This window comes from Lytechinus pictus, chromosome 18, assembly GCF_037042905.1.
Source record: "Lytechinus pictus isolate F3 Inbred chromosome 18, Lp3.0, whole genome shotgun sequence".
NCBI classification, from domain to species: Eukaryota; Metazoa; Echinodermata; class Echinoidea; order Temnopleuroida; family Toxopneustidae; genus Lytechinus; species Lytechinus pictus.
The window spans coordinates 1,722,705-1,794,793 of NC_087262.1; the positions used below are offsets into that span (position 1 = coordinate 1,722,705).

The window sequence follows — 72,089 nt, forward strand, 5'->3', positions numbered from 1 at the left end:
TTATTGAAATACATGTGTGGTCTGGCCCACTCGTGTTATAGGCATTATACATTGTGTGCAAAATGCATCAGCGCAATCTAAAACAGAATAGAAAATGAATGTGATACAACAGTATACATAATAATTCGTGACAGAGAGTACCATACTACTATCTTTATAACAAGTATTATTCAAACAAACATATATAATTATGTATAATCATGAATTGTTCAACTTCATGCTCCCACTATATGACTATTGTTACACTAATACTGATATCAGGACTGACTGGTATACATTAGTTTGTTGTTAAGCTTGCAGCAGCTACATCTTTTCTGTATTGTTAACTATTTATTTATTTTTGTTTTATTTAAGATGCACTTTGTTTTGTATTCATTTAAAGTATGTTGATTGATGCATGAAGACATAAGTTTGAAATGTTTAAAGAAGTTTGTTTCATGTAAAGCGCAGTGTGAATTTACCCTGTCTTGAAATGCGAGATAAAAGGAACCTATTAGTATTAGCATTATTATTTGTATTAGTATTATTTTTTATTTGTATTATTATTATTATTATTATTATTATTATTATTATTATTATTATTACTATTATAAGACTGAGATCAAATAGAAGTAAATAATGCCCTAATTTGAAACGATGCAATGCCGTTATGGTTCCGATTTCTTCACAAACTTACAGAGCAGTATTGTTACTCCATGGATCATAGTGATACTGTTTATGTTTTTTGTATCTGTATGTTAATGAGCCGCCAGCCAATATCCATCTATGGATACTATGCCTGTTTCTTTGAGGTAAAAAAAGCATAGTATGTACGTATCATTATGCTTTATAATGAACAGACATATTGTTATTTGTTTGTTGTTTATGTGTTCTATTCACGGGCCACAGAGGCTGTTTTCATTCATAACCACATACCCATATCAAGAAAACAAAGACTATACCTGCGTGTACACAATTGACATTGGTTTTTTTTCTGAAGAGGTGTAACAGCAAAATTCACAGAGATAAATAAATACGTAGTGTGGTTCAATATGCAATACTATGTGTCAGTCCATTCTGTATTCGTATGCCACGGTGTGTAGATCTTGTCGATGTATGTCTGTCCATTCAAGGCGTAGTATGTGTGTGGTGCGCGCACCCGTGTGTGTGTGTGGGGGTGGGGGTGAGTATGTGTGTGTGTGCGTGCGCGCTTGTGTGTGTTATTTTACCTCATTAAGTATGCATCAGATTGCACGATTTCAAGTTCAAAATTGCAAAAGCTCCCTACCGTGGGAGGGGGGACACCCCCCTCCCACACCCTCCCCCCGCTCGGTCGCTTCGCTCCCTCGCTCGGGCGCTTCGCGCCCTCACTAGCGTTGGCAGCCCAGTCATCCCCCCCCAGGTGTACGAACCTGTCTACGCCACTGTTCCAAATAGTAGCTTGAATTACACATTGTACAGCCTTAGCTTAATAATAATAATATTGACTGGCTCTTCTTTCGGGAAACATCAAATATGTCGCCCTTAAAAGAACCATATTGCCCTCGTCTAAAGACTCGGGCCAAATATGATTCTGTTGCGGGCGACATATGTTCCCCTCAGGGCGGCCTCATTTCATTTCATTTCATTATGTTCTAATGTATTATAAATCGTATTACTTTGCAATTTTGTTTAAGATTTGAAATAAAATAAATTGTTTATCAATCAATCGATCAGATGCGCTGCTATGTCGGTGCATTGATTATCTTTTTTATGCATATTTAAAGGCATATCTAGAGGCATGCTAAAATTTATGTACGTAGCTTTCCCGGAATCGTAATAACGATGACCTGGTACTACAAATAACATGTTTGAGATAGATAAACTGCAATACTTTGGATCAACTAAGTTTATATTACGTAGGTCGAAGTGCCTGTCATACAAGCCTCATGCAAGCTTCCAAGTTGTTAATATACTTACATAAGAACCTTTCTTCACCATGTTTACGAAATTGAATATGAGCAAAAATGAATATGAGCAAAATATGCGTAATTCAATGGTTTGTCTTACTGTATATGCATCAATCTTGTTGCATAATAACGTAAAAAGATTAAATTCTCAATTTACCTCAAAGCATTTTGCTGAAGAGATTCGAAAAATATATGTAAATTCATGTAAATAGCCAATATGTTTAAGTTTAATTTTGAATCCAACATTGACCACCCTACCACGTCTACAATAGCTAGGAATGTGGTTTTTCTAATTATAGAAGCACCATGGTGTGCGAGCCATTGAAAAAAAAAAACCGGCAATATTCATTCAGAGAAAAATCACAAAGAAACAAATAAAGAAATAAATATGATAAGTGAAAGACAACCACTTTATAAAATAATCAATTTAGGTTATTAGTGATGAAACGAGGATGTCGGCTCTCTTGTAAGTTCTCAAAATACAATCTTGACTCAAGAGTATATCAGAGCCAAAAGGATATGTGCTATAGCGCCCCCTGTGACAGGCTTCTAGGCTGAATGACTGTACATCTCTTAAGAAAAAGCTTGACTCTATACAATACAGAGCTTTGAAAATCATTACAGGAACGATATACAATGTGTCATTAGAGTCTCTACAAGTTTTGACCGGTGAATTACCTTTGTATCTTCGGAGAAAACTGTTTAATGATAAATTTAGATATTATTTGTTGCTTAGCACCTCATGCCATCCAAGTAGAGAAATTTTCATTGATCATAGTTACGAACAGACACGAATGTAAGGAAGGGGAAAGACCTTTCAAACTTCGAGCCTGTAGAGATGAGGTACTTGTAGAGAAGCAAGACAACTTATTACCAAAAATCCCGGAATGGCGTTTGTCCCGCCCTCCTGCATGTCCTGTGTCGTTTATACTCATCGTAAAATAAAAAAGGGATATGCTAACGGCCGCGAGGAAACTATCGTTCTAGAAAGAATTGGAATTGTGTGGAATGGTTATTTACATTATACTGATGGATCCAAACTGGAAAATTTTAGAACGGGGGCAGCATTTTATGTTCCTCAATATAAAATAAATAAGTATTTCAGGTTATCAAATGTAAGTATCATGAGAGCGGAACTCATGGCCATTTTAATGGCACTTGAGTGATTAGACTCTTTTGATAAATCATGTTCAGTTGTAATTTTTTGCGACTCTTTGTCAGCACTGAATATGATTGATTCATATTTCATAAAATGCACTATTGTCAATGAAATTTTATTTAGAATTCATGAACTCAGTTTGAAAGATATTTGTATTAATTTTGAATGGATTCCCTCACATTGTGATGTTAATGGCAATGAGACCGTTGATGAAGCTGCCAAGAAAGGAGCGGCGAAAAATGTTGTAGACATCGTTTTACCAAACACTATAAATGAACTTACATGCTCACGCATGACATCTTATAAAGGTATCTGGCAAGCTGATTGGAATGCTTTCTAGAAATGGTAGATTTTTATATGCTATTCATGATAATGTTTTTAATAAGGCATATAGAAAAGGTTTTTCTCTGAAAGAGGAATGCCTCCTTCATCAAATTACAGTAGGTAAGTGCAAATTAAACTATTACATATTTCAAATTAAACAGCACTCTTCAGGCATCTGTGAGGTGTGCAAAATATTTGAGACTATTGAACATTATATTTTATTTTGTTCAAAATATGAAAAAGAGAGACGCATTATGTTTAAAAAACTTAAGATGAATGACCCGAATCTTAAACAATTGTTAATTAATCCCGATTATACACGGGAACTACTATGTTTAATAAATGCCACAAACCGTTTTTTTTTTTAAACACAAGACACGAAAGAAGGATTTAAAATTCTTATTGATAGAAACAAAGAAAAATACAAAACAAAAGAATAAGAAGGACGATAAATATTAGAAGAGAGGGGGAATATATTTAGAAAGATATTAATAAAAAATATATACATAGAAGTTAATAATAAAAACAGTACACCATCCAATTTTGTCCTTACAATGTACAATTATTTATCACACGCGTTATTTAAAATTATGTAATTTCATATTTAAATTGTTATTTGACGAAGATTTTAGGAAATTATATATATATATATATATATATATATTATATATGCAATAACTAGTATAAGTTAGGTTAGCTGGTGTGCCCTTTTCCACGAACAATCATTTAGCACGCGCGATATTTAATTTGTCTATTTGCATTAAAGTGTTATTCCACGAAGATTTTTAATTTTGTAGGACCTACTAATATATTAGGTGGATGGGTGACTAATCTATATTAATATGTCATATAATCGTCACCAATGGTTTAACGTCGTATGGATCGCCTTTGCCGACGACGTCCTACTTACGAAAGTGACTGGCGCGTATAATCTGGAGAGATTGAAGAGCGCCATCTTATTCAACAACAAGAACTTCAATTTTCAAACCCCTGTTTATGTAGCTCAGTGTTTCATACGGTATTTCTTCCAAAGTCTAGACTGGCTTTTTTTTCCAGTCAAGCAACATATAGTAAAAATTTATTCATACTATTTGTCTTGATGATATGCAGATTTTCGGTAGCGATTACGATATATCGAATATCAATTTCGCAATTTTTGTGATCATTTCAAGTGATCACTCTCCCTTTCTCTCATAACAAATCAGTTGATTTCATCAATAATGCATTAAAGACACCAGAATGATAAACACCACAAGAAACTAAACAATTACATTACAATACATCCATACTCACACGCTTACACACACACACACACACACACACACCCTCACACATGAAACACTCCTAATTCACTCACACATCGACATTAAAACTCACCAAAACAAATACTTTCTTCTACAATAAACCCGTTTTAAACTCTCCATAATCACGCCCCCTCTACATACACCACACCCACACACACACATCGCACAAAGACATTGAAAGTCAAGTGTAACAGAAACTTATGAAGGGTTTGGAAGATAAAGAACGTGTTGGCTAAGATGAGGATGTATCAACCAATTTGGATGGTTTATTGAATAGTTTCTGTACCCCCAGGTCAGCAAAGCGGGGTGTTGATTACCCCTGTCTCCGGGCAAACTCTTTCGTCTTTTCCCTCCTAAAGAGTCGACAGGGGTGTCAAAGTCACCCTTGGCGATTGCGCAGTTGCTCTTGCTGTCACCAAAACTATGGAATAGCCTGCCAATTGACATAAGAAATCAAAATTGAAAACCTATCTCTTTAATTAGGAAATTGCTGTGTACAAGTAGATTTAAGTAAACAGAGCTCTGTACGTAAGCACAGCTGAATATCTTCAAATAAAAGCTGCGCTATACAAATTATAAATGTATAATCATTATTTTTATTGTTTACATATCATAAAAGGCAAAATGATCTACGTTGCAAGTGCGTCCCATAAGGGAGTGATACATGGACGTGAATTAAAATATAAAACGTAATTTTAAAAAGAGAGAGTTTGCTAATGAGAGAGAATAAAATGCAGATGAGCGCATCAATAAGTGAATTAATTCATGTTTGGAAATAAAGGTGTAAACCTATTTAAAAAAACAATTGCAACAGTACAGATATATATCACACACAGGTACACATGCATATGTACATAATATATAATCCAAGACAGAAAAAAATGCATTTTTGGTTAGAAAATAACTGTAAAATAAACTTAAAACTTTAGCTAAAAGGGGTTTAAGTCTTCATTTGTTTAAATCATTGACTGCAACTGATTTGCATTCCAAACAATCTTGTTCATTTTGAAATAAATGATTACATTTGTGAGTAAGATAAAGATACAAAAAATTAAGTAGAACATAAATAATAATAGAGAAATAGATTTCTAATCATTTTTTTAAATCAAAGTGATGATAAATTTCTAATCAAACCATTGGATTAAAGAGAAAATATATATAAAAATTGAATAGGTAAGGGAGAAAGTAGAAAAGGTACAAAAAGACATTAAATAAAATGAAAATTCAACAGAGAAATATGAGAAGAATATGATGATCCGTTTAGTGGTATAGCAAAACTCATAAAGATACCAATTTCACTGACACTATAGGGCGCCGGCGGCTATGGGCTTCACTCAAATTTGAGAATCAATTTTCCAATTTCTTTGCTCTTCTTACTTTGCTTCGGGCATTTTTTGTCCTTCGAAAGTGCAAGGTTTGGAAAAAAATTATTTGAGGATGAGTGTTTCAGTCTGTTTTATAGATCCAATGTCAGACTGCACTTTTAAAAGATTTTCATGCAGCGCGATCCTTATCAGTGGCGGATCTACAAGGGGGGGGGGGGGGTTAGGGGATTTAACCCTCCCCCTTCCCTTGGACTGCTAAGTAAAAAAAAGTAATGACCTAACTACAGGAGCCCTTTTTGTGCTTTTAAAATTTACCGGGAACAAAAATGCCCTCTTTTTTCTAGAGAACCCCCCTTTTTTTGCTTGTCAAATTTACACCAGCTCCCCCTGTCAAAAAAAAATCGTTCCCATGGTCCTGGTCAACCCCCCCCCCCTCACGGAGAAAAGTGAGATCGGCCCCTGCTTACTAATGGTAGGATGTGAAAGCCTATATGTAGTATGCCTAGCAATTGAGTCTTGGAACTCTTGTTGGAATGCTCCCCAGGGAGTGGAGAAGGTGCATACATTGTATGCGGGCATGCAAGGATCCGATGACCGGGGTAATAATATGTCTGTAAAGCGCTTAGAGACGTCGTTCCGATGTATTAAGCGCTATATAACTGCGGAATATTATTATTATTATTATAATGGTATAACCGACCCCGTCCCTCTCCCAGTTTAAAAAGGGAAGATTCAACAAAGACTTTTGTCACTTTTTATCCTTGCCCTTCCAAACTTTCATCAACAATCCCTATGAGAATAGTTATTTATTTTGATGTTACTTTCAGAACTATTGAATGCTAACGAAACCTAAGTGTCCTTTTTAGTGTCCATTTTTTTTTTCCAGACTCGGGGCAGCACCTTGCCCTTGAAAAGTGCACAACTTTTAAACCTGTCAGGTTTGATAACGTGGAAATAAGGACAAGAGAAGACACCTTGTAAAAGAGTAAGAAAATAAGCTGTCAAATACTTCAGAGAAATATGCTAAAGGATATATGCATTGGAGGTGATTTAATTGGGGGGAAAAATTTACCTCACATTTTTTGTTGCATATCGTATTGCAAAATTTCATTTGCAATTGTGGTGAGCATGCCGGAGGGAATGGACACGCTGACCAAGGGAATATATATCACAGCAGTTATATTATTATAAACTATATTCGCCCTTCGAGTTAAAATGTAAATTATGAACAGTAACTTACCCCAATCTTTTATCATGAGGCCTACTTGGTCCTTTTATGAGACTGAGATACACTGCTTTCTAATTTCATTACGATAACAAATTTAAAGGACAAGTCCACGCCAACATAAAGTCGATTTGAATATAAAGAGAAAAAAACATAACACTGAAACTTTCAGCAAAATCGGATGTTAAATAAGAAATTTATGACGCTTTGAACTTTCGCTTAATTTTACAAAACAGGTAATATGCACACCTTGTTCGCCGGTATGGAAATGGGGGGGGGGGGGGGGACTGATGACATCATACATTCACTATTTATTTTGAATTTAATTACAAACATGAAACATTTTCCTTTTCTTCTCATTGTCATGTGGAACAAAGTTGTATTCTTCCCATGTGGAATTACAATTGTTTTAATTAAAATTCTGTGGTGCAGTCAAGTTTGTCATAATTGTCAAATCTGTACAAATAAAAAAGTGAAAAAACCCAAACAAATGAAAAAGCGAGTGAGGGACATCATCGACCCTCTCATTGATTTTGCATATCACTGATTGGTGCATTTTTTGAGAAAATTTAACATGTCATAACTTTCTTATTTTACATCCGATTTTGATGAAATTCCTATTTGTATGCTTGGTTTTTTCTCTTCATTGATTCAAATCAACATTTTTCTTGGGTGGACTAGACCCTTGAATACGCCATAATTTCTTTATTGATTGTTAGCTAGCGCCAGCTCTTGGTCATGAAAGAGATAAATTGGTGCTCTTCAAAAGTAACTTCCTATACCGAATAAGAAATTTCTCTTTTTAATTCGGATGTGTATCATCAACACTTCATCCGCGACTCCAGATGTATAGGCCTACAAGGTAAAAAAACAAAAAACACTCTAACCTAGTTGGTCGAATTCTATCGATCGAGCATAATTCTCACGTACTTATCAAAGTTTTATTTAGATTTATTTTCAAATGAATACATTATGAAATAGAAAATAAACGACAAAAATGTTTGATTTTGTTTATATTATCAAACAGATCAATCGAAATATGTTTATTAATGAACCAGGAAAAATTGAATTTCATTGTTATTGAAAAATATTCAGGATTTTCATTCACGGTATGATTTGGTTCACATGATTTAGACGTCTCTCTAAATGTTTCGTTTAGACTGCTAGAGAGACTAAAAGTTGATAGTTTTTTGGGCAGGATTTTCTGCATTTGTTGGAATAATATACTAAAAAAACAAATTTACAATGTGTGAGACATAATCATAAGATAGCATAAAGTACATAAACAAGTGACAATCTTATATATAGTGACTGGAGAAAGACATAAATACAATATAGAAAAAAAAAACTTAATTAGTAAAATGCAGAGGCAAACTATATAAGCAAATATATGCTTGAAGCATAGCAGTCATAGTTAATGTTGTTATCGAAATTAATTTGATAAAATAGACTAATCCTCGATAATATTTAGTTGTTACCATTACTGATGCTAAGTTGTTGATGTTGAGACAGTTCAGAACCAAATTTGATGAAAATCCAAACAGAGAGGCTGAACTTGAGCTCATAATTCCAATATAAAACCCCAAAAGTTTTATGATTTCGGATTGATTTACTTTTGGGACAAAACAAACCTGTCTGAAAACACATTTTGTTGAAAAGAGATGAGGGAAGGGACATGTTTTGAACGTTGTGCATTAGCCAATCTACGACCCATGGCGCGAAAAGGACAGATGTGAAAATTAGACATAAATTTGGTCGTCTGCTTTGAGACGCCAAGGTCGTCCCGGGAAAGCTTCTACTCGGCGTGATGTCTGCCACCATCATGACATCCCCTCCACCATCATCATTATCTCTTCGCAACTTAGACATGATCTTAAGATTTTGTAGGAAATCAAAGTACTACGTGGAATACACTTCTTCAAATAACTTCTACAGAACATGCACAATATTTTGCCTTTTTAAAGATAATCTTTTTAAATTGAAGATTCCGTCAAATATTGCTTGCTGATGTTGTAACGGACCTGAATAATCCTTCACTCACATTTTGTTAAAATGTCAACGAAAAGCAGATTTTTGGTAAAAGATTCGTAAATTAGTTTTACATTGGTTTCAATAGATATTCATTTCCAAGAAAAGGTTATTGTTATTGGTTTCAACGACAGTGAAACTAAATTTACTTTGAATAACTTACCATTAGATTATGCTTAGTAAGTAGTTTACAAGATGTCCATGTTAAATCATTTCAGAAATAAAATGTTTAATAGTCAGTCAGTTTGGGTGGTATTTAAAAATTGATTTAAGATTTTATGCGGAGTTACAAAAATAAGAAAGATATTAGACAATCTTGATATAATTCTTTACTAGATATTTTTAGATATTCTGTATATATTCACCTTTTTTCTATACCTGATGTTGAGTAATGCTGTATACATGCAAATATATTGTTATTTTATATCATGAAATAAAGTATCTCGGAAGAGGAACTTAAAAAGAATATATTCAACAATAAAGGTAATTCAAATCATACAATAGAATTAAAGGGCAAAGTAAATGAACGCTGGGAGCACGGGAGAGTAAAGCATAGGTTAATTTATATCAATGTATATCATAGAGTGTTTTTCCGAGTGTTTCCTTCTATCGATAGACCACTTTCCTTACTTTTAGAGATCAATTAGGATTTCATAAGACCTACAAACCGATATGATTTAATTTTTAATGACCAATCTATGATAGAGCAATTATGAGAAGTAGCATATTTGGACTTGCTCGCTTCGCTTCCTCATAATTAAATGATAATAATCCATACACTAACTCAAGTCTTCTATATTATGTATATATATATGTTTTTTGCCCATCACACCACTGCAAACGTCCATTGCTAAACAGTTACCTTAAATACACAGGGAAAGAAGTAAAAGTGTCCCAAAAGAATGGGGCGATTGTTTGAAGGTTGTGTCGAAATCAGATCCGCCTCGCCTGACCTTCTGAACTTGACTGAACAGCAATAATGAAAACTTTGCTATGATTGAGCACGGTTTAGGAGGAAAAGATTGGGCAATCAATTCCTAGGAGGGTTCCGATTGATGAATGAATAAATGGATAACCCGATGAATGAATTTACTGAAACTTTTTCTTTCTTTTTTTATTCATATGGTACACTTCAGAATATTCGTGGGAACGGAAGAGTGAAGAAAAGAAAAACCAACAGTAGCTGTTTGAAGCTTTTTATATCTGAATAAAAGAATTCCTGAATGAAAATATACACACAGTTTTCCTTTTCAGCCTCTTGCTTTACCGCCACCATCAACATGATCAAATAGCTTTGATAAGGGAAACAAATAGTTCATAAAGGGGTTATCAGAATTCATGTGAAAGATTGGATTTCGAGATTTAGACAATGACACAACTAAACGGAAAAAGGCCTGTAAATTAAAAAAAAAATAACAATTTTTATTATGCAAACTTTGGAATGAAATGTAAGTTTAATATACTCATCACTAATCATCGCTTTCGTGTTAGGAAACGTAGCGATCTTAACTCTAACGCTGAAGATCATTTCAACTACTTATAATTCATATTGATATAATGAAGGATGAAAATAAAAATGCTGCCTATTGGAAGAAATCAAATAGAAATGCGCATAGATGCAGACGCCACTTTTAACTTCCACTAAAAATTTGATCCTTAACCTTCATACGAAATATCATGTTTTTTAAATTTAGTTTTGAAAGTATGTCGTTGGATGTCGAGTGGTAAAGTTTGTTTTTCCTTGTTTGTGCTGATATTTTTTGGTGAAAAAACCCGCCCCTCTCCCGTATGTGGCAAATTCTGGATCTGTGGCTGTTGTCAGTTACTCGTATGCCATTTAAACCCATGTTGGATCCCAAATTGTATTTTTGTCAACCAATTACAAAAACCGTTTTGTTTCTCATATACCATTTTATCACGCGATAATAATTCTGTTTCACATAATTGTCAGATAATATTTAGTCATTAACGAAGCATTCTGGTTCTCAGTCTTATTTCGTCTCCTCAGAATTTTGTTCAAGTATCGATTCTCCACAGGAGAACCGTTCTGTTTCACAGATAGCATTTCGTACCTTGACTCCCATCTTGTTACTCAAAGCATATTTTGTCACTGTAGAGCCATTTATTTTATCACATTTATGACCATGTTGTTCGTCCAGTATTGCGTCATTCGACATGCTCGAGAATCATTCTATTGCCAAATACCATTTCATTTTTCAGTGTCCATTTTGTGACTCAAATATACAGTATTGTCACTAATTAGTCAATACCCGTTTTGCTTCTCACATGCTATTTTGTCACTAAAAACATTTCTGTGTCAATAATATTTTGGTCAGTTAAGAACGGTTTTGTTTCTTAAATATTATTTTGTCCCATAAGAACCTACACCTTAGTGTGTCTTAGGTTCTTACGCGACAAAATAATATTTAGTGTGTCTTAGGTTCTTACGCGACAAAATAATATTTAAGAAACAAAACCGTTCTTAACTGACCAAAATATTATTGACACAGAAATGTTTTTAGTTATTAAGTAACTGGGAAAAAATGTTACTCAATGTATTTATTTATTTCAAACTTTAAGTGCCATTGCTTCTCAAATATCATAATATGCATATGAGAACCCTTTGAAACTAAAAAAACTACGAAGTTGTCATGTAAGAACATTTTCGTCACTGTAATATTATTTCGTCACATAAGAGTAATTATCTCTGAAATATTATTATGAGTCTTTAAATTCCTTTTTAATAATCATAATCTATTTCCTCTTCGAGGTTATCATAAGATATTTATCATGGCCATGGATCGTCTAGGAAGTAATTATCAACTTCTTTCTCTTTCATAAACTTTATGAAACAAATAATCAGTGATTTTCATCGGCTGTTGTTATAAGCTACTGAAATCCTTGAACCTGATTGGCTGACAGTACATTAGTCATTGAAAAACACTGATGAAACTTTTCATGAAAGATCACCTTAGCCTAGATTCCACAGTTCCATCTACATATCTAACGCAGGATTAGATGTCGATATTACCTTGCACGCTTTTTACCCATTACTTACCATTTTAATTTTATCAAAATAGTTGATTGGAATTTTTTTTGCTATTCGCCTTTCTGGTATGGTATAGAAACAATCCGAGAAAATAAAACTCGAATAAAGTGTGTGATGTTCTTCTTGAAACGAATTAACAATTCTTCCCTATCTGTTTTTCTCATATTTTACAGATTACGTAATCCACCCAAACCAAAGGAGTTGACATAGGATGAAATCACCAGACCTAGAAACAAACCAATCGAATTCACAACTCGGGATGAAATCGCCAGAAATAGAAACAGACCCTTATACAAGTATAAAAATGAAACGAAAAAGTGACACTGGATATAATGACGAGATTGTGGCGAAAACTCGGCGTATGGAAGGCGCAAAGAAAGCTGTATGCTCTTCGGATTCATCAGGGGGTGATACTATCCAAGGAGACAGGCATACAAAGCCAATCATACTTCCTTCAGGAATTACTTCCAATAGCACAGAAGTTACACCACCCCACCATGACTCAAACAGCTTGTCTTCATCTCTCCTTTCACCAAGAGGTGTTGGTGAGCGTGAATACGTGGATTCGCTCTCGCGCTTGAATGTAGCTAGGCTCTCCAATACGGTGGCACCAGGACTGTTTGGAGGGCTGGATGATCAAGAGAAACTCATGCAGAGAAATATAGAACCAGGAGACAGTCTTGCCAGATTGTTTAAGCAACGGTTTCCCCAAACCCATCGGGATTTTCCTCTGGGAAGGAGCGCATTCCGTGAGGTATGCAAAGAAAAACCATCGACACCGTTCAGTCCGCAACTTCTACCGCTTCGTCCGAGGCTGCTAAACGAGCAGCTCTATGGACCTACTGGTGTAAGACCGAAGGTTGGAAAGCCGTTTGCAGGACTCAGTGACATTGATGTCAGAACCAATACAGTAGGCAAGGCTGGAACCAACACAGTCGACAAAAGCAATATCCCAAACCAGACGCAGCCCATCAGTCAGCCACTACAAGAATCCCGTACACGGCATCTCACTTTGGCGCAACTTTCTGCCAACGGGACGAGCCAAACATGGCCACAGACCTTACGCCTAGGACCTTATCGTTCGCCCCGGCAAAATCTGCTCGAAGGAAGAGTAGAGAGTCATCATTTAAACAGCATGAAAGCAACCCAGTTCATGCCATTCGGACGGTACCATGGGAATGCCAGCGACAACAGTAGGAACCAACACATGAGCGCACCGAATAATATTCAACCCTACATGGCGTTACCAGGATTGATGCTTGCTGCGACCAGTCCACCTCTCTGGCAACCGCCCTCTCTTGGGATGCTGACCATGCCTTCTGAGAACTGGTGCGCTCGCTGTAAGACAAGTTTCCGCATGACAAGTGATCTTGTCTACCACATGCGAACATACCACAAGAGGGAGAACCTGACGACGGGTGGTAGCAGTACAGTGGACGAAGCTGCAGTCAGCAGTGCCGGCAGCGTCACAGGGAAAGATGACAAGCAAGAAGGGGACAAAACTGGTGATGAGAAAACCCTTCGTTGCAAGGTGTGTAGGGAGACATTCCGAGAGAGACATCACCTGACACGTCACATGACGTCACATGTCAGGTGATCTATCCTTGAATATGATCTTCGGAGAAAAAACAAACAAACATACTTTTGTATACAAAGATATAAAAGAACAATAAATATGCATGCGAAAAGTATAACATCTATATACAAGCATTACATGAGTTGTAAATATAAAAATTAGGATATACAAAAGATTCCCATCAAAACTTGAAATCATATATTATTGACCTTTCACTATCCGATGAATTCCAAGTCATGACTATTACTATGTCGTTTAAGAATTAAATGTCCCCTCTTATTACGCTATTATTGTTTGTGTCCTATTTCAATTCTGTTCAACAGAATTCTTGGTGTGTTCCCCCTTGACACCCTGAATGCTTTATGTGTATACCCTTGGGGAAATACCTCGCTAGAGCAACGAACCCCCAGACAACCATTCCTTTGGATATGATTATCCTCAGCTCTTTACCCCTGAGAAAAACTGGCCAAGATAACAATCACTAAACCAGAACATATACCCTCAGACACCTATCCGAAGGACATCCAACCTCCAAGGGAGCGTTTCATGAAAGGACTTGTTCGACGTGTGATCCAACAAACTTTGTTTTATCCGAGAGTAACCATAGTAACAGTCAGACACGTGCCCTTTTCGGCCAATCAAAATTATCTTGTAGATGACAGAAATATTGATGAAGTACGCTGTCCTGGACAAGGACGCGATGAGCAAATGAGCTCCAGACAACTGGTACAGAGGACAGTAACTACCACCAGGGAAATTGCCTTCCTCCTACATGTCCTACATATACAAGCTAACATGAGTTATTATCACGATTGCCATTTTTATTATTGCTAGTTGTATCTTCAATATCATTATCATCATTTTAGTTAGTAGTTGTTCAGAGTTACTTGTCCTGTAGACATTGTAGAGTGGCTGTCCCAGAAGATAATTGTCTGGGCTAGTTGTCCTGGTATTGATGTCCTGGAGAGTGCCGAGGGCTAGGGGCATAAACTACGGGGTAATCGTGCTCGTAGGTAATCATCACTTACATGACTTATGGGCATTTGTCATGTAGGGTGGTTGTCCTAGTGAGGAAAGGTATTGTCCGATGGCGAAATGGTCCTAGTAGGCGATTACCGTTTGGTCATTTATCCGGGGGAGGTCCAGGGATATGGTTCTTGAAACATGTCAAAGAATAAGGTTGATGAGACATGTGGGATGGCCAAATAGAGGAGAGCGTAGGGGGGGGGGGGTCAAAGAGATGGGAAACAGACGAGTGAAATGAAATGAAATTTCCCCAGAATGAGCATGAAGTTTAACAGATAATATTTCAAAAAGATCTTCTTCATGTTGAATATTTAACCTATGTAAATTAAGTCTACAATATACGTATAGACATGGTAGACGTAAAAGGTGTACTGAAAGTATCACATTTTTGCAGACATTGTCTGAAGAGGTGATAGGATCGACACATCTCTTCTAGAAAATCTTCTGTCGTGTTTTGTGACTCGATTATCAATATGCCGGGCATGGTGGCTCAGTGGTAGAGCGCCCGCCTGCCTCATGAACGGAAGGTCGTGGGTTCGATCCCCGGAGGATTCATACCAAAGACTTACAAAAATGAGACTTTCTGCCTTTTTGTCCGGCGCTCGACGTGTGACAGTGGAGAAGGGTAGTAATAACAGGCTATGTTATGCAAGGCCCGCTGGAAGAACAAGCTTACTGCTTAAGTGGCTATCCTAGGAAAATAAGAGTTATTAATTATTCTATCAACATGAAGTGTAGAATGTGTGTAAATAAAGTGTGTGGTTGCTGGCCTAAATTTTCAATACCTTTTTGTCTTTTCTTTTGGCTCAACACGTAGGTGTGTAAATCGGCATTACTGGCAGTCAAACATCGAACGAATGTGAGGACACAAATAAGATTACAGAAGAAAATAAGGGCGGTTGAGAGAGGGATAAATTTGAATGAAGGGGTGGCGAGAGAGAGAGACAGACAGACAGACAGAGAGAGAGAGAGATAGACAGAGAAACAGAGGGGGTGGTTAAACTGTGTGTGTGAGGGTGTGTGTGTCTGTGTGAGGACACAAGAGTTTGGTTGGGAAGGTGGTGATGCAGAAAGTTGATCTATGTGAGGACAAAAAGCAACGGTCGGCAGAATGGACGATGTGAAGTGTGTAATGTTGTGAGGACACACTGTGATTAATTGAGAAGGGAAGGGTGCAGAATGAAAGTGCATTTTTGCATGTGGGGACAAAAAGCGATGCTATATAGATATGATAGACGATGTACAGAGCGTAATGTTGTGAGGACACATTGTGATTGTTTAGAAGATAACTTGATGGAGCGAAGAGTATCGTTGACGGGGGGGGGGGGTCTCAAGGGGGCGAGAGAGAGAGAACATCGTTGTAGGACCACAAAGGGATGATTAAGAAAGTTGGCGAGGTTGGAGAGAGAAATAACTTATTGTTGTGAGGACTCAAATTGAGAAGGAAGGAGACACAGAGAGTGTTTTTATGAGGACACAATTAGTCAAGGACTGAGGGGGGGGGGGGGGGGGAATCGTCGCCATGACATTCACTTCATTGTATGATCTGAATTAATTTAATTTCATGTTCAATGCCATGTGCCAAAACCAAAATTTATTCAGAGTGGAGGCGAGGGATTTAACAGAGCATTGATCGAAAAATCTTTTCCGTAAGTAAATAAACATTGAACAAAAACAAAAATTCATGACAGAAGTCAACTTCTAAAAGTACTCGGTCGACACGAACATTGGAATGAAGTGGATAACAGTGTTTTGGATTTTTTTTTGATCGTTTCATTCAGACTGCAAGTTTATTTGATAATTTCCAAATAACATTTGTCGAAATTCGAGTGGGTTGTCAGAACCAATTGAATGCAGACGACTCTGGTTGATATGGTAAGCAAAAATACACAAAAATGGTAGGAAAAATAATATAATACGATGACGAGCAGGCAATGTTCCAAAGCGGATTGAAGTTGTCAAGTCTAATTTGCGCTATTCGAGTTTCTTGCAGATCCAATTCCGGTCCCTCTCTCACATATATATATTTCAAGTATTTGGGCAAATATGCAATATTGCACGTTTTATATGCTGATAAGGACGTTTTCGCACGGCGACGCTGAAAGGATTGAAGAATTTAGAAAATGATAAAGGAAGTCTTTGTCGGAATTTATTTGTGAATAAAAAAAGCAGTTTTTTTTTGACAAATTCTTCCCAGCTGTCTTTGTCATTTTACGGGAATTTTCAATACATTTACTGCGTTCTTGAATCCGTTATGCGTCGTTGCAATGCGAAACTCCCAAATGAAGAGAGGAAGGGCGTTATATATGAAGTTTGTATGATGCGCGTTTGTGGAATCAGTGACTGAGTCAGAGCATGGGGCTTACCTCCAGACTTATGAAAGTGGTCTGGTAGCAGAGGAGTTCCCAATCTGCTCATGAAGATCTAAAACCGTTTTTTTATAAAGCAAGTCCACACTCAGTTACTGAGAATGCGTATAATAATTTCCGTTTACTTGACTTTCTCACGAGCATATTCGAGTGCCGTGGCCGGGGGTCGAACCCCGGTCTTTCATATGCCTAGAAAGGCGCCATAGACCACTTGGCCAAGGTACTTCCATTTGATATGGCATTCGATTGCACTACCAACTGATGCTATGAACAGTAACATCGACGAAACATGCCTAGGATTCGAACCCATGACCCTCTGTTCCAACGATAAGGGTAAAAACCCCTAGACCACATCGCTACACTCCGATGAATACAAAGAATATCTGAGATGTAGACAGGTGTGTTAACCACATAGGTGTTTTATGAAGCTGTTCGTAAAGCCCCTTTTACAATTGGTGGTGTGACTGCTTACAACCGTTGCGATTGTGTGAAATATAGTGACCAAATGATCGTGAACGATCGCAGGAGCAATTGTGAAGGCCCCGAACGACTTTACTTGTGATCCTTTCTTGTGGTAAATGATATACGCCATATTTTCATTGATGTAGATTTATAGCGCATAAGAAATAATTACAGCTTAAGAACTACAAATCGTTCGTAAAGTCACTCGTAACTTAGGAACAGCTTTATGAAACATCATCCTGATGTGGATGGCCCTCCAATAAGCACACCTTGTGAAATCTAATCCTCAATGTCAATTTATTTCAACAATTTTGGTCTTTGAGGGAACCTGAGAGCTCTGATCGTGGTCAGATTAGGGTGAGGAAATGCTCCTGAACTTCGCAAACTCTCTGTCGGATTTCAAACCTTAATATTTTTAGCTTTTGTTCAACGAACAAACACTGAAGTCATAACTCTTTTATTATCCCCCAAAGTGGTGAAAATGGAGGATCACCTTTCAAACTGGGGCTAAAAAAAAGAAATATCTTAATGAAATGTCCGATTGCTAGGCTCCACATAAGAGTTCTTGAAGGGGTCACCTCCTTTCTATGACAGAGGCCGCAAGCTGAGAGACGGAGTGAGAGAGGGAGGATGAGAGGTGGAGAAAGAGAGTGTATAGAAGGAGAGATAAAGTGATATATGTAGCGAAGAGAGGGAGAGAGAGAGAGGAAGAGAGAGTGGGAGAAAGAAAGATATTAAATAGATTTATAGATAGAGAAAGAACAAGAGAGGAGGAGAGACGGAAGAGGGAAGGTTGGGGTGAGATGATAAATAGGTGTGTATAGAGAGACATATAGAGAGTTAAAAAGTTAGAAAGAGTTAGAAAGAGAGAAAGAAGAAAAAGGAGTGGATAGGGATAGTTTAGAGTGTATCATCCCTCAGTTTGTTTCGAATCGAATCTGAATGGAAGCCTAAACCCAACTCCCTGCCTAAACGCATGTTGTTCACTTGTATGTATCTATCTTGTCATACTCAACACACTCTCAGCTCCTTTACTCCCCCCCCTTTCATATCATTCATTTATTCAACCCCTCTTCCCATTATCTCCCCATCCATCCACCCATCCTCCCATCCATCCATCCATCCATCCATCCATCCATCCATCCATCCATCCATCCATCCATCCATCCATCCATCCATCCATCCATCCATCCATCCTCTTATCCATCCATCCATTCTCCTATCCATCCATCCATCTTTCCATCCATCCATCTATTACTTTCATTCCCTTCTCATTCTTTCTCTCTTCCACACACACACACACACACTTTCTCTCTCTTTCTTTGTTCCTTTCTCTCTCACTCGGTCTTTCGGAAAATAGCCAATCATCATAAACTACTATTGCAATCTGGATAAATTGGATTTCATATGTACAAATAATGGTTTTATTGAAAATTGTTCAAAATATTTCATAAATAGCACATTTCATTTAATGATAAAATTGTTTCACATAAATAGATTTGAGCGAAAATGAATATTTGCTACTAACATGATGTCTAACAAAAAGGCACTGACTAGTTTACTTGGAAGACGGATTTGTATTATTTATAAATTTCCAGAGGTGGGGGAAGGGTGGGGGGTATGGTCGTTGTTTTTTTTTTTTTGAACAACTTAAGAAAACTTTAAGGCTTTTGAATCAAAATCATATAGAGTTAAACAATTATGATGAAATTAGAGGACGGAACATGAGTTGTCAATGAGGAAACACAAGAAACCAAAATGTTTCCATTTTGTTTTATTTTAATCCAGTTTTAGGGAAACGTTTACTTTAAGAATACATTAATCGTAGAATACTTCCCTCGAATGTATGAAAGCTATATATTTTAAATGCCACTCGATATATTTAACTACATGACAAGACATTGCAACATGACGGCGAAAACTTTGAAGTTTGATAGCAAATATAAAAAGGGAGGGAATACATTTCTTGAATTCGCCATGATGCCAGTTGTGCATGAAATATTAATGATTGACGCACCACAGTGCTAAACATTCAACGTGCCTATTGACGGAGCAATTCAGCGTGACATTGTAAAAATCGGCTCTAAAATGAACAAAGCAAATAATTCCATAGCCTATGCAATAACTGCCAAATAGGTCCAATTAGCGAATGTACAAATTACATCCATATGCTAGATTAGCGCATGCGCTAATTGCCTCATATGCTCCTTTAGGCGCAGGTGCTGATGCCTTCATTTTGGTGCCTTTTGTAAAAAAAAACTTTAAAGATAAAAACAGGATATTGCTATAACCACATCTATCATTCAACATGAATTCCTTCCATCAATTTTCTCCTCTCCTCTCTCTATATAAATAAATATTTTAAATAAGATTCAAGAAAGAATATGTTTATACATTATGTACAATATCTATATAAAGTAATAATTATTTTGAAATAAATTAAATGGACAAATTTTGGTCCTTTACAGGTGTACTGTCACACCAATAAATCCGATCCCAGACCGATCAAATATATCGTGTTATTTTTGAATGACATGCTATCGATCGATTTGGAGTCTGTTTCATTGGTGTGACTGCTAAATCACACAGATGTACGGGAGAGTTCTTAAAAATCATTCTGTACATAAATTATCTTAACAAAACGAACAATGTGCAATAGTTAGTACAGACAATATGAAAACACGAAGAGTACATTCAGTCTTTACCTTTGTAAAAACATGCTATATAAAATGAGCAAATAATTACTCCACATACAATAGTATATTTATACCGACTTCATAAGTCTTGATAAACTTCAACACTTTTGAATGAATAAACCTTTTTTTAAGACGAGTTTGTCTATTGTCATTCTGCTTCAGCTTCTTTCAAACAGTTCACGAAAGTCTTGTCTTAACAAGAAATAATAGTATTATTTGATTCATACTTTCATAAACATGGCATATATTTGAATACAAAGATAATGTGAGTCATCCACAAATCGGCCACAGCTCATGTTCAATTAATTTCGTTCTGCCCTTTTCAGCGGTTCGTCAGTTCTTACAGAATAAACTTCAAGCCACATTGCATTTGATAAATAGATGTTAAAAAAGGCAAATTAACAAAGAATTGTAAACAAAGGAAGCATTAAATTCCCCGTTTCAAAATAAATTTCGTAGTACTAAGTTTCTAAACGAAATTCTAATTTCCAGCAATAAAGCAGTACTTCTGAATCAACAACTAGCACGAATTAACTCTCATTGACAAAACAAATATCAGAAGGATAAATAACGCGGTGGTAGAACCAAGACCATGTAAAAACATTCACATAATTCAATGAAGTTGATACACAAGTTCTTGAGCTTGAGTCAAAATAAATAAAAATCATATTATTGCCCACTTTAACCTTCACTTCCTAAATTACCTCCGGCATTCTCTTGGAAATAATAAATGCCTACTTTCATATTATCACCTGCAGTTCGCTGTTTTGTGCTATTTTTGTACCAAACCAACACCCCCCCCCCCCCTGTCCCCGACGCTCGTTCTGTAGTCCCCCTTATTTTCTCTCTTTCATACTCTCATTCTCACTTCTAATCGCCTTACTCGCTTTCTCTCCCATTCTTTCACTTTCTCTCGAACACGCTCAACCATTCCCCCCCCTTTCCTAAAACCTTTTTGCCTTGTGCATTTCCCTCTACTAGTATCAGGGTCCATGCTTTTAGTTGTGACTATTCATAAGTTGTGATCTTACAATTTTGGGGAAATCTTTGGCGGTAAGTTTTGAGAGCAAAACCCTTGAAATTAACTGCACTTGTAAAATAACGATTGCCTGATGAGATATTTAGATTTTTTTCAGTAGACAAAATTTAGGTTCAATTTGCTACCCATTTATATCTGAATTTCGTATTCATATGATTTCTCCGAATATGATGATTGTGAAAAATTACTTGGAATTTGAAAACCACGTTTTTACAAATAATTAAATTGATTTGACAATTAGGACTTTCAAGAAAGAGTTTTCCTTGTGTCTTAATATTTTTAGTTTTTTTTTTAACTGCTCTCCAAAAATAACATCAGATCCCCCAAAATTACCAACGATTCCATGATTTGTATGTCTTTCTGTTTCCAGTCATGTCAACTATGACAATAAACTGATTAATATAATACCTCAATGATAATATCTTTTATATAAATTAATAGTTAAGATCCAGCCTCCCCAATACAAAGTTCATTGAAAAAAGGGTGAAATAAACAGGCCTGATTTTGAAAACTCAATCAACATTGTACGTAAAATAAAAAAGTCATGAAATTTCCACGTTTTTACATTGAAAGTTTCAGAAAGGGATCCGATGATTTTTTCTTTCCAAAACAGTTTAAATGTTTACATTTTCCGATAAAGTTAATCATGTTTTGACTCCCCTCCAGAGAATGTTGAGTATAATGTCATTATATTATGAGAACAACTTTATTGTAATACAGTAGCTTATTCTCATAAAGTACTAATAAAAATACTAAGAAACTGAATAAATGATACATTGTATCTGAAAAAGTAATGAATGTGTGTCATCATCGACTCTTTCATTTTGCAGATCACTAATCATGCAGATCATAGTTTCCTGACAAAGAGTAAAACATACAGAAGCCAAAATTTAAAAAATTATCCATATTTTATTCATCTACTTATTAATATCACCGTGATGTTGAGATTAACTTGGTTTCAAAGCTCCCAGAACATAATAACAATGAGTTTGAAATGTTATAATTGGCTAAACGAATATTTGAAATGCATTTCACCATGGATCTATAATTTTGAATTGTTTCTTACATGGCCGTAAAACACCACTTTCTTTATGAAATTGTATGAAGATGCCTCAATTATCCCATTGAAAAAGTAAACACTTATGTTTTTAGTGACTGACAGTATGGTATTAACAAAAAAACTTTTTAAATGATTCATAACCCCTGGTAAGAGAGACTAACCGCATCTTGACCCGTCGTTCCTTTAGGGGTCAAACTAGAAGCAGCGTGAACTCCTGGCAGCAAACCAATGTTCATTGGTCCCCATGTAAACACCACTTCTCTTCCTAAGTTTTCTCAAGTGATGTAGCAGTGTCAATTAACACATCAAGCTATCCATTACCCAAGCGATCTAGTGGTTGACGAGGAAGATATCTTGCGGTAAAGACCGGGGGTAAAGACTAATATATGCAGTTGACTCAGATCTTGAAGACTCCATGGCACCTTGCAGTAATTATTTTCTCAATGCCTTGCTGAATTCTTGTTATGTCTATACTTGAACTGTTTTGGAATTCGCGTCCCAACCACAATTTTAAACAAAAAAAATGGGACAAACCGATCGTTTGGTATTGCGTCCAAGAACAAACTGTGAGCGAAAGAGTGTCCTTTCCCTTTTGGGTATTTTCTTTCAAACCGTGGTGGATATCACCGTGGGCAAGGGGTGGGGGTATGTGTCACTTCCCCGCTGCGTCGCGGCACCGCACCCGTGCCGCGCTGCGCTCTCGACGACCTCCTTAGTGTCAGATGCAAGCGGAGTTCTTTCGGCGAAGAAAGGTGTTAGCGACGATCTGCTGGGTTGATGCACTATTGCTACCGACTTGCCCATGGGGATTCCCAGCATGGAGTCGTCGCATGAACACGGACTTACATGTCTCCCCGAGTCTCTCCTCACCCATAAGTCTGTCCTATCACCCTCGACCACAACTTCTACTGTCCTACTTCCGGCTTCCGAACTGAGATCCGAACTCGAGTCCTTACCACCATCCCGCGATTCATTGTCGACGTTAGCGTCTCTCGTATTTACCCGAGCGCCTAACCTCTGGCAGACGCAAGGCTTTCCATGTCCACCTCTCACCACGTGGTCGTTCACGATTTCATCGTCCGTTGCGTGGAAATCCTCAAAACCACATTTCCTGGTGAACTCGTTGTCGAATGTCCCATCTCGGTTGAACAGTAGATAGACCTGTTTCCATTTCTCGAGTTCGGGGTAGAGTTGCTGCACTCTCTTATGGTTTAGGAAGTTGTTCTTACTCCAGTGTGGACGGGCCTTATAATGTGTATAGAGATGATCCTCAATCTTCTTGTGAAACTCATCTATACCATAGGCTCCTGGTAAGAAAGGGACCTGCAGAACAAAGATATAAAAGTAAACAAAAACACATAAATTGAAGGAAATAAACAACCTCCACAAACATGACAAAGCCCATTTTGAAAATTTCGCCCTAAATATACAGTCACATTAATCATACGATATTCAACATAATTTTACAACTTTCGTGAAGAATATGCATGGTGATTGTGCAGAAATCTCCGAACAATTTGATTTTACTCCTAATATCTTCCGAAATCCTACCACGACTGTAATACGCGTAGCTTCATTACAATTTCTTTGCGATGGTCTTGCGATGCCGTTTACGATAAGTCTACGGATGATGCTTGAAACTGAACAAAATAAAAGAGTCTACGATTACCGTACGAATATCGTACATCAGTAACTTGTCACGGAATAGAAGCCTTTTACTATATATTTTAATAAAGAAAAATCTTATATTTTTGCTTTGTGGGTAACCACATAAAAAGTGGTTACAAATATTTTCCTGCAATTCAGATGACAAACTATAAAATATTCTATCATGCAATGTTTCTAATATCGTGATTGTACGGAAAATGAAGCAAATATTTTTTGTAAACTAATTGTCCTGTTTTATCGCATGGGAGTTACTTTGTCATCATGAACGAAGTTCCATGCCCAGGGCCTAAACAATTGAGGCAACTTCGTGGTAGTAGAGTTAGGACAACGGAAGCACATGATGGCACACTTCACCGTTTAGACAGATCACATTGAAAACTCAATTGACCGTATCATGACAAGAAAGGTCAGCCAGTGTCCACCGGGATTGGGCACCGATGCTGATGCGATCGAAGCGGTGAGTAAACTGAATTATTTTCCCCAAGTCGTTTGAATTTGTCACCATCAAAGACGATCAGGTGGATATTAAAATCACTTTTTTAAAGGATGTGTCACGTCCTAAAAAGATCTAGGTTTTCAGGTTGGGAAAGCCCTGAAGATATTGGTGTGAATGATTTGGGTAGAGGAAGTCGGGACCATATCTTAATTCATATGGGTGCTGGGGTTGGATCTAACGAGCAGGGGGGGGGGGGGTGGCTGGGCTCGACCGCCCCTGTGGTTTTAAAGTAGTTAAAAAATATTTACAAAGAATTGAAAATGATAACAAAACTTAGAGGAGTGCCAGAAATAGAGCGCTTTTTTGTGTAAGAGAATCCCTGCATTCGATTGAGAAAAATTTGACATCATCTTTCAGACCGTCTTGCCTCCCCCATCAAAATATTCCCGTCAGCGCCCTGCTGTATATGTGGCCAATCTAAAATTATGTTTGTTACTGAATTGTCAAATTAAAATTGGACAGTTTTCTAAAGGCTGACCAACTAGATATATACATTTCATTGTTATACCTTCGTTTCATCAGTTTGTAAATCCTTAATTCGTCTTTTATTTCCCCATAGAAAATTCAACAAATAATGATATCAAATAATGTGGAATGGGTAAAATGAAGTCAAAACTTATCCAAACTTATCATTGTGTATTTACTTCAACCCGAGGAAAAAACGTAACTTAATAATTCTTTTAAAAATTTCTACTTAAAAATAAAATCAAACATATATAAGAAGTTAACAAAAACACGGACCATTTCTGTTTCATTTAGGAATTGGTGTTGGTAGGGTGCAGGTTGATATCTTGTTAATTTATTTTAACCAACGAAATTTCCATGATACTTTTTTAGTTGGAAAGGCCTCACAAAAATATTTCTTCATGATAATAATCACACTCGTCAAGTAGGTCGTTTCGATGAACTAAACCCTGTCTGGGCTTGATCCAAATTATTCTTAATTTGTCTCATGTCGATCTTTCCCACCCATTTATAACTTGCGGTGTGTGACCTGTACCCCATATTTTCCGCCCACTGGACCGAGATGCCATTCAAAATCAAGAAACATGCATTGTTAAGATTTTTACTCCAGATGATATTTATGTTAATTGTAAATGTAGGCTCATGATAAGACCAATGCAATCCAATTTACTGACACTTGTATTTTACGTTTGGGAGCTTGCTTTTGCCTTGTCCTCAATGCAAGTAAAATATTTATAGAAAAATTGCCAATATTTTTTAACAATGTTTATTTTCTTTTCTACCTTTTTTTTGGTTGCTTTTAAAACACTTCACGGGAAATGCTCTCCAAGAGTCGTGATGACTATGTAATTATTATTTTTTTTTGCTTGTCGTGTTTTTTAAAAGCAAAATTACCTCCTGGTAAATCAATTCTGGATGTGCCCTACCCCCTTTACATCCCTTTGAGCTGGAATCTTTGATCATTACATGTAAGCAGTGAGTCAAGAATAAAATGAGGAGAATATTTAGTTCAATTATTAAACTCGACTGTTCACGAGAAATCCTGTTCCTAGTTACGCTCTTTGACTCGTCTTATCGCCTCCGTATGTCTCTACATGCTGAATGGCTCTGACAACCGTTATGGTAACACTGTGTTGGCAACCATCTCATGCATACAAAACCACTTCTCAAGACATCCCATAACACATGCCCCACCCCTTCATCCATGTGTCACGCAATCCAATCATTTCCTCTCCCTCTAAAGAAAGCTGCACTCTCCAAATATCAATGCACTTTTTTCTTTCAGCCCGCAACTCAAGAATTGTTCCTTGTCTTGGTGGGCTCCCTTGAAGTATTTCGGGGTGGCCTTGACCATGACAGCCCCGACACACTCTTTCTTTCCATTTCCTTCTTGGCTTATACACATTCTCTGTTCCATTTTCTCATCTGAGACGCCCTCTTCCGTTCTTTGTAGCTGCCAAGGATTCATCTGCGCCTCATTATTTTGTTCTCCTTGCTCCAGTCTTCGGGAGATGTGACTAATGGGAACGCTGACTTGCAATAATCCAGGGTGCGAATTTTTTTTATATTCTCTTGTTAACGAAAAGTTCAAAACTTCAGACATAAAATAATTACGACTGAAAAGCGCGGGAAGCGAAAAATCACTTTTTAACTGGACTTTATTGCTGTCTATGGATTTTTTGGTTCGTCTATGAAAAGAAGGGTTCCATTAAATAGGACGTTTGGAACATCACATTTTGCTGCATTAATGTACACCGTTTACAGACTTCTGATGAATTAGGGTTCAGCGTTATACAAGCAAGTATAATAATTATAGGAAGACCTTACAACAAAATCTTGAATAGAAAAATTTATCTGTTTTGTTTCATGTGACATTGAATGTAGAACAATAAAAAAATTCTGCACATTTTGAAATAAAGCGACTTTTCAAAACTGCTTTCAGAAACCAAATCAACAGTAATCGTGATGGTTGTGGGATTTGTTGATATGAAGGATACGTGGTGAAAAATGAGATTTGAAAACAAGGTTGACTTTTAAAAAAATTCTGTTCATTCTTTTTCCTTTTTACGTCTGGAAAGAGAGCAAAAGAATTTGCTGGAAAATCTGTTTCAAATGTTGAGGCAGGCGACTATGCCTGAGGGTCCGCATAAGCTGTCAGGACCTGACGGCGGCATTTCTCGCGAATTGTCACGGAAAGTTTTCGCCCTCGGCGCCCCATAATTGAGACGACTCTATTCAGTTTATTTTGCGGTTAATGTTTGTGATATTTTCTGATATTCTTTCTCGACACAGAACACATTTTTTTCTTTCTCACTAAAGAACTCGACTTTCCAACCAACAATCTTCTCCTCTTGAAGTCGGTTTTCTTTGGAGAAATTGGTAAATGTTCCGCTGTTATGAGAGCAAAGAAAGAGAGGCACGGTCCTATATGTATTGAAGTGAACTATTGACATGCTCCATAGCGTTCCCTGATGGCTGCTTAAGTTTTCTTTAATGTAGATTTCGCTGATCATCTTATTTTCCAATATCCATAGTGGTGGCACATTTCAATTGCTTGACTTTATTTACAAGAGTGAGCAGCGAAATCGTCGTATAACCCCTTTATGAAATTATGAACATATGCATGAATGATGTCTATAACATGATTTTAGAAGAAAATGAATTCGATATATTATATCGGAGGTGTTCCTTCAGTTTATTTGATACAAGACACATCTTCTGCTATTATAAAGGCTTTTAACAAGAACCATCCGGTAGAGACACCAATAAAACCATATTATCCAGACTGACCCATGGGTATGTCATTGGAAAGAATACAATGGCTTTGGTCGGTCTGGCGTCGACATCATCGGTGTGACTGTGACAACACAGTTCACAACTGATGGATGGAATTTCAGCAAATCTTCACCACTCCAGTAACAATTATTCTTCAACATCATCTTACCACCCCAAGGGATGTGAAAATATTTTATCTCTTACCTCGATGAAACAGAATCGATCTGACGTAGAACCATCCATCTTCTTTCTGTTTGCGGGACTAAGGTACAGATCATCCGCCTTGACCATTCGTACATAGACCGGAAGCAGCGTGTACGAACCGAACATCTCGCCATACTGCTGCATTATCTTGAGGATATCGTGAAGGGCGCCATCTAAGTTCGAGAGAGGGACGCAGTACTCCGCTGTCTTCACACTATCAAGAAAAAAAAAAAAACATTACATAAGCCATGTATACATTCATAATATTGCCTTTTAGATTAACAAAGAAACAAAAACATGCATTTGCTTTATTGAATTAATAACACATTACTTGTCTGAACACTGATTTTTTTTTCAAATGACGATGGGGTTTAACTGTTCGCCAAGTGGGGTAACATTTGAACGAATAGTGAAGAGAAAATCTCTAGATCTCTCGAGGGTTGTTTTTATTGAGATGAATATATGATGCTTGTGTTTGTTTATTTTGGAGAGTAGCTTACTGGATATTGCCATTGGTGAATGTGAGCACGTTGTACCACCTCTGGATATAGATCTTCCCCCTTGCAAACTGCTGTAGGCCACAGTCAGCAAAATACGCCAAACTGCAGGGCAGAAACCGAGTGATCATTTGAAAACAGCTCGCTGAACAATCCGTCTGAAATCAGAAAGAGGGAAATAGTCATGCTTTATGTTAGTTTTATCAAATTACATCTATTATCGTTCTCATTTTATAATATAAGGTAACTACATGCGATATCATGATTGCAACATCTCTAAAAATCTGAAACTCATGAATCCGCGCCCATGAAACATCTGATTGGCGTGAGAGATCTATTTCAGAATGTTTCATGAGTCAACGATATATATTTTATTCCATTCCTCCTAATGATCGCCAAAGGCAGGCATCAATCGCTCTCGTTAATGACCTTCTGACCTTTCAAGATGGCGGTAAGTTGGAGGGTAGTTGGTGTATCGACGGGGCCACTTTCGCTGATTCTTTACGCCATGTCACGTTAAAGCAACAAGACCTGGATCCGGTGGAGCGGTGATGCTTTTGTACCAACACTTGTTGCTTGTACTTTTTTCTTCAATAAACCACCATGGCATAATACTGCGCCAATAGAACAAACTGCCGCTGGGGATTTCAAAAACTTCACACCAGACCAGATGATATCGACTCAGATCTCGATTTAAAAAAAAAATAACTTGTGGTCTTGGCTTATTGATTCTTTACTATTGATAGAAGGCGTCTGCGTCTAAACGTGATATTGGAATTTCTATTGACTGTCCAAATAATTGGTATTGAGAATTTGTTCTGTTGATTAAAGAAACATTAAAAGTGACAAAGACATGGTCATCGTGAGCGACTAATTCAAGAGTGTTAACGTGACCCTTGGAAAAAAGAGGAGTTGAAGATACCATCCCAAACTTTGATTGTGGAATCACACACTTTCCCCCACAGGGCTAAACCGAGTGTCTTTTACGGGAGATTTTACACAAACACAGTCAGCCTTGTATTTCAGACTGAAAGGTTTAGGCTTACAAACGGACTTACACGGATCAGCTTTGAAATTAACACCCCGAAGAAAAAAAAAACGAGGGAAAATTTAGGTTTATGGTTACCGAAACGGGGCACGTGTGATGCCAGTTTTCAGATGTTCTCCATTTTCAATCCCTTCTTTCATTTCTTGCTAGACTGCGTTTTAACATGAGGCTGATCATTTGGGTAAACTAGTTTATTTGATAAGAGGTCAATTGTTGCATGCTCCTTTCGACTAATCTTTCTACTTTCTGAACATGAAAAATCACGTAACTCATACCAACAACAGTTTGTATTCCTACGAATCGGATTAAAAGAACGTATCAAGCAAACCCAGAATAAGCCAACCCCCATACAACGTATAAGACATTGTCTTTTGGTCCGAAAGAAAATACAGATGGATACTGAATTGAGATGTGCCATTTTTATTTATTTATTTAAATACAGTAAACAGAAATTGAGATTAATAAAGTGAGAAAAAATATATTAAAGGGAGAATTCAAGCGCACGATTAGAAGAACTGTGCAACGCCCCCCCCCCCCCCGTGCCCGATGCATGAAACGTTGAATTATCAAACAGAACACTCTTGATTCTAGAGAATGAACTGAGAATGTAGAAATAAGGAGATATATGATTTCTGATGAAGAAAACAATGAGAGCAGATTATCGTGGGAGATATTTCATTTGTAGCAAGATGTAGGTGAGCATACAGTCCTATATGTAAGAGTATGATCCTAGACTCACCTGCACAATCTGACACGCACTTTGTCCTCGGCACCCCGTACACGTGAAGCACTGCATATCCATACACATATTACACTGACACGTCCCTGTTTCCAGAGTCTTTTCTCCTGACAAATACACCGCTTTTAGCGTCCTGTTGCCATTTTCACTCTTATCACCGTCCCTTGGGAATGGGTTCACGAAAAAAGAAAAGAACTTCCCATGTCCTTCCGAAAGCACACGAAGCTCTTCGGGAATTCGGAATTCCTCGGTTTTCTCCGGCCACTCAATGTCAATGTAATGCCGAGTTTCGGCGATGTTGAAAACTGGTATGCACTCGAGTGTAACGGAATAGATGACGCCTAACGAACCGAAACCGACGGCAACCGCTCGGAATACCTCTGTACTTTGGATCTCCAGTGGCGGATCGCCAAACTTTGCAGCTTCGACCCGCCGCCTCACCGATTCGAAGTCTTCTTCTGCTTCGCCATTCTTCGGTAATCTGACCTTGATCTGGATCCCCCTGGCGACAACCATGTGGACCTCAATGACGAAATTTGACTGAGGAATAAAAAAAGAACGAAAAGGATTACTAGGTCATGAAGAAATCTATTCAATACGAGGTCAAGAAGAATCATAGGAAGAAGCATAAGTCAAGATGAACCGTAGTATCCATGAAAAAGAATCGTGTATATAAGTTTTAAGATACATTTTGTCCTCAAAATGTCAGATGATGGCACCTCACACATTCTGAGGTATCATAATCATAATCTAGTTGCACACTGATCGGAAGAAAGTGATTTCTGTATTGACAGTATGACCAGTATCAGTATGCTCAAGATTATGGCAAAAAAAACTTTCAGAACTACGGCGGTACGGAGGAGTACATAGAATGTATTTATTTAATAGTGACATTTTTCTCCGTCGACACACCTACCGTCCTCCTATTCATGGATTCAAAAGCTCCCGAGTACAGATTGACTGCATACTGAACCTATAATCTGAAGAATCTTACCATGGTTGGGTAGTCCTGGCCGGTACCATGTGTTGAAGTACTGATGATTCCTGCAATAGTCTGACCTGCATAGTTTCCCATGCACGGTAAGCTCATGCCGTATTTGGAGTCGATCTCCCTGACGAGGTCGTGTAAGATCTTGCCACCTTGGACCTCGATGTGATAGATGGTTCCTTCGTCGTTCTGAGGTTTGGCTCGGACTATCCGCGTCAGATCCCTCATATCTTTTTTAAAAGAAAATCAAGCCAAAGAAATAAAGAAACCCATGTTATGCTAAATGACGGTCTTGAGAATAGGCTTTATATTTTCTCTCTCTTAGATTGGTTCATGTACTTTATATTTCATTGACCATATGGCTTGAGCTGCACTATCATTTTTATCAATTATTATTTTGTTTACAGGGGAATATTTCAGTTTTATTAGCGCTAAAACCATATTACCATCAACCTACACTCTAAAAAGTGGGGTGTAAAAAAAACGGACACCAGTTGGTGTCTCTCGAAATAAGTGTAAACTTAACAAGCAAATATGATGTAATAAATAACACCTACACTTGACTCAAGGGTAAACTAGAAGTATAACTACGATTCATCATAGATGGCTTTCATGCAGGATAACTTAAGAAAAAAACACACACCATTAATCCAATAGGATTGATTGATTTATTGTTTCTCTCTTACCAATAAGGATATCTCGAACGTTGGTGAGCTTAGACCAAGATGCTCCCGATCCGACTGCCCGTAACCTGAGGTCGTTGTCGTATGCGTACCTCACCACTTCAGCAATTTGTTCTACTGCTGTTAGACCTATTCTCAAACGCTCCTTCGGTAACGACATGCCTAATAAAGATTAATAAAAATATATTGTTTTTAGAATTAATAAAATGAAACAGGATCCAGATTCTTGACTTTTCATATTTAATGGACATGTATATACAATCCGATATTTCGCTCTCTCACCGACTTACTGCAAATCCAAAATGGCGTCCCAAATTTCTTCTCCAATGAATTTTTTTTTTAAGATCTTGGACTGGGAATTTAAATAGCTCGTTTGAAAACATCGCCTTCGTTAGCGTGCAGGCTGCAGCAGATGAGAAATGCGATGGTACAAGGAGCTTTAAACTCTTTCAAAGAACAAACCGTAATATGGACACTCTGACAGCAGTTGCTTCCAGGCTATTGGGACATGATGTGTAGTGATAGAATGCAAGAAGCAAGTATATAATGATACAACATTAAGTTGTAATTTGTAGTAAAGAAGAAAGTTCTTATAATGAAAGAAGGAAATATTAATAGAGAAAGATATTTATTCACTGGACTATATAGCCTATAATGGTACAGTTGTCACGAGACACTATCAAAATCAAATATCAATATTAGAAAACGGAGGCTTAAACCAAGATGTTAATGTGCATTATCCATGTTAACGTTTGACAAATGGCACACTCTTAAGTGTATCGGTGTTTTCTCTAACTAGATTGTCTGGAACTCGACTTAATTCAAGGTGAGACCTAGAACCCCTGATAATCATTAGCCACATTAAGAGAAGCATGTGATGAATCCCTTGCAATAATCTGCTTTTGATACCGCCTTTGAATTGGGTATGTTTGTCAGGTTTATTGATGTGTTCATGGGGTTTCTCTCGGGGAATAAATTTCGTCTTTCTTCATGTACATAGTATGTGAATGGGTATTTATCTACCAATGCCCAGTCCCCACCACCTCCCGCGATAGTCAATGATGTTCAGCATACATGAAAATACCTCGAAGTGCTATCACCACAAATTGTATGTCTACAGTTATGCGATATTCCGAAGACACATAGTTATGACCTTAGAACGTAGCGTGTGGCCAAGCATGGCGCTTCAAAGCATTTATCTCATGTTTGCTAACAAGATCACCCAGTTGTATGGTGTTTATGCGTCCATTAAGTCCTTGCTGGACTCTCCATGGAGTCCTTAGCGTCCAGACAAAGCGAAAATGAACAGCCAAGGTTCAGTGCGATATCCAATCACCCCCTAATTAGCACGTCATCGGTCTGGCAATGGACGGCTTTCTGGGGAGTCCTGAAACCAAACTGAGGACTCATGGTCAAGATGCCAAGTAGCAAGGTTGACGATTCGACAAACTGAGATTAATCCTTTTTTTCTAAACACATGATGATGAATACATCAATAATACATGACCATACAATGTTATTAAAATACATTTTGTCTTCAGGAAGGGGTTAAAGAAACGGACACTATATAGACCTACAACCACGTGAGTTTCCGTAATCTTTTATCTGACGTCAGGACATGTGTCATCCGACTTGATGTTAGATCTGACAACTTTCCCTGATTTTGATTGGCTGAGAAGCGCTATTAGTATATTAACTGTCGGATAAAACGGACTTTGTCGGATAGAAAAAAATCCGACAAATCCTTTCATGAGCTTGATGAAATAACCCCTTGGGATATCCATTCATATGGCAGAGTGGACTATGGATGAGATTCAGGCTCCCTAAGCAATTATTGTAAACGAGAAATTCTCAAGTAGCGCTAAGATTTGCGACTAGGAATGTCGAGGGCCACACAGAGGTGAAGCATCTTCACTTTGTCATTAGATTTACTTTGAATTTGGCATCCAAGCAACCATTGTAAACTGCGACGTTTACAGTCAAGACTCAATAGAAAATAAAAGCGTGAAGATTTGTGAGATGGGTGTCAAGAGTGGAAGATGGTTCTTCTCTGGGTCGAAAGAGACCACGTTGGGAGCACGTCAATACCACGTGGGAGTCTTCCAAAACTGTTCACATAATTGACTTTCAAATCGAACAATCATCATATCTCATGATCGAAGAGGTGGTCTTCAAATAATATGGCATCAACTGTAATTTTTAACATGAATATTTGAGAAGTCTCTTTTGTTCGACACTTTCTGACTCTGAATGAATTGCAGGTTGAATTTCATCTCACCTTAAATGCTGATATTACCTATATCACCATTCAAAGAATGAATCAAGGAAATTTAACCACTATATATACGGACTCTGATGTATGACTTTAAATTTATTGTTCAAAAGTGAAAGAGGCTTTAGAGCTACTGTACACCTCCACCAAGAATGAAAACTGCTATATATATAAACTTGTTAGATTACAAACACTGGTGACATTTATTTGAGCAAAATTGGTTCAAACATGGCTCAAATGTGTAAAATAAGCACATTGAATCTTGTACAAAGTCTGGCACAAAGTCACTCGAAGAACCAACAGGATTTCCGTTTATGTGAGTATATGTGCAATCTATGTGACATTCTCTGTGGAAAGCTGCAGCAGAATTCATTGGAGATTGACCGTTGATGAAATTTGAAATACCTTACATAAATTGCAAAGCAGAATTGAATGAATAAGCGACCACTTTTTAATAATTTTGATGGCAATTATCATGTAGCTTCCTTTTCACCTTAAGAAACGTGCAGATGTGCAGGTGTTTTCAACGTTGTACATTAATCGGACGATAGTGAAACACAGGAAAAAATAATTGTATTCACAGACACCATTACCATGATTACTTTACTATTGTATTTTATAATTGTATATTGTTATCTAGGGTATTCATATGGTTGGCATCTGCGTTCTTGTGTTGGCCATGTGACTAAAATTCAAAAGCCATGCATTTCATTCATTTCTTTCCATCTCTTTCGATTGAAGATCACGTCCCCTAGAGATGATCGGGACAACGAAATAAAACATTGGAAATATCAACAGAAATCTCTAACAATGAATATTTATGACCAATCGTATCAAGGTGACATTAACACTCAGAAGTAGTTTTCTTCTGATAAAAACATTTTGAGATTGAATCTCGAGTCACCGCCCCGCATATTATAAACATATTCGGTAAGTGTTTGGGAAGAGCTATTTATCTTAAGTGCGCGTTAACGACTGATGTCGTAAATTATCTATCCCAGTAATAAAGACTTCGTTGACTCTAGTCACAGTAAATTTCGAATATAAAAGGCCTATCATTTATATAATAAGCCCTATATATAAGAGCGACACCCCTCTGTACTTTTTCGATTCTAGTGACATTTAATGATTAATACACCTGACATTGCATGACCTTGATATCTGCCTATAGCAATAACAATGGAATACATTAAGGTCGTGTTTTTATTTCTGGAAACATTCGAAAACGTATTCCCAACTGGCTTTTATCACAATATCCAAAAAGGGTGATATTGATTATCTTGTCTTCCGATTATGAATGTCTCTTTGGTATATAGGCCTATGCCGCCTATCACTGGGAGTGTTATGAAACATTAATCCAAACCCTACAGACATATTATAATGTATACCATGTATGGAACATAGAGGCCCAGACTCGGCCATCTGGATCCAGTAACATAAAGGTTAGCAATGAATCGATACGCTTGATTTTCACAATTAACTGTACTTTAGTCAATGCAATCAATAAATTGTAAATATATATATATATATAAATATGTTCTACGATGATTGCTAAGTTTGTGTAACGGACCCTGGTCATTATGGGTCAGCCATACCAACGAGACAAACTCCAAAACACAATAGACCATTCTAAGTAACGTAAATATTCAGTCAGTCTTGACTCAGTTTTTGGCGATATGACAGGGGCGCTACAGATGCACAGCTCGTGTTGTGTATCTCTTTATCATTCGTTGACTGGTTGTACGAAGGTGGTGGAAACTGGAAAGAAAGTACTTTTCTCGACTTCTGCGTCTTCAAGATAAAGGCTAGAAGAAAATGTTCTCATTGTCACGGGAAGTACCGAACAATGTTGGCCTGACGCCAAAGGTACCTCTTTCCATGAAATTCAAAATAATATCTCTCACATCACTGAGTACCTGCTAACTCAAGTAACCGTTGTCTCATGGGTGTGTTGGTGAAAAATCCTTATTCTTTTACACGAAATCGCCAAAATCAACAAAGGAATCGCCTCAATCCTTACCAGCAAAAAACAACCTTTATGCTCTGTCACACCATGAAACTGATTCCAAACCGACGATAGTCTAAATGCTTTGGTCGGTCTGAACTCTCTGGAGTCGGTTTCGTCGGTGTGACTGTAGCTACAAAACAAAGAGAGAGAGAGAGAGAGAGAGAATCTCTTGAGCCGAGCTGTAGTCCATGAATTCCCAACAACCATGGAACAGCTCCATGCAACAACCAAGGGTCATTGACAAAAATCCATTCGAAATACATGAAATAGGCACAAGTATCTCCATAGTCATGATAGTAAAAAGGAATCCCGGGAAAGGAATGATACCGAACTACCCATTCTCCTTTTCCTTACTCTGAATCGTAGAGGCCTGTTATTGATTAGTCACCTTTAATATTAATTACTTTAGTCAGCCATTGTATTCATTTCATAACGTTCGCACGTTGGTATGAAGATTGGTTTCAATACCATGTACTCATCGTCATCCGTAATTATTCAAGTGCATATAGGCCTACCAGTCAAGGTTTTATCACAGTATGCTATCCAGAATACAGTTTTCCCAAATTGGTTCTTTCCCCCTCTCTCTCCGAGGAAATAGTTGGATCCTAGTTCAAAGTACTTTAGTTGAGTGAGGACCAGACTATGTATTCCCGTGCCCTGGAAAAGCGCTCCTGGATCTGTACTTAACGAGCAATTTAGTGTGCCCTTGAGGTACTACGTCCAGACCAATACGGTGGAGAGTGGTGTGTGTACATGTTCTCATTTTTTTTTGCTGGTGATCGAAATTAAAGTTTCGTTGCAAGAATGGAGAAAAGATAATTTGAGTTATACCCCCCAAGAAAAAATACTTCCTCGCCTAGAGTGTCGTATTATAACTTCTGCATAAAACTTAACTTTTACGTTAATTTGTAGATAGTTTATTTATTTGTATATAAGCGATTTGATTCTGGGCCTTTCGACAAGAGCGTTTTTCGACGGTGTCCTCTTTAATACGAATGTCATTAATACTCTTATTATAATTATTATCATTATGACCATGCCGTATGTTCTTCTTGTTACCTATTTTCGGTAATTCTATCCAATGTTTCGCCCCCATTGATATTGTTGTCATGACAATAATGTACCAGAATCTACAAATTCGGAAAATGCACTTTCACATTAGTGTGCTTGTGCCTGGTGGCGTGAAATGAGCGTGCGATTAATTAGCTTGAATTCTGAATATCTGACAATGTCAATCCTCTATGGTATTGCGAATCGGAGGTCTATCGGGTGCCTTGTTACAAATGATGTGTAACCACGTGTGTAACTCACCCTCACCATACATTGAACTTGAGGGCAGGAAAAATATGTCGAAATGTCAACTAGATGTCACAGAGGCAGAATTAGCATGGAATTTCCATCATATCGACATTGAAAATTGAGAGAGTTTCAGTGAAGGCGCTTAAATGAAATGATCTCCCAAACATGTCAATGGATAAAAAAAACTTTGAAGAACGTTTGTCCAGCATGGTAAAGTCATGGATGTAAAAATTAGCTCCATGGTGAAGTGTAAAACGGGCTCGAGAAAAATAAGGATGAATTCTGCAAACAGATGTGCTACTGCTGCAGGCAAAATGCATTTCTTGTCACCGTGTGTTCCGCATTAAGACGCCGCTGTGGTATTATCTTGCACTCTTCACTTTCAAAGACATTTCTAATTTTTCCGTCCCTCCCATGGACCTAAAAAAGTCGTACGTGCCTGTTTGGTAGAGATAGCGAGGCTGCTCTTAGGACAGACTGAATTGGTTGGCCTGTATAATGCTAAGTCTTAGAGATCTGCTATGGAAAGATAAGTTACAATAACTGAATGCAAGGGCTCTTAGCGTATGCAATGAAGTAGGTTACATTGTTACAACATGTCTTTATCTAATGAAGACGTGTTCGCAATAGAAACATTTCCTCAATATTTTATTAGCAGTTAAGCGATTTCCATCTATCATAAGACCTCTTACTACTTCAACATATTATATGTATATGTTTATGGATGAAACGTATAGGCCTACCTATAGACATGATTACTGTTTGTTAGACTCATTTACAAGAGTAAGGGGGGTGGACACATTGCTCTACGAGAAGATGATGAAACCAGTTGTAATTGTAGTCTAAGTAGGGTTGCACTCGGATTGTTGATCGTCAATCCCATTCCCAAAAGGATAAAAATGGCGCCAAAAACAACCACCAAGATATTAACTAGCCACATACCTGCCTAAAATAACCGATCCCATGAAAATAATATTTACATTGCGACACGTTTTCTTCTGAAAACAACAATGCAAGCACAAACAAAAATAAGTCTTTGTAATATTCTTCTCATTTTCGAATATTTGTCTAAATGCGTCCATGAGATTTATCCCTTAGAAATCCTCCAAATATCACTTTTCAGGTAACTAGGTTAAATTCGAAGTATGGACTTGTTTGCCGGGTTTGTTTTTCTTCCGTCTGCTCGTGTTTTCTTTCATTGCTACTGCAAGAAATTGTGTTTTATATATAAAAAAAAAAGGGTTATACTTTAATTTTTTCGTGATAAAGGGAAAGAGAAATAACGCTGAAACAAATTAGATGCTGGTTTCGGGTTTCTTGGATGAAAGGGCGAAGATAGGACTAAAATCTGGCCTTGATCTTGGTTTCCTGCCATCGTCTATACGCAAGGGAGGGATACCATCTCTGGGGTAACATGAAAATGATGTCAAGGTCGTAATAAAACTAGGCTTCCCATCCACAAGGGATGAGTAGAAATGGGACTAAGGGGGAGGGAAAGAGGATCGTTACGGGGGGGGGGGTGGCGAATAGGAGAAGTAGAAACAAACAAAGAGTAACGATTTGGTAGGGTACGCCGAAATGATGGGGGAAGGTGATTGCTTGTGAGTGAATCTATATGTGTGTGGGGGTGGGGTGGCTGAGAGTTTGTATAAGGTAAAAAGGAGAAAGGCAAAAGTTAGTGAAGGAAAGAGAGAGAGAGAGAAGACAGAAATAGAAGCGGGAGAAAGAAAATAGGGATAGAGATCATTATAAATTTGGCATGGATTCATGGCGGTTCAGTAGTGTGTTGGACGTTAAAAGCTGTCAGTATAAATGGACCATAAACCAATCAATCTAGGAAACGAGCAAGATTGCCATAAAGATGTATAAATCATGTGAAACTAGTTATTTACCTCTCAAAAATAATTTCTAATAGACGATGCTTAACATTTTGAGAATATAGGAATAGCATGCTTCCATGTTTTCTGATGTTTCATGTCTCCCCTGCGATTGGCATTTGTTGATGTGCTTCATATCAGATTTCATTTTCACATTTGAAACATATTTCCTCCATCTTTTATGTTTCTCCAGTGAGAAGTTGATTGTTTTTATGTTCTCTGTTCAAACATTGCTTGAAGGTTTGTAGGAAACGCGAAATCGATCGCGGTGGATTAGTGGCTTTTTGCAGAAGAACCATCCGAAATCACAACCCTCTTTGCTCTTTCTTAATGACAGGCAGAAAACAATTATTGCAGAGGTAACAGCACTTATGTATTATTGGCTACTACATTGGCTTAAATCCATTGACTTCCGTTTTTAATTATTGTAGGAGTGTTTGACGTTCTTATTATGGTGTTATTTACAGTGGCCGCCACAATGCAATCCCGCCTATTTCCCCTCACTTTGTTCTTTCTCCATGAAACTCCCAGCCCTCATCTCTGAGAACTTTGTTAATTACCCAATTACACAGGGATTACGGTGATTTGTTTACCTATCATAAACCACAATAGACATGCAAGCATGAATGGATTCATAGCCTTAATCACTGGTTAAATTCGCTTTTCTGACGATGGAAGAACTGACTTTGGTTTCATCAGGGAGTCTCCTCCCAACTCCCTGCCTGGTTTCATGTACATTCGACGGATTGCTACAGGTATTATTTTCAATTATAAAGACAAGAACAGAAACTAGAGATATAATTAATTTGGGGGGGGGGGATTGCATTTCCGACTGGAAGTTCATTCGTCATTTGTTTCGCTCAACGTGGAAAACCAGAGGCAGCCCAGTGTTAGAAAGTAAGTTTATAACATGAAGATCTGAAACAGACAGCCTCGAAGTGCAATTTCAAGATGTTTAATGTAGCAAACTACAGCTTCCTCGTTTTCTCCCTGACGAGAAAAAGCAGCCTCGAAATATTTCAATTCCCTAACCTATCGTTTTCTATTTCCGACACCCGTCTCCGGTTAGGGCACGAAGATTCATATCGATGTTCTTTCCTACAAAGTGTCAATACCGCTTTGGTGTTTGTCAATAACAGCCGTCAAAGACGCGTAAGCTCGCCCTGCCTTCCTTTCTGCGCCATCCTGTCCTACGCACTGAACAGTCTCCTGCTGAAATCACAGAACTTCTTCCCTGACTCGCCATGACTGCTTTGTAAATTAGACCCAACTTTTCATATTGATGGTTTGGCACACAGACCCGCCTCTTCGCTGCGGTTAGACATCAAACATCAAAAAAGACGTCCAGATTTTGCTGGAGATACACTCATCTTGGCTAATTATGTGGTGAGGACCGGAGGATGCTTGAAGAAGTGTGAAGAGGGGGATGCTTGGAGGCCTATCCCCTACTTCCCTTGAAAGGGATTAAAAGTACGGGTGACTAGGAAAGGGTACGCAATGCATGACGGGATGAATTTTGGCGCGAAAGTTCCTGAGTCATGTTGTAGTAAGGCACTAATATGAAACATGGTAGTTGCTATTATTTTCTGCACTCTTGAACCCTGGGACTATCAGGAGGCATGCTTCCAGCATTTCCTCCAGGCTGTGATATCCCACAAACAGAAGTTCTAACCAACACCTTGTATGCGGTAGGGAAATTCTGTGGGCCAATTCTTCATACCCCTGTAGTGTCTTGTCACACTAAAGATTTTATGTCGATGATTCCCTTTTTTTTTATAACTGACATTACAAAAGATTAAAAAATAAACTTACCTTTAACAAGATTTGTCCTGGAGAGTTTGTTGGTAGGTCTGAAGTAATCGACAAGAGGTTGTACCGTTTCCGTTCCGTCGTAATTGTAAAATACTCTTCTGTTGCCATAGGAACAGCATCTGATGCAGGGGAATACAAACTGGTTGCACGACCTAACTCCAGAACAGCAATCTACTATGTTACACGTCCTGCTTAACGTATGATACATGGACTTGAGGGCATTACCTAAATCAAACGAGAAAAAACAAAACATGATAATGAATCGCAAGATGAAAAAATATTATTATGATTTAAAAAATCTTTCATACTATAGCAAGACGATTGTTCGCCTCATTTTACATGTGCAGGTCGGATTGCATTGGATATAATATTCCAGGTAACGACGGCTATTTCGATAATACATGTATTGAATTTATGATATTACTGTTTGATCTGCTTGAATTGTCGTTTATCATGGTTATGTAACAACAACATTATTGACTTGCATGATCATTTCCTGTTACACAGTTAAAAATTACAGAATATATATTGCAAAGACACCTAAGTATACTTTATAAAATAATGATCGTCAAAATTACATTTCTACGTCTCCTGTAGATAGCAATCTGGATACAGGATCCGTATTCAGTACTGCAGGTACGAAGATAATTGCCTCCTTAAAAAATCATTACAAAATAATGTAGGCAGATTCCTTTGAGAGCTCCAGCTTGTTGGTGCTTTGGTTGGAATAGGATTGATTGCGTGACACGTCAATGTGGATACATTTTTTTTTTTGCAAAGTCACGGTTGAGGATTGAGGATGGGATGGTAGGGAATTTGGTCCCATTTCCTCCGCATGTTTGGTGTATGTGGGTGGAGTGTGTGTGTGTGTGAGTGCGTGTGGGTAAGAGAAGGAGGAATTGAGAGTGGAAGACAGAGGGATAGGGAGGGACAATGAATAGCAGATGCTTTTGAAAACCGAGAAAGCAGGTGTCTGTACATACACGGGTGTGATTAATATATCACGGTTTATTCATGTAGATTGTAATATCTATCGACCGATAAAGACGCGCGGATGCTATCGATTCAAGAAATATTACTATCATCACTAAACACTGCATGCATCCTATCTGTTCAAATACAGTTTTATAGTTTTATGGTGCGTAAGTTTGATGTCATTAATAGACCTGCAGTTAAAAATGCGATATCTCAGCAAGAGTCAGCATGATCCTGTGTATCGACTGTGATGGGGAGAAATACTTAATTTCATAAACATTCAGTTGTCAAAGTGCGTGTCATCACGCTGCTTTAAGTGCTTAACCCACCATTCCCTGCTTTAACCACTATTGTGAACACGCTGATTGGAGATAAGTCCACACACCATTTGCGCGGTAGGGAGGTGGTGTGGGGTTCAACCTGTGGGCGCGGCGTGAACTTTAATCGCTTAATGAGGACGAGTTCGCCCTCTTTTCTTATAAATTTATTCGGAAGTAATCAAACTGAAAGGCATTCGTATTTAAGAAAGTGTAAACTGCAATAATTATTTTTCCCTTCAATTCAATAAAAAAAATAATCCCATTTATTTGGCAAAGAAGTTACTTCTATAATTTTCCAAGTGACTGCTTCTAAACTTACATCTACAAAAAATCTACACGGAGCTCTTTACGCTACAGTATATCATGGAATTTATAAATATGTGAATATATCTGAACAGTTGTGAGAAGTAGCACAAAATGCAAATGAGGCAAAGTTTTTAATCTATGGTCTGTACCATTTCTAATGGGTAGATGTCAATCTTTTCTGTCATCCACTTCCCACGCCATAGACAGTTCTTCAAAGACGTCGAATTCACCCGGCAGACCTTGGGTGATTTTTATTTCTTTAAAGAACGTATGAAGGATGGGATCCCTCACAAGTTTCAAGAGGAAAAGAAGAGAAACAAAGAAATCCCCAAGAGCGTCGCTAAAAGTCAAGGTCAAAATATGGATTGGTGAAGAAAGGAAATCAACGGAGACAAGATATTCTGGTATTGAAATGAACATCAAACACGCGATGTTTTAAAGGAAGAATGGTGAATAAAGGCCAAGGCTTACGAAGGGATGTAAGCGCATGTTTTAGGAACGTAGTGAGAACAGCCTCTATGAGGCTGTTCTCACTACGTTCCTAAAACTAGTTTACTGGAAACTAGTTTAGTGGAAACTAGTTTAACGCGTAGTGAGAACGGTCGAAGCGGTCTTGGAAGCGATCTTCCAAACCAGTTTGGAAAACCACCTCGCGATGTAGTTTTCAAGATCGCTTTGCCTCGTTAAACTGGTTTTAGCGTAAGTGAGGACACAACCGTTCTTCGGGAAGCGATCTTCGCACATTTTGAGCACGCTACTCCACACGACAGGTGTAGAATGCCTATGCTGCGGTTTCGAATTTCGCGCGAAACGTGTCACCCCACTAAGAGCGTTTCCATAGCAACAAGAGCGCTTTACGTGAAGTGATTTTGAAAACCACTTTCGTGTGATCAAGTGAGAACGCTAGCAAAGCGATCTTCCAAAGTGGTTTCCTGAATCGGTTTCCAGTAAACTAGTTTTAGAAAACGTAATGAGAACGGCCTCTATTTTCCAATCCCAGCCAATAGTCACCTGATATAGCACCTTTTCCTTTCTATTACGGAGCGCTGAATTACATGGCCGTTTTTTTTTTTTTTTTAATGGTTGAGAAAAAGAAAGACCCAAGATTGTTAAGAGTCACTGAGCATGCGCAAACAGTAATACCGTTGCCTGACATACCAACCGTTCGTAAAGACGACGTAGATAGTGGACAGTGTTTTGTGGTGCCTCACTGCACCGGCTTTGCATTTGGGTGCCGAAAACATAAATCAGATTATGTACCAGTTCAATGTAAGTGAATGGTGGACGTGCAAATCACAAATTCCCTATTGGGAGATTGACCCCCCCCCCCCCTCCCCGTCGCTCATAAAAACACCCCAGAACAAAGCACCCCACTCCACAATAAGTCCAACATTGTTACATCCATCCCCATGAAGAAGGCAAAAAGAGGGGGACCAATAAGATGTAATGACGACGACACTAATGTTACAAAAGCAATTATTTTAAACTCGTTCTGCAACCTGCATGCGTGTACCACGGAATAAATGTTGTCATCACTCTTGCAACCTTTCACTCCAGCGCGCAACGAAACGCAAGCTTTTCCCTCTTTCCTCCTTCCAGTGTGTTTACACGTCGTGTCGTCTGACATCACACAACACCTTCGATGCTGTCCGACTCCCTCGGGCAAAGGATACATTTTTCTTCTTCTCCCTTAGATGTGAAGAGATTATCGGCTGATATAAGAACCCCAATTTCATTTTCCTTTGCCAAGGCCAAGGCTGTTGATGCGGAGCGCGACAGGTGATGCTGAGCTAAAAATCTCAAGTTCAATAGACGTATTTTGTTATGTTTTGGGGGCTACGGGGATTTTAGCCCTGATCAAAGAAAAATAAATAGATTGTCAGAAATGGATGATGGATATGAGTAAACCCCCGCACAATCGCTGGCGAGGAATTCGGTCAAAGTGAATACTTTATTCAGAGCTGATATGATATCATATAATCTGTCCCACTTTTTGTATAAAGATCTTTTTTTCCAGTCCATAAAGTTTTCCATGCAGTGATAAAATAATGCACACAGAATGCATAACAGGTGATTATTAGTCATGTTAGTAGACTCGTTGATTGGTAATTGTGTGAACTCTAAAATGAATTAACAACTAATAGGCCTAATCAGAGGAACTTAATTGGAAAGTTTTTTTTTTTTATTTATGTCTAAATTGCTTTATTTTGTTTTTGATCTACTTAAAAAAGGGATTTATTGGGTTTCATGATTATCTGATCACTGATAAGCAATAAAAGTAATTGAAAATAAATAAAAGCATAATTACAGGTTTGATTTATTTTTATATGAGACCCCGATTTTCTCATCTTTGTTAATGCTGCTGTATCCTAGCAACCTAATAATAATCATGATTACCTGAAACAGCGGATACGATCCGGGGATCCGGCTTGAAATACATAGCCATAAGATCGAATTTTCCAGTCAATTTGGATACTAGTTTCTATGAATCCTTTCCTCTCAAATTCTTTGCCATTTCCTAATTCAGATCGTGGAAAAAGATTTCACCATGCTCAGATAACGAGGAGGTAGCAACGTGATGTTGTATCCGGAGAACACAAGAGGTCGAATTCTGGAAACCGGTTCTGAAGTCAAAGTGGGTACATCCGTAGTGTTACGTAACGTACATGTAAAAGGGTGTGTGTAGAATAATGGCCATGATTACTCATTGTCTTTTGGCACCATTTGGAATTAAATATGAATTGTAACTTTTCTTCAAAGTTTTATTTTGAAGTGCACGAGTCCATGAGGATCTGTCAGTATAACCGAGGAGTTCCTTCCAACTCCCTGATTTAACCGACAGTGTTCTGAAGTTAATGTTTAAACTTGGAGAGAATGGTACAATATAACGTGATACTTAATAATAACAATAATTAATATATCTAAAAATCTCCCCTCCTCTGTATATGCTTCTCTTACCTCTACTTCATTAAAAGTCGTTTAAAATCTAACTCTTAAAATTTTCAAAACAATTTTTCGTTTTCCAATTATCATCGCCATCAGTTTGTCATGGCGCCCCCTTTCCCTTTCTCTCTCTCTCTCTCTGTCTATTTACAGTTCCATGGTAATTCTTTTCTATAATACTTTCACTTTCCCAGCACCCATTGAATAGAGCGTGATAACTCCATACTGATCAGCCGAGCATTTAACAAGTTTTACCCCTTTTCTTTTCATTCTTATCCCCAGACCAACCTGACGAAGTTAATCTATCGGGACATGGGAGATTACCCCTCAACAGTGGTTGAAACTCCGTAACGATTTACCGAAGTTAAAGCGAATGATCACAATCGTATTATCCATTCACTAATCCGACTTTTTGACTGGGGGAAAGGACATGAAGGAGCTGAGGCATGAAAGGTGTATCATTCCTCGCCGATTGTGAATCGAATCCATTCCAGGATGAAAATCAAACTGTCTTCGCTGACACCTCTCGGTGATCAGAAGCTATCATCAATGTATAGGCAAAGGCACAGTTTACTATAATCGTAGATCAGCTTATGATCATACACAAATACAAGTCATGAGGGGCACTCCTCTCACCCCTTCTCAAACTTTTTTTTTTCGTTTTCTTTCAGCAAGGGATACGAGTTCTTACCCTTATGTGCTAACAATTCCCTGCCATGCATTGGAAGAAACCCTAAGCTGTGTCAGCCTTATTCCATAAAATCGGGATAACATTATTTTGTCAAAGGCATCGAAAGGGTTGCAAAGTTAATTGTTCAAGAGGCATCACTTAACCCCAATATAGCTTCCCAAGATACCCTTTTATACCCTTCTCTCTTTCTCTCCCTCTCCTTTTCTCTCTCCCTCTATCTGCATTTCCCTTCGTCTCCTATGTTATGATATCCACCCCTCTTCCTCCTTTAGGGCGTATTGTTAACCATAATCATGGCGAAAAGAAAGCAAGCAGGATTGCCAAAAATAAATAAGTAAATAAATAAACAACGAAAAAAAAAATAATAGACAGAAGATATGTGGAATAACAATATTCAATTGATTTGATTCATACGGTGCTTAAGACTTTCTCGAGGCTAAATCAAGTATGGTGTTCTATAAAAGCACAAAACCATAGGGTGAAAAAGTCAACAAGTCGAGGTATATGCTTATTTCCTGTCATATCCTAATATGTTTTGTGTAAAAGATCGTTCTTTTCTTTCATCCATTTTCATCATAAATCCTGTCTCTATTCAGATACTGTCATTGTTGATCAATATGAAGAATAAAATGTGTGATACTTGATTGCTAAAAGTGACAAACCCAATCAATTTCTTTTTATTACAATGATAAATTGATTCGACAAAATCCGAAATTCACGACTCATTCAATGGAATGGCCTCGAGAACGTGCTTAATATCGTGAAATCTTCCCACATGTTTTATCCCAATCCCATCGCCTCCCATATAACATAACATTCTTTACAAATCCAAACTCGTCGCATATATAAAAAAAGGATTTGTGAAATTAAAATAAATATACATGTAATTGTGATATCTAAGATGGAAGGGGTGTATGAAAGCGCGATTTTTTTTGCGTCACTTTTAATGATAATTTTGTTCCATTTGACGCCGAAACCAAATTGGTAACAATTGATGAGAGACATAAATCTACATTAATGATGACCGGCTCCATCCTCCTGTAAAGTTTAAAGCACTTATACACGTAACTACTTTTGATACTTATGAAATGGCAGTACCAATACTGGAAAAGGCTTGCGCAAATTAGTCAGATTGAAGGTCAAAGGATTTTAATACATAAATGAGAGAAAAAAATGAGCCAGGGTTTCCGCCTGGTCCTGTAGAGAATGAATCATAGCGATCTGAAAATCAACAGAATTCTTAGTTCAAGGAGGGCGCCAACACCATTGAATTTTTTCCGACATCTTTATAGATCCCCCATCCATGCCATCTCGAATAGCCTAGGGGGCATTATAAAACTTATTTCAAAGTGCTGCGATATGATATAACATGTGTGGGTTTACATCATGCGTGTGTGCGTGTGCGTGCGTCCACCATGGTATATTGAAACGGTGACACATAATTTTGTATTCGAACACACAGCACACCGAGGACGTCCTCGGTTCACGGAGCCATTGCAATAATTTGTGTGTGTAAAACGGCGTAAATCAGGAAGAGGCTAAATTAGTTCAGATCTTATTCCAACTTATGAAATCTGCCGTAATGATAAAAATACAGTAAAGGAAAAGGGAATATAGAGCGATGCAGAAGTAAAGATGTGTTGAGAACTTGAAATTAATTCGGAACCGATAAAACGCTCGACTCCTAGCATTTCAATTTAGTAAGATCATCATTATCATTCCCTTTCTCTCTCTCTCTCTCTCTCTCTGAGATTATGGTTCCCGGTTCCCGACAAATGAAACTTATGCCAGGCTTCGCTGTCCGTGCTCCTAACACCTTCTCCCTTCTCTGCAAGAGTTAAATGTGTTAATGATTGTTGAAGCTTTATTAATGTATCATCACCGTCTAATCACTGTCTATCATCGTTACCGATCCTTGAAAAAAACTACTTCAGTGGGGCGGTCTGGACATGTTAATCTTCCTCTCCTTTGCCTAGCTTTAAGCCTGTATAATCCAAACCGTCTCATCGGGACACCGGATTAAATATGTGGGACCACCTATTAATTGTTGGGGGCAAGAGCGGCTTGGTGGAAGACAATAGGAATAGGTAGCACTCCGGACTGGCATTAATCAGGATTTGAGGCCGAGATTTCACATTAGATCACCATCGTGACTCAGACGAGAAGACACAGAAGAATGTTTCCATTGCTGTCGTATTCTCTCAAAAGACTATACGAGAAAACCACTAGACCCCCTACCTTAGAAAAAATGGAAATGTTGAGCACAATACACTTAGCAATATGTATACAGCTATTACAAAAAAAGAGAAAGTTTCTGATTTAAGCGGCCAACTGGGATGGCGCAGAGAAATTAAAAAAAGAATGATATCATCACACGAGTCGAAAGACAAGATGAGAGCCTTGAGTTTGCGAATACATCTCGTAGTCATTAATCAAGGTCTTCATATGATACTAAACAAGTCAAATATGTACCCTACTTTGTTTGCAATCAGGACCGTGATTGATATCAGGCCGTTATCGTGATATTGCATGAAACAATGAGGCCTTGCGAAGGTTCTGATTGGAGTATGTAACTTGTCACGTGACCAAAGATCCTGTGTATCGCATGACGCCATCGATTTGAGTGCATGTACAGACATTACCTTGATAACAGAAATGTTGCTCTTGGTCTCTCTCTCTCCCTAAAAGGAATTAATGGATACTACATTATGTATGTACATGTTAACTCCCTCTGATGCATTAAACTACAATGGTTACTTATCTAATAGCGAAATATGAACTTGAAATTAGTGTTCTCTGAAGATAGAAAAGTTGGGGGAAAAGTTCGGAAAACGTAACCCTCTTTCATATGAATGACGTGAGGAATTACAAATCATATCTATTATTATTATATTATTTAACCGTTATTTTAGAGAGTATAGCAACTCGAAGAATATGTCATGTAAATATTTTACAGCATTTTCGACACAGAATTTATTCAATAAGCAAAGTCTGATTTTCATGATATTGGTTGATCATTGCATAGATGGGGGTACCAGCAACCGCACAGGACCGTTAACTGTCTTCACAAAAGTCTTACAAATCGACCTCCTACTCTGCTTTCTATTCGGAAGCTTTCATCCACTTGAGAACAAGAGGGAATAGATGAATACAATAGAATGCAAGAAGAGCTAACAATGAGATCATTTCGGTGTGAAGGAGTTGTCTTATGTATTGAGAGAAATCGAGTGTGTTCCTCCCAAAAGACACGAGTATCTCTCATAAGTCATCGCTCATCAATAAGAACAAAATCGGTAATCCTAAAGACTTCCGAAATATGACAATGCGACGGTATTGACTGGACTGGCCAAGCCGATTAACAATAGGGACAAGAAAGAGAACAATGCAACGATTCATTGACTTATTGGTATTCGTCTTTTGTTTGAATATAATCGTTGTGATATACCCCACAACACGGTCTGGTTGGTTACATACATCTGAAAGACATACAGACTTACTGGTTGTGTGATTTTGACTTCTGAGGGGTGGTTTTGCGGTGTCGCGAACAAGTAGTGGAAAATTGGATAATTCGCATTTTGACAAGTTAAAGGGTTGCATACATTATTGGCAATCAGCAAATACTACTGGTGGAGTGATCGTGCCCCCCCCCAAAAAAAGAGAAAAATATGTAGATAAGACTAAGTTAATTACTGAAAAATGAAAATAGATATATAGGTAGATAGACAGGTAATAATAAATTAAATGAATGGATAAATAAATAGATAAATGAATAAATAAATAAACCAAAGATAAAACTTAATGAATAAAAAAATAATAATTCGATAAATAATAATGATAAAAATGATAACGGTAATATCACTGATAAAAAAAGGATCCACTAAATATACTCGTAATTCCTACAGGACAGTGTTAACGGTTTCGCCTTGAAAATGAAATTACATCAAACTAGGTTTTGATATTAATAAAAGGAGATTCGCAACTCATGCATATGAAATAATTCGTATTTCGTATATTCCGCAGGTAACCCATATAGGACATGTAGGGGTAATGGTTGCTGGTTTAAGCATGTTTAAGTGTTCTTTTTTTTTAATTATCGTTATTTACGGTTTTTACAAATTTGTTACACTACTTTAAAATCCTACTAAATACTGACTTATCTTTTGGTAATTGAATAATGTCATTCAAGATTTTAACCAACCGCAGATATCGTTTGCTTCATCTCACGCATCATCCATCCACTAACACTAACGTAACGACGTACAAATAAAATCATTTCAGAAATGATTTCGTTGCCAAAACATTGGTTAACTTATCACGCTATTTGACTTTGAGAGTAAGAATATTAAAGACGGTGCCACTTCCCTTTGCGGCTAAGCTTCTTTACTCAAGGAAAAAATATATATAAAGAGATTCTCTAAAGCCATGTTTACACCTTTCGGTAATGCGATGACTCAATGGGTGTTAGCAAGGGCTCATATCACCCAGAGCTCCGGGGGTTGCGATCCGTTAGGGATTGGGGGCATTACGACGGAAAGCTCGCCCTAATTGGATTCTTATACTCTTGCAAAATGTTTCATTGTTTTACCTACCGCTAACAAATGACCAAAATACTGGGATCAAATCCGTGTTCTATATCAGCCCCACACTCACAAAATAAAACAAAAACAAACACAGTGAAGAAAAATAGGAAAACACTCTGCATATTAACACCCGAGTTCCCAACACCAAAATTCTATATATTAACAAAAAAATCATGAAAGTTATATTGGATATTATCCTCAAAGATTTTAAAGAGCATTACAAAATACAAATTAAATTTGTTTTTTAATACTTAATTCAATCAATTTTACATCGTGAGCAACGATCGTACGTGCTCTTATGTATACCGATACTCAAAACATTTGTCCTTAAACGTTTCCCATATTGATCGCCCGATTCGATCTTCTAATCTAAGCCATTTTTTGCTGTCCGTCTATTTCCTTTTCTCCCCCTCACTAATGTTCGATTAATTAATTTCAATTTATCCTTCATCTTGAATAGAACTTCCGTTGTTTGGCCGGAAAAGATTCCGTCTAATCGTTAAATAGATGCACCGGTGCTCTTTCAAAAGATTAAACAAGATCGGAATGGGCCCTTTTTCATTCAGTTTACCTTCTAAATATCTATTCCTAAATGCCTCAGAAATTATGCCCGATCCTTGTATATTTTAAATAAATCTTAAAAGCAAATATAGATGAAAATGAAAACACAAGGAACTAATAATAATAAAATATCATGCGCGCGCACGTTCTGACGAAATCGCTAATCCAATCAACGAGTTGTGTCATAAAAGTGAATTAAATGAACAATAATAACAACTTAAAAATAGGAATATCAAATAAAATTTTCTAAAGAAAGATCGTTCTCCTTTCTTGTAACACTGGTTTCAATATACAAAAGCAAAGCTGGGGAAAAGGGTGTTGAAGAAAAATAATTTTTATGTTTCCAACAGTGAGATAATGAGAGTTGCACCCTCTAATACTTTTATGTAACACAATATAGGACCATGGACCTATTACGAATAGGTCCATGATAGGACATACCAGCGAACAGGGTGATCTTGTGCGAGAAATGTAGCGACCGAGCAATAAATCCACTTGCTAGTTCCGCCGGTAGCATATATGTAATTGCAATAAGGGACACTTTTATGTCAGGAATCGGGGGAAGCATATTGAGAACATGGAGCTAATAGCTCTATGTTGAGAAATTTCAGTTTCTGTAGTGAGATCAATAAGAAATTCAAAACCTACACTCTAAAAAAAATTACCCAATATTTGGTAAAATTTGAACATGCATGCTTGTTGGGTAAAAAATACCAAATATTTTTTAAATCTAAGCAATGTTGCCATATGGTTGCGTTGAAATTTACCCCTCAAACATGCAATTTAACCTAACATTGGGGGAAAAAATACCCAGCAAACATGCATGTTCCCTTTCTACCCAATATTGGGTAACTTTTTACTCTCTGTTTTTAGAGTGATAGAAGCGGATTAAGTGATTTTCCATATGCTTCTCCTTTTACTTGTTTTTCTTATTAATCTGTAGTCATAATGACGCAAACTCGAAAAATAATTGAATTTTTCTTATAAATGATTAGGCCTAGATGTTTTGTTATATCAGCTTGTCTGTGTTTTAAATAGACAGGTGGGGGTATGAACGTGTCTTGTTCGGCTAGGTGGTGGATAGATTCACGCAAGTACAGCAAAGCAAGGAGCTCCTTGAGAAAACAAAATACAAATATTCAGTTTTTACGTCTATTTCAGGGCTGAAGTATCTCGGTATTTGAGTCTGTCATCACAGGAACAGCTTTGGAGTGTACGAGAAAAGTACAGCGGTGTTGTGGCGGAACTGGAATGGATTTGGAACGGAATATAGGTGAAGACGTATCCCATTTTTCTCATGGTCATAATGGTATGCGATAACTTCAACTGATATGATATAAACAATCATCCGAGGCGATTTTGTGAGATTTTTTTTTCCGGTTGGGGGGGGGGGGGGAGAGAGACGCCCTCTCCCATATGGGCTGCTGTACAAAATTCGAGGGGGGGGCACGTACGTCCTCGACCCCCTCCCCGACCCCCGGATCGCCGCGTATATACACACGTGAAAGATTTCCCTCGATGTCCAAATAGTCTAAACCATGTGCACTGATGTAGGATATGGAAAAGTCTAGCCCCCCAAAAGCAACGGTGACGAAGCGATTTGCAATGGCATAATTTGCGCCTGATTTGGGCTGGCGCGAAAAATTGCTATAGGGTAAATTAATATTATTCCGGTGTGAAACTAGGATTTGGTCGCGCGGAGCAACTTTCATAATAATGAGATAATTCCTTTGTAATGTTTCCTTTCCTATATATAATAATACTCAACGCCTTGGGAATAGATTGCACTTTTTTCTCTCTGGCTTCTACTTTTCAACTTGGCGCTGTACTTTCCATACATACTGTTTTCTTTCTATTTGCGTGATGTAATATAAAAGAATTTGTTGCGGTAAAAATGTCCAATTATCATTGCACTTTCCAGCTAATCTTGCACAAACCAAACTGCATAGAATTATTTCATTTCTATTGTAATTCACTAACATTTATTTTATTTTCTGTATAATAGCTATATATATTGTAACAAATATTTCGACAAATACAACTAAATCACATAAAATAATATTTGTAAACCCACAAGATCATAGCTTATAATGTGGGGGAACGCCCATTATAAGTTGACGCAATTTATTATTCCAACTCCTAAGATTATTGCTAAGATATGTTGTCAATTTTACATATTTATCAACCACTAAAACGATGAAGGAATATGTGAAAAGTATTAGATATTTGTACTACGGCATGTTTGTCAAAATTGTATGTTGCTGACAAATAAAAGATGTACGTGTATTCAGAATTTCATTGGATGTACATACGACTATTAAAAAAAAAATCTTTGGATAACAGTTTAATGGGATAATTATTAGGAAAATTAAATGAAGGCATATATATAATTTCGTAGTCATGATAGTCAACTTCAATATACCGATACCTTAATCTATAGTCCTTAAAAATGAAGGCATGAGTAAACAAAGCAGAATATTCACTTCCTATAGACGATAATTATGAAAATGATATGAATATGACGGAAATGGCGTAGGAAAAATCTTTGTTTTATCATTTTTGTAATTACGACTGTCATTTTGATTATCATCATTATCATTATCATCATCATCATAATCATCCGTATATAGTGGTGGTAGTAGTTGTATATTATTATCGTTATAATTCCACTATTACTTTTAATATCATCCTCATCATCGCATCACTAAAATTTATGTTATAATAGTTCTTAATATTTTCTCATAATCTTTTTACGATCGGAATAAAAATGCTTGCAGTATTCGACAGAGAAGATGCGAATTAGAAATATCGTTCCCTAGATGTAGTTACCTAATAAATACGTATTACCAATAAACGATTGCGTTACATTATCATGATAATGTAATGTATATAGGCCCAGTTGATACTTTTCTCTAATTGTGGAAATGACAATCTACGCGAAACTACGTTGTATAAATAACTGAATGACATACATCATACGAATTGGATTTTGAGTTCATCTGCAAAAGCGATTCCCCCATGCGAGTTCAGGGGCATATTGCATCAGTGACGTGACTCACTATCGCACAGTCACACCAAGAGGAATAATTCAAAACCGATCGATAGTATGTCATTCAAATCAACCTAATAATTGTGATCGGTCTGTTATTTGCTTGTATGTGATCGTCTGTTCATTATCATCCAGACAGAGTGAATACAACTTGCTGCGATAAGAAAACCCAGACAATGGTCAAGCCCGCCCACATCAACATTATCAGGTTTATCAGTACATGCGTAGTTGGAAATGTGCAGATATTTAGGCGTACAAATTGATTAGATAATATGGATAAATTATATCGACGAGTATGTGAATCATAATGTTTGTCTCCTTATTACTTAAACAGTACATTATTATTGGGAAAGTTGATTGAGGTCTACTTACGCAGTTGCAAAGTGAGCCCAAAACTTTAAGGGGGCACAACATGGAGTATTTCTATATAGTGGCGAACGAGCGAACATTTTTGCCTTTTTCATATGAAAAATATAATTTTGTGACAGATTTTTGAAATAATATTCAACAGATAAGGTTAATGCTCAAGTTGTTATTTTGATTTGTATATGCTATGTAACTACAAGAATATTTATTAGGAGGCTGCACTCTACAAGCTCCGCTTTTTAGCAGCCTCCTCCATTTCCAACCTGATATGTAATCTTGAATATAATTTTTGTACAGGGATACTTGAGATATGTTTTGTTATTTGTATGTCAAAATTTACAAAACAAACTGTAATTGTTGAAAATGGAAATAAACGAAATGAAATGAAATGAAAAAGATAACATAAGATTTCAAGACTTTTCTTCCTTTCTCTTTCATTTCCTCCTTCTGTTTTCTTGGTCGTGGAACTTTGGGGGCCAGACCCCCCCCCCCCCCCCCAACAACAAAAAGCACACCCCTCCACTAGTATATGAATGCCAGTGAAAATTGATTGGTAGAATGCTTAGTTTCAACTTTTAAGTCTGCTTACATTCGATCCATAAAAATGTTATTTGTCTATTTGTTGACATCATACAGGATTCGACGAATTAGAAATAAAAGAAAGATACGTATAAAGACAATGGACCAAGGAATGATAATGAATTGTAATGATACAAAAACCTGCACCCGTTCGTTAGTTTTGGCTACAAACTTGAGCGAGCCGAGGGACCAAAGCAGTGATAGCAGTGCAGAGATCTCATCGGCTACGGGTGACGGCCCTCTGTCAGCATGGTCAGTGGAGGTAAAGGGATGGATGACATTCATATCGCAAAATTGGGAAACTACATACTTTGATTTAATCACTAAATTATCGATCAATCAATCAATCAATCAATCAATTGATGTCTTGTCCGAATCCAAGCTCTTTATCTTGAAACATAAATTTACGATACCATGTGAAAAGATAATGTCAAAGAATTGACTAATATCCTTTATTTTGGGGCGAGTATGATGGTATTCATTCATTTTCACTCTCTTGAAGTCTGCAGAAAGAGTTGCTATCGAACGCAACTCTAAAAATCAAATGAAATTTGTCTGCGAATCAATCGCAAGTGCGCTTTGTGAACATTAGACTATTTTGAGATACGAGGTTTTAACGCCTCAGCCAGCAAGAGTAATATGCTTTTGTCATATCCATGACATGAAATTAGAAAATGACGAGTTTCGCAGTCATTCTTCCTAACCTTGACACTGCGGATGGGATATGATTTATTCTTTTATTGTCTGGGAATTTGAAATGTCACTTATTTCTGTCAAGACTGACCCCCAATGCAAACCAGATGATTCTTCCATCAAATCTGCCAATATCAATCTCGATTTTGTTTTCCACAAGGGACAAAGATTCGGTGGATGCATAGAAAATGTGATCTTTGTAAATAATTGACGGTGCATTAGAAAATATGTAAGCATGAGACGAACCGACATCAAAACAGACAGGTCTAATGTCTTTGCCAATTTCACCATGTTCATGTTTCACTACTATGGGATGCATTATTACTCATCGGACGAACTATTCAAACTTTTGGAGAGTTATTGGAGGATGCTTACTCATGGATTGAGCAATGATATGTCCAGTCTACGCGATATAAATGCACGTTCTCTTCAGACAAACCATCTTCTTATCATAATTAACACTATAATCGCAACTCGGCAACATCACTATGGAAAGGGGGTGGGGATCCAGCGATGTGCCCCCGCCCGCCTGTCCCGAAAATTTGATGACAATACATCGTGAATAACGAGTATATAGGGCCTACATTATGATTAAATGCATAAATGAGTTATTCTGGCAATCAAGTGCTCTGAAAAAACAAGTCACTCTCACTATTCATATTTGATTAGGTTTCAGATTTTGAAGAGTCTCAGGAATAGACTTTTTGACGTCAATCTTGGATGCAACTTCAAGGGCGTTGAAGCAAAGGAATGCGCACATTGATGTGCGTTAAATAAACACACGTGGGTGAAAGAAAATAAATATTTTTTAACCATGCACTTCTGCGCCATGAATCTTCGGTACATTCCCGAGACCTGGCTATTACTTGGCCATGTTGACAGTCGGAAAAATAAAACGGGAGCTCTGGATCTGATCTCAGCGAATTATTTTGAAATCACGTGTGGCAGAGCGGGTGAAAAATGTTTCGACCCTAACTAAAATGCCTGTACATCTCTTGCCGCAACCTGATTCCGAGTGCAGTTGAACAATGGATTGTCAGGAAAAGAACAATGCTCATGTTGATGTCAAGTTGAGGGCAGTAGGCGTGACATGATCATATCTTGGGATATCTTCCAGTTTTCAAGATATCCCGATCGTTCCGTGAAACCCCCATTCATTATTGCTTTCTATATCGTCAATACCTCAGCTCAAGATATGGCGAGTACTCCAGCCAATAAAATCGGAACAGAAATTATCAGATGTGGACATTTAGTTTCCAACATCAGGTATGTCGACTTCGTAAGTAATAAACTCTTAAGGCATATCGTTACAATTAAAAAGTAGCCGTAATATCATAATGCTAATTACTTAGAGCGTTTTGGAAAAAAAAAGGTGTCGAAGCCAGGTTTCGGGGAATAAAAATGATGATGATGATAACAATAATGATATTCGGATTTATTTATCGCTTAAAACATTGCAAGAGACTATCTCTTAAGCGCATTTCGGGAAACGACCAATGCCGTTGCCAAATGCCAATATATACATTTTGGTAAATTGGGATATGATATTTTAACACTGCTTATTGAATACAAACTGAAAATTTGAAGGTATAAGTCATACGAATTCATGTAAATTCCACCAATGTTCTCGAAGGAACTTGGTGATGCCATATCGATTGAAGGTTATGAAAGAGAGAGGAAGAGAGAGAGAGAGAGAGGGGGCTATTGGGGAAACAGATGTGCATGAATTGGACAGGTATATCCTTATACAGTTATACAGCCGAAGTAAGCTCGTCAAACCCAAACTTGCCAATTCACGCTCGTCATACAGACCTTGGAAATTATTAATAACTTCATTTTGAGCTGAACTCGAGCCAGGTCCTGTTTGCAATACAACATCCTTATAGATCCTACGGGAATCACATATGAACGTACCTCGATCGTGATTAAATAAGTGGACAGTCGTCATTTTAAGAGAGATTTCTGGAGGATATTTCAACGATTAAAATAAAGTTTTACCCAGATTATTAAAGAAAGGGGTCGAGGAATCGGAGAGGGGGAGCCCCCCCCCCCCCCACCCCAACCTTTTCCCCAAAACCGTGCACAAAAACGTAAAAAATTACCATCTGATTATGATTTTTTTTTGCATGATCAGACAGCCCCCTGAAAGAACGGAGATTTTTAAAAACATATTCGTACACGGTAAATATATGAAATGTTTATAGACAACTCTGTTTATTTTACAGTACTATATAGCAGGTTAAAAAATTAATCTCAAACAAAGTTTGATTTTAATATTTGATTAATCTTCAATAGATTAAGCATGATGTTTAAACTTTTAAAGAAACACTGCAAAGTTCATAAAGTGAACATCATTGAATACAAATTTTAAACAGCGTTGTACTCGTTAGGCCTATATCTATGGACTTCTAAAACAAGAATGGCAAGAACATTTTTTCTCCTAGATAACTAAAAATTAATATCCGCAGGTACCCACAAAGTTTACCAAACACCATCTGATCAAAGGACATCGGCGCCGCATTTCAATTCAAGCTCTATTCGGCTAACTGGGATATGTTACTCAACGTGGGAAAACCTGGTATCGACTCGTTCATTGATAAAAAGAAAGGGCAATGGTGATTGTCAATTGACGTTTGAAACAAAGCGGAAATACCCTAATTCACATGGTAACGTGCAATTGTAAACACTGTAAACGCTTTATCACTTACTTTTACTGCGTTACCATATAGGAAGAGCAGGCCTAATGTTTTTATTGTAGGAAAAATCGTGTTTTACTTTAAAAAGACAAAAAATATAATGTCTCCACTTGCATTAATGAGTTTGTAATTTTTTTTTCTCCTATTTTCTCTTTTTTCGTGGCGATGCCCCATAAACACATAATGCTTAATAGACCATGGAAGAGTAATGAATATCATAGATAATAAAGGCAACTATTATGATAATGCCGATGGTGGTAACATTGATACTAGTCATATGATCAAAATCATCATCATAATCATCATAATTATCATCATAACAATCTAGTATCAAGTAATAAGTATATAAAGCCCATATTATCATCAATGATGTAACGATAGCAATAAAATGGTCTTTTATACTCTAAGTAAAGTGCAGAAAATCATTACTGAATTTTTCTTCAGGTAGACTCATAATAAATGATTTATGATAGTAACTGAAATGTTACTAGTCCTGAATATGTGGTCCTTGTAAAACTATATATAATATTTCCGGGAATATTTCAAAACCAAATGGATTTATCATTGTTCAACTTCTAATCACCAATTCTGACTGGAACAAACCTGAAACAATTACAGAGAACAAAAAAAGTCGACCACAAACCCAGTCCCTTATCCCACAGCCCATCCATCATCAATGGTGCTACGAATGTCTGTCAAACTCATTCCAACTTACCCAGCGACTCCATCCTCGATCGATTAATATTCCAAACACCGAAACACGAAAAAGAAATCAGTAAAGTTCCAACATGGGCGGATGAATGAGGCTGTAAAACATTCACGGAAAAAAAATGTTCAAGTTCACCACGATGCAATGAATAATGGAGAGTAAACTCGTGATTTGTTGTTAAATCACCCCGTTACGAAGTCAAGATGATGAAGATTGTGTGTATAGTCCCATAAGAGATTACGAAATGAGTGTCGTATAGTAGCATCCTTTTAGCCAGTACTTCACCGAGGATGTTACAATCTTCTTCTGCTAATCGCTTCGAAAGTACCCACAACTTTATTTGAGGCGAGCTACCGTTTTTATGTGTGTCCGTTTCGTATCTCGCACCGCTCGTGGTATGATCGGGTTAGTGCATGGGAAAAAATCTGGAGAGGAGAAAGAGAGGGAGACAGAACTTTTGATGACTGTATCGCTCATTGTGCGCATGCGCACACAGTCGGTGAGTCTTTGTTCCTCTTTGTATGTGTTGACCAATAGAATAGTTGAAGCGATGAGAATGATCCTTTCCTATTACTTAGCCCTGTAGTTTGCTACTCAGGTGTGTATTGCGGACGACTTTCCGCCAATTTGGGATATTTCTCCTTGGTCGAATCAATTTGCAATTCTTAGACAGTCATGAAACTACTAACTTTGGGATTAAAAACATTTAATCCTAAATTCCACCCCATACAATTTTTATATTCGTTAATCCACAAATCTATGGATAATTAAAGGGAATGATGACAATTTAACCTTAGGTCATCAATTGATGACAAGGTCAGATATCAAACCCTCTTCCGAATTTTCGATGTTCGAATGTTACGCTTGGATAAAAATGTGTAACGTATAATCCTGATATGGATGGGGCCGTGAAGGGGGAAATTTAACTATTTTGATGAATTTCAGGGTGACACGGCCTTCGGGCCTATGTACTTATCTCATTGGTGGTTATTTTCCAGTCACTTACCTTTATTTCTACTTTCGTCCCTAGTCTCTCCTCTTTTTCCAATGCTCGAAAAAATGATAAGAGCGGTTGACCACGTCATAACCGTCGACATTAAAAAATGGATAGAGCTACAACGCGCTATGTTGAGGACACCGGAAACACTGAGAGGACAAGTCCACCCCAGCAAAAAGTTGATTTGAATAAAAAATAACAAAATCCAACAAGCATAACACTGAAAATTTCATCAAAATCGGTTGTGAGATAAGAAAGTTATGACATTTTAAAGTTTTGCTGAATTTCACAAAACCGTCATATGCACATCCTGGTCGGTATGCAAATGAGAGACTAATGACGTCATCCACTCACTATTTCTTTTGTATTTTATTATATGAAATATGAAATATTCTAATTTTCTCCTCATTGTCAAGTAAAACATTCCTCCCTGGACATGTGAAATAAGCATTGTTTAATACTATGGTTCAGTCCAATTGGTCCCTATTGTCAATTATGTAAAAAATTGAATATTGCATAATCAAAACAATAAAAAACAAAAGAAATAGTGACTGAAGGACATAATCGACTGTCTCATTTGCATGTCACTGAATTGTGCATATCACTGTATTGTGAAAAATAAGCGAAGCTTTAAAGTGTCGTAACTTTCTTATTTTACATCCGATTTTGATGAAACTTTCAGTGTTATGCTAGTTTGATTTTTCTCTATTTATTCAAATCAACATTTTTCTGGAGTGGACTTGACTTTCAAAGGTGAAGCTCGCACATTGTTCCACCCCCACCCCCCCCCTCTTGTTTGTGTGTGTTGTTTCTTACGTGTCGGAATGGTTCCATATCCTGTTAATAATATGTAATGGAGTACTTTTGCTGTAGCTTCAAGGTCGAGTATGCGGCAACATGCAACGAGCTCTATATGAAGAGTTTGGATGCAAAAGGGTGTTAGGTCCACTTTGGACCATTCCGAGAAAAATCATGTTTTTTATTCTCCCTTTTTGCAATATTCTTATGAGAGACTAAATTGCCATGATGTACTACCCTATTATGTGAACATAAATTTGGGTATAAAAGAAATCTACCTGTCTTCAATTTTTTTTCTATATATTTTTTCAAAAACTATAATTGTGGACCTAACCCCTTTTGCAAGCAAACTGAAATGAATCCGATCTCTTTTCATTAAAAAGGTGATTTTTCTTTGCCACTTTTATTCACGTTTTCATTTGAATTTCAAATTTTCTTTGGTATCATCAGAGCGACTAAAAATCTTTATTTTTTGTGGCAAAAAACAATAAAATTTATGAAAAATTGACCTAACCCCTTTTGACAAATGAGCTCTCATGTCAGAAGAGTTTGGTTGCAAAAGATGTTAGGTCCACTCGAAGAAAATATTTTTTTATTGCAATATTCTTATGAGAAACTAAATTTTCATGATACCCTACCAAGTGAATATGAAATTGGGTATAAAAGAAATCTACCTGTCTTCATATTTTTTAAATATTCTTTTCCAAAATAATTCCTTGTGGACCTAACCCCTTTTTCAACCAAACTGAAATGGACCTAACCCCTTTTGAAAAAAAGTGATTTTCTTTGCCATTTTTGTTCACTTTTTAATGGGAATTTCAACTTTTCTTTGGTATCATCTTATAGAGCTACTAACAATCTATACATTGAGACCCAAAAAAAAAATCAAATTTGATAAAAAATGGACCTAACCCCTTTTGCAACTGAGCTCTTCATATATACACACACATATCTATCGATGGCCACACCCATTACCCTTATAAGGAAAAGCTCCCACCGACCTTGAACTTTGTGACAATCAATGTCATGACTTATACGATTTTACATCTTTTAAATATTTTCATTTGAATGAGAATAAAACACAAACATGACAGACACATAGATTTGCAAATTGTAAACTCATTGTCATGGCAACAGATGTCCTAATCGTTCCTCTATCGTCACATCCCTCGATAATTTTGACTTTAGTTTCGCTCAGAACAAACAAAATTATAGGACGCATTCGGTGAAATGTTCATCAAACGGTTGAGGATATTGATTTATCTATTTATTGAATTGGCCGTCTCGTTGCAATAATTTGAGTCATACCACGCCATTGTAAACTGTTCAACCGTGTCAGTTTCAGATTATGCTTTGTACAATAGGGAAATGGACAAGGAAATCTATAAAAGTCGATACATATTGAGACTTCAAGCATACCTACCCCCTCCCCCCCCCCCCCCTCTCCCTCTCTGTCGATTGTGAATTCGTAACGTTTCGTAAAAAGAAAGGGTATACATAATTATATTGGAGCTGTGGAGTTTTAAAAGTATCTCATATTTATTTATTGATCTATATACCTATCTATCGATCCAGTGGCGTAACTACGGTGGCATTTGGGGCACGTGCCCCCCCCCCCCCATCAACTGGCAATAAAAAAACACGAGGAAAAGGAGAAAAAGAGGGAGAAAAGAAGAGAAACGTGGTGGGAAAGAAAAAAAATTTGTTCATTATAAAGTTATATCATAATTATGTTATGTTATATTACATAGGACACATTTTTTTCATTACTTTATGAAACATAATTTGCTCAGGGCCTATGCCGTTATTGTTCCTAGTGCTCACATTGTTTTGTTTAACGAGATATATAATCATGTTGTACTAAAACCTCCCGTTTTTTTAAGTTCAGGTCAATATACAGCAAATATATTTCCTCGCACTTCGAGTTATTATTGTTTTATGTAGTGACATATGCTTCTTTTTCATGACTACTTATAGTGATTGCCCCATTTTAAGGTCTTAATATAAAACATTTCCTGTCCGTGCTTACGTTCGAATTAGTGGATTGGTAAGGTATGTATGCTCTTCATGATTTTCCTCAAATCAGTCCTTAATGTCCCTTTTTCTGATCTGAATATCAAAAATTTTCAACTCGCGCTTCGTGCTCGCATCGTTTGATTAGTGAAATACTTATGGTCTTAGTGAATTCCTACAAACGAGCGTTAGAATGCCCCTCCTCAGCTCGCGCTTCGCGCTCCCAATATTTGATTAGTGAGAAGCGTGTGATAATCATGATTACAATGACTACAAAAGTGCTTCATGTGTTCAGATGTAATTCTAACAAAATCAGCAAGCGCTTGGCACTCGCATTAGATGACTATGGTGAGATATGTAAACTCTTAATGGATTCCTTAAAAAAAAAACAGTCATTAAAATATCCCTGTGTGGGGTCAATATATACAAAAATTTGGCTCGCGCTTCGCGCTCGCATCATTGGTTAGTGAAATACGTATGGTCTTCGTGAATTCCTACAAACAAGCCTTAAAATGCCCCTCTTCATGCACTGAATTTCCTAAATTTTCAGCTCGCCCTTCGCGCTCGCAATATTTGATTAGTGAGATGCATACTTTAATCATGATTAACAATGACTACAACTGCTTCATGTTTTAGATGTAGTTCTAACAAAATCAGCAAGCGCTTGGCAGTCGCATTGGATGACAATGGTGAGATACTCTTAATGGTTTCCTAAAATATAGTCCTTAAAATGTCCCTGTTTGGGGTCAATATATACAACAATTTCAATTCGCGCTTGTTTAGCGAGACAAGTATGTATCATGATTACACAAATTTGGTCATAATGTATCTTTTTAGGTCTGAATTTCCAAAATTTTCAGCTCGCGCTTCACGCTCGCATTGAGATACATATCCATTTAATGGCACTGTCCTTAAAATGTCTCTATTAGTTTAATATACCTTGCAACTGAGCGCGCTTTGCGCGCTCACTAAGTGACTCAAAAATTTTCCTGGTGCCCCCCAACGCCATGGCCCACGGTACGCCACTCTATCTATCGATCGATCTATCTATCTATCCATCCATCCATCCATCCATCCATCCATCCATCCATCCATCCATTCATTCATTCATCATCTTCCGCTTTTATAATTATATGGTTAGTATATTTATGTGTTTATATGTTTATCTATTTATTATTTGTTCATATTTATTTATTTCAGTAATATTCCATTTCTTTATCTTTAATCAATCATTCTTTTTTTCTTATTCCCTTTTCATGCCCCACAATATCAATAACATAATTGTACAATAAGCGGGGGCAAATTGGTATAGATCTGACATTAAGATTGACCAAAAATACCAAATGTTTCTCGGAAAGTAATCTCGCCCGTATCAGACAGACATCACCTGTTAATGCATTGATTATACAGTGCGTCCCAGAAAAAGGGAAACCTGGATTCCCACATCTTTTTCATTCAAAGGCAAAATAATCATGATATTTCATTTACATCATCATACAATATATTTACTTCTCTACATTTTGATACCTGATGTGTGACGATCACTTCAGGCATCAGACGAGTTTGAAATTTTAACCTCAAAATCACGTTGCGCAGACAAATTTTACGAGATTGGTTCGGGATACGACAACCCTGCTTATTCGATGATTGACTCATTAGCATTTCTTTTGACTGTGTTTCTCTCACTGCTCCCTGAAAATTAGAGTGGATTCAAATATTCACGTGAATTTCTGCGCAAATCGTTTCTGATATGCCTCAATATTTGTAATCTGCCATGTGTGAATGATTTGCTAAGCTGTTGGTCTCAAATTAATGATTAGATTTCAATTTTACCACAAGTATCAAATTCATTGTAAAAACATGTTTAATAATTGTGAAATCTATCTCTGAAAACGGGTTTCCTTTTTTGTGGGACGCACTGTATAGTGGCATTTAGACAGGTGAGTTTATCGGATGCCATATCAGCGTTCTCACATATTATTTCAGATAAATGGATCAACGTGGTTTTGGAGGAATCAGAAACTTAAAACAAAATATTTATAGAAACTACATTGAGTAATATAATATGCCAAAATAAAGCATGAACATTATTTTCTTTAAATAAATACAGATCATTTTATATGCTATTTCAAGGCTGATTTAAAAACAAAATTTGTGTTATCACATTTTACATAGTCATATACAGGTGACCATGGCCCGGTCTTACAAAGAGTTGCAATCGAACTGATCAATCTGAACTATATGGAAATCCACCATTGTCATAATTTTTCATACAGGAAATTTATGTCATTTATAAACAAAGGGAAACACGCGAAATTATCGAGACGACGATGAATGTATGAGTATACATCATTATCTAGAAAACATTTTAAACAAACATGCATTTCTGGGTCCCGTCTTACAAAGAGTTACGATTGATCCAATCAATCTAAACTGTATGGACATCCATCCATACCATAATTATCATATCTAGAAAGCATTTTGAACAAATTTGCAGTTTAGATGTTGACGTTGCTGGCCATCCATAGTTGTGGTTGATCGGATCAATCGCAACTCTTTGTAAGATGGAGCCCAGATTTTGGTGTTGCTGGCTTGCCATATTTGAGTTTGATCGGACGGTGCCCAGATATGTATATGCAGGGGTGGGGTTGGGTCCTACCGCGACAGAGTGCTACTCACATATTACTCCGAGGTCCGGTTGCAGAGGTAGCTACGATCAAACGTTAAGTTATCAATCGCAATATGAAATTCAACCAAGCAAATGCGCGCATTAGGGAATTGTGCTAATTTTTAAAATTCTGTTTAAAACGGAACTCCTTTAGTATTAACTGATGGATGTATCATAAAGCTGTTCGTAAGTTCCGAGAAACTTTACGAATGACTGGTGATCCCTTCTCAGGAACTAAATCAACACTAACGGAAATTTGGTGTCCAAAATTTACTACAAGAAAGGATCACCAGTCGTTCGTAAAGTCGTTCGTAACTTACGACCAGAAACACCCACCTGTATGCCAGGAAAACTCTGGAATTCACGACTGTACATGACCTGTCTACACATTATTCACTAAATAAAATCTCATCAAATTATTTTTCTTCTTTATTCAAGGGATGATTGATTTGCGGTGCGTTCTATGGTGGATTAGTAGAAAAATTACAATTGACATGTCAAGAAGTTAAATAAGCAAGAGAGTGAAGATTAATTAAAACGAACATTGTCGGAAAACTTTTGAATAATAATACTGATATCATATGTCGCGCCCCAAAACAGTCTATAAAACATTTGGGAAGAAATAACTTTTTCGCTTCCCTTTTAGAAACTTCATATTGTTTGCTAAAAAATATATGTAGAATTATACAAATTTTTATATGAAAATATGCCTTGTAAGCGCCAGGGAAGATATTATTTAGCATAAGCGATGATGAACGATTAACGAAGATTATCGATTATTGCTATTACGTACTCTTCATTATTAATGTGCCAATTTGAGAACTATTTGCTTTTAGTGATCTCACTTTTCAAAAATCCTTCAAACTCCCTCCATTCTGCCTTCATATTTTTCTGCTTTGAAAAACAAATCATTTTTTTTAACCAATGCAGGATTCCTCTTTAAATCGTAACAGAATTCAGGTTGATCATCGAAAATCCATGTAAATAAGACTCTTTGTCTTTTTTCTCCTTAATCTACTCTTTCTGTATATTTTGAAGATGATTTATGACATCTTTCTGCCTTTTGACCCCCTTTTCGGCACAGATGAGAATAGAGGAACGAACCAAAATTCATATCAGCACGCCGTTTAGTGATGGTCTTAAAAACCCAAACTTTTTACCAAAATTATCATTAGTTTATTTTTTATTTTATTGTGTTGTGATTCAGAGAGTACAATGGATATTATAACAACAATTTTTTTCATTTTTTAAAACACTATTTTAAATATCATTATTCAATCATTATTTCCATACAAATATTCAAATAGAGTATTGCTAATCCCCTCCCCTCCCACTTATTAGATTTCTCTCTCCTCCTCTCTTACTACATGTACTATGGGTACCCATTCATCTCCGTCACCTGGCATGCCTGGGGTGAGGTGGAAGATTTTCTTTCTGTAGGAAAGGAGGTCATGGCTGGAATTCGAACCCTCCCTCTCTTTGAAAGAAAGATGAGAGTCGTGACCACTAGGCCACGATCTGATATCCAAGTCTTTCTCATCCGTTTTTTTTAAAACACATCTCCTTTAATCTTGGGTTTGATATTGTTGGTTATATTATGCAGGTAATTTGGGCGTAATTTATTTCCCCCCCCCCCCTCTCTCTCTCTCTCTCTCTGATATTGTCCTTTCTTCATCCCTCAACTTGTTCATGAATGTGTTCCAGTCATGTTCTCTTTCCATCAAAGCATCTAAACGTATTTCATCAGGTTTCCTAAAACTATGAAAACGGCAGACAACGAGTCTAAACTTTCACGAAACTATGCCGTTACCAAGACAACGGGTTTGTTGAGAGGGGCTTGCCTCGTCGTGTGTATCTTTGATGACGTCATTATTTCTTAGCTACCATCTTGTCAGAGCATTTTTATCTGAAAAGGGACTAAAATGCAAAATGAGTTTATATGATTTAAATTCGATAATATCTGGGAGTAATAAAAAACAACATGATAACATAGATTCTTTGACTTTCGAAGAATACTACGTCATGATAATCTTCAATATTTCAAAAAAAAAGTATAAAGGTGATATTACATGATAATGACTAAATTCAAAATAATAGGCCTATACCAAACTCTCGTTTCTTAACTATATTTCCGAATTTAATAATGTCATATAGATACATGTAGCTTGATTACGAAAAAAAATATCATATGGTAGCAAAGGGAAATTGATTTGCTGCTTATGTTTTCAGTTTTGAAAATGGAATGAAAATGTGCTCATTTCTCGGAATTTATTATGACTTGGTCTTGATGTGATGGGTTGTTTTTATTTCCGTAATATTAAAATTGTAAAATTACAAAATAAGGTAAAAGTCATGCCACTAGCGTACCTACGGGGGGGGCAGGGGGGCACTCTGCCCCCCCTGACGAGTCAAAACCCATGCAAAAACGTATCTTTGCCCCCCCCCTGACGGGCTTGAAAACCCTTTTTTGCCCCCCCTGACGAGCTTTAAGACCTTCAATGCCCCCCTGACGAGCTTGAAGACCTTTTTTTTTTTTTTTTTTTTTTTTTTTTTTTTTTTTTTTGCTTGTCAATTTTTTTCTGGTACGAAATCCTTTATTTGTGATCGAAGACCTTTTTTTTTTTTTTTTTTTTTTTTTTTTTTGCTTGTCAAATTTTTTGGCGGACGGTTTTGCCCCCCCTGTGGAAAATCCTAGGTACGCCACTGCTGGTTGCCCATATTCAGCTGCAACTACAATCATGACAATTGTTGCCGTTGGTCTTCCATGGGGCCAGTACATTGTAAGACGAATTGATATAACAAATCATAAAAGGAAATATCATTCATTTGATATTATAATGATACAACGAATTACAAAACAAAGCAAAACAAACAAACAAACAAATAAAACATATATACAAAAGGTACAACGTATTAATAACTATACTGTGCTACGGTCATGAAGGTGATTTCTATAGGTGGTTAGAGTGGGAATTTGATGAAAATCAGAGGATAATTATATTCTGCATGAAGAGAAGCTGAGCAAAAAATCACCAAATAATCTGGTTCACGTTCCGCCTAGTCAAAATTTTATCTGTCATTTTATCATATTCAGTAATAATTACACAATTATATATTGTCATTATTATCATCAATCGTCCTGTTTTATATAATTGTTATTGTTGTTATTATTATCATCATCATTACCATGCCGCTTGATAAAAAAATGCACGTTAAGGTTAGAATAAAATTGTCAAAAGGGTAAATTAAGGTGAAACTTGCCATTTAAAGAATTTTATGATTTTGGATCTATTTAGTGGTTATGCTCAGCTTGGACCTGGCGACACTGTTCTTTTAGTTTCAAATTGATTAATTTTTAAAAATTAAATGATTAATTAATTATGTCTCAGTTTGATAGTCCAACATACTGGGAACGATTTTTAAAGAGGGGATGCTGAATGAAGGTGATTTTGGTCAGAAAAAATGGACGACCAAAACAAAACCAAAAAAAGTTTTCAAACCAAAATGAAGGTGATTTGATTCGGAAAGGGGGGGGGGGGGTCGCTCAATAATGCTTCAGCACCCTATGCACCTAGTCTGCAGGGCGTGCCGGCACAGACCATTGTTTCTTTTTTGCAATTCGGAGTCAGTCTTCACTCTAAATAGACACGATTTTGAGTGTCAAGTTTGAGTCTGTAGATGCTTGCAGACTATGCTCAGCACCCCCACCCCCCATCCATCCCCGCTTCCCAGGGCCATGTGCTTTACTAAAATTTAACGTTTGTATATATGAATGTTTTCGAAATTGAAAAAAAAATACTCACCAATGTATACATGATCTCCACGAGATTACTAACTAACAAGTTTCTATTGAAAGAAGGACTATGTGGGTGCAAATAGAAGGAATGCGGGGGCGATTTGAGAGAAAAATTGCGAAAGATCACAAATCTCATATCCCAGTTCAACCAACTTTTTGTTTATATATAAGAAATGTATATCTGGGAATATACAATGCAAACAAGTCTATTTGTATACACTACATGCTACACGTCTACAAACGTAACACCTACAAACTGTTGCTATATACCGAGTACCGGGTTTGCTGACCTGGGGAATATGATAATTCATAATGGCTTATATATATTTTTTTTTTGTGAGCGTGTGTTGCATTTTGAAAAGAGGATATAGGAGCAACCTTGATACTTAGAATGAAGAATGCATTTCACCCAAAAAGTTTCATATATGGCGTAACAAGGATGTTATGGAACGCGAAGGCAGAAAACATTGCAAGTGGGACTCCGAGGTCGTACATCATGTACATGTCGTATAGATATGAAAACAATCAATGTTAATTGGGGAAAATTATGAAAGGTTTTTTTCTCTCTCTCTTTTTAATGCTTTCAAGCCGAAAGATCGCTATTTGAAACAAATCACAAAAAATTATATTCAATGTTCATATACACAGCAAAAACTGTGGTGTTAACCGGTGTACATAGAGGACCACACCAGTTATTTTACATCGGTGTTAAATTGACAGTGTTAAGTTAGCACCGATAGGTGTTATTACAACACCTTTGGTGTTATGTTCCATCTCTCGGGTGTAATTTTAACACCTCAGGATGTGGTCCTCTATTAACACCAACTGGTGTCAGTTTTAACACCACAGTTTTTACAGTGCAGGGAGGATAGTTAACACGCATCACCTCAGTTCTTTGTTACATGTTATTTCTTCAATCTGTTTTTGTAGACTTTATTTAATTTAAAAAAAACGAGGTAACAAAGTTATATTGTTCTGGACAATGGTACGAACTGTCTCCTATTTATCGTTAATCAGGTTATATGAAAGGATGGATAGAATATATTTTAACCCGAATCAAGATTTCAAATATCTTTTTTTTTTAGTAGAATGCACGCATTATTCTATCTCCCTTGATTTAAGAACAGAAAAGTCCTTCAACATGTTTAGTGACATTGTCTTCGTAAATCTGAATAAAGAAAGGACTGTTTAAATGAAATTCTTCCACCTTTTGTTATCTGAAATAATAAGTGAACATCCCATCTTTCATCTTTTTCCTTTCATAACTCCTCCCAATTATCTCACAAAATAAAGGAGCTTTCTTCCCTAACCGATTCAAACTACAATTTGATTGTTTTTTTTAAAACAATTGACAAACAAAAGAGAAAATCTTGTTTAGGGCTGAACTACTAAGAACAACTTGTCAAAAACACTACAGCATTGTTATCATTGTACAATGAAAGGTTTACTTTTCCTTGTCATGATTGTATTGTGTAAAGATTGCTATTTTAATCTTATGCTTGTTAAACGGAGCAAAGCAAATCTATTGTAACAGTAAGGCAGGTTTTGCCTTTAGAAAGAAATCCTATAAATGACCGTCAAACAAAAATTTAGGCATCACAAAAATCAACTGCCATTGATTGCGAGTCATATCCTTCTTTTTACTTTATTTCATTACATTGGTATGTGACCGATCCGATCCCAGATTCTGACACATCGATTCTTAAATTGATTAAAACCTGATTATATATATATGCATATATATATATATATATATATATATATATATATATATATATATATATATATATATGTAATCCAAACGTGAATACATGTTTCTATCGTGGAAAGATAAATTCATTGGTATTTGATTGCCCATAAGTTCACTATAATAGAGAATACAAACTTGCAAATTATGTTTTACGCATTTAATTAATCAATGGATTTGCATATCAAATAAAATCATTCT

The 72,089-nt window shown here is 37.1% G+C and overlaps 1 protein-coding gene across 1 annotated transcript; it reads right to left on the minus strand.

Annotated features, from left to right (window-relative positions):
- Positions 1-21,803: 21,803 nt before the first annotated feature.
- Positions 21,804-41,621, minus strand: LOC129281712 (L-gulono-1,4-lactone dehydrogenase-like). The gene is made up of 7 exons (XM_054917625.2): positions 41,402-41,621; positions 32,137-32,295; positions 31,457-31,680; positions 30,463-31,002; positions 28,679-28,833; positions 28,179-28,392; positions 21,804-23,893 (listed from the first exon to the last, which is right to left on the minus strand). Exons 1-7 carry the CDS (start codon positions 41,607-41,609, stop codon positions 23,177-23,179), a joined length of 2,217 nt encoding a protein of 738 aa, XP_054773600.2. The 5' UTR covers positions 41,610-41,621; the 3' UTR covers positions 21,804-23,176.
- Positions 41,622-72,089: the final 30,468 nt, after the last annotated feature.

Coding starts and splice junctions, on each gene's coding strand:
- LOC129281712 (XM_054917625.2), bottom strand. CDS start 41,609: ATGTATCATACGTTAAGCAGGACGTGTAACATAGTAGATTGCTGTTCT. Junction 31,681..32,136: donor CGTTCGAGATATCCTTATTG/GTAAGAGAGAAA, acceptor CTTTTAAAAAAG/ATATGAGGGATCTGACGCGG. Junction 28,393..28,678: donor TTCACCAATGGCAATATCCA/GTAAGCTACTCT, acceptor TTTTCTTGATAG/TGTGAAGACAGCGGAGTACT.